This window comes from Rhamphochromis longiceps, linkage group LG5 (assembly GCF_057381845.1).
Source record: "Rhamphochromis longiceps isolate RC_006_pf linkage group LG5, R_longiceps_female_GT1.1, whole genome shotgun sequence".
Lineage (NCBI taxonomy): Eukaryota > Metazoa > Chordata > Actinopteri > Cichliformes > Cichlidae > Rhamphochromis > Rhamphochromis longiceps.
In genome coordinates this window covers 38,639,940-38,712,028 of record NC_140561.1, presented here as the reverse complement: position 1 = coordinate 38,712,028, position 72,089 = coordinate 38,639,940, and the positions used below count along the sequence as shown (strand labels likewise).

General features: G+C 42.5%; 3 protein-coding genes and 1 long non-coding RNA gene across 6 annotated transcripts in view; 1 reads left to right on the top strand and 3 right to left on the bottom strand.

Moving 5' to 3' along the window:
- Positions 1-11,338: 11,338 nt before the first annotated feature.
- On the bottom strand, positions 11,339-16,708 carry LOC146670585 (putative uncharacterized protein MYH16). Of its 2 annotated transcripts, none has more exons than XM_085407600.1 (4): positions 16,492-16,708; positions 13,140-13,328; positions 12,899-13,045; positions 11,339-12,775 (listed from the first exon to the last, which is right to left on the bottom strand). In XM_085407600.1, the coding sequence occupies exons 1-4, from the start codon at positions 16,579-16,581 to the stop codon at positions 12,695-12,697; spliced, it is 507 nt and encodes a 168-aa protein (XP_085263726.1). In that variant the 5' UTR covers positions 16,582-16,708; the 3' UTR covers positions 11,339-12,694. The 2 variants fall into 2 exon arrangements, with proteins under 2 accessions (XP_085263726.1, XP_085263725.1); XM_085407599.1 differs by having other exon boundaries at positions 11,341-12,775; positions 13,128-13,328.
- Positions 16,709-32,567: 15,859 nt separating this feature from the next.
- Positions 32,568-59,544, top strand: LOC146670583 (uncharacterized). 2 transcript variants are annotated; one of them, XR_014911809.1, is made up of 3 exons: positions 32,568-33,120; positions 59,137-59,275; positions 59,369-59,544. It is a non-coding gene; the product is annotated as an uncharacterized LOC146670583 (long non-coding RNA). The 2 variants fall into 2 exon arrangements; XR_014911808.1 differs by lacking the exon at positions 32,568-33,120 and adding an exon at positions 35,775-35,911.
- Positions 44,241-50,265, bottom strand: LOC146670584 (paramyosin-like). Its single transcript, XM_085408042.1, has 4 exons — positions 50,226-50,265; positions 46,036-46,236; positions 45,807-45,953; positions 44,241-45,683 (listed from the first exon to the last, which is right to left on the bottom strand). Exons 2-4 carry the CDS (start codon positions 46,099-46,101, stop codon positions 45,531-45,533), a joined length of 366 nt encoding a protein of 121 aa, XP_085264168.1. The 5' UTR covers positions 46,102-46,236; positions 50,226-50,265; the 3' UTR covers positions 44,241-45,530.
- Positions 59,545-63,314: 3,770 nt separating the features above from the next.
- LOC146670582 (putative uncharacterized protein MYH16) overlaps positions 63,315-72,089 on the bottom strand; it is a 9,870-nt gene continuing 1,095 nt past the window's right edge. The window contains exons 2-5 of the mRNA XM_085408072.1: positions 69,324-69,383; positions 65,093-65,293; positions 64,864-65,010; positions 63,315-64,740 (exon numbers count right to left, since the gene is read on the bottom strand). Coding sequence (XP_085264198.1) covers positions 64,660-64,740; positions 64,864-65,010; positions 65,093-65,293; positions 69,324-69,383 — 489 coding nt within the window. The 3' untranslated portion in view covers positions 63,315-64,659. The remainder of the gene's footprint in view (positions 64,741-64,863; positions 65,011-65,092; positions 65,294-69,323; positions 69,384-72,089) is intronic.

Genomic DNA, 72,089 nt, shown 5'->3' with positions numbered 1-72,089 from the left:
ATATAAAATAATGTCAGAAATCAAGCTGATATTTTTGATAAATCCTTCAGTCTTCAGGACCTTTGCTGTCAGAAGCAGCCTTTGTGTGAGGTAAAAGCCTTTTTTGTGTGTTTTTAGTCACCTGGAGGCTTTAAAATGTTTACTGTTTGTGTTTCAGCTGCAGGACAAACTGGAGGAAAAAGGAGTGAATGGAGTCAATCTGAAGTGGAGAAAGCTGCCTGATGGAGCAGTCTTCCATAAAGAGGAGAAAAATACTAAGAAGGAAGAAAAGAAGAAAACTGAGCTGTGAAATTCAAAACCAACTTTACTGCCACTTACAGCTTAACAAATTTATCAGAGCCCCATCCAGTGTAAGGTTGCTGATTCTCATTCCCACTGCTTCTCGACAGGGCCATTTACCAAGAGCTACGTCAGAAAACATTCTGTAAAGAAAAACATTTACTGATGTTACTGAACGACGAGGACCCAGTGTTGAGAAAACTGACGGTCGATATCATTAAAAATCACCTGATCGTTCTTTCTTTCTTCCCCCCTTTCTCACCGTCTCTTCTCCCCATTGGTTTTCTTTCTCCCCCTCTCTTTCTTTCATTCTTTCTCCCTGTCCTATCCCCCAGTCATGTCTGTCCCGTTTGTAGCAACCGAAAATAAAATAAATTCATAATTATAATAAAGGTCAATCAAATGGACCAATATGGCAAGGCCATGATGATCCACTTGGTAAAATAAATCCGCTTGGCATCTTTCTTGGCCTTAAGACAATTCTGATGGCTAAAGATCCAAACGGGACAAAAAAAAAAAATCACCTGATCGACACTATGCAGAATCCAGCCCTGTGTGAAGCTGAAGAGGCTGAAAATTACAGGTTATCTGTGGAAACCTCTATCAAGAAGGTGGTGACGCGTGTCAGTTCACCTTGCTGTACTGAAAAAGTTGATGCCATCACTTTTTCAGTACAGCAAGGTACTGGCCTAGACTTAAAAAAATCAAAATCGCTCTTTAATAGAGAAATGGAAAGAGCCAGATGTCATACTGACATTCATGGAATTAGGCCACAAACATACAGATGATGTAATTGTAAAGGTTTTCAAGGAGCATGCCATCACTGTATTGGAAAGTGAACATTTCATCACAAGCTTCTTTCTCTCTGCGGGTCATGCTGTATGGATCGCAGGCAGAAAATACTTGGTTAGTGTTGTGTAAGTCCCTAAAAGTAGATTCTGCTCATCTGGACGTAGCATTTTCAGTTTCAATTTATTTAACATCTAATCGATTCATTTTAAGGGTTTTAGAGTGCTTTGTAATGATGTGCGTCCTGTGACGTGACAGTATTTAGTCGCTTTGAAGCATGCCTATAGCATAGCCCATCAGTGGTGTCAGTTTATGTGTGGGTATATATAATATTTTTATATTGTTAAAAAAGTACATCAATGTAAAAAATTTAAAATGATAAATGTGTAAACTAAAGTCAAAAGCTGTGCGGTTTATGATGTCAGTGTGGCCCCCCGCTCCTTTTAATATTATCAGTTATAGCCAAAACAACGAATAGGAGCAGTACTATATGGTACTATTTGAGGTGCTAGTACTAGGGCTGGGCGATATGACCCAAAATTCATATCTCGATATTTTTTAGCTGGATGGCGATATAAGATATATATCTCGATATTTTTTTAAAGCCATAAGGTAAGAACAAAAAGAGAGTTCTTAGTCAAAGCTGTGTCCCAGATGTCACATGTGCACTTTTATTAACATACAGCATAGATGTACATGAAAAAAACTACTCAAAAATAAATTATAAGCATTTATTAAATAATAATGCTCCATAAATAAAAGAAAACTATGTTGTTTTTGTGCATAACAAAGAGCTCACAATTGTGCAGTCAAAATGTAAACTAAAAGACGCTGAGCATAATAACAAAGACAGATTTCACAGCTGCTCTCTTTCCAAGTTCGTGACTGACAGCCTGGAGTTTGAAATCCGCTTCATAACCGTGTCTCTTAACAGGTGCCATTTATGGTCCTTATACACACACAATACGGTAATATTACGTTGAAGCACAGTACGTATCACTCTACGAGGCTCCTCGGTCGGTAGCCGTAATGCTCCGACAATCCATCAAGCCGGTGCAGCTCCATAGCTTACCAAAGTCGTACTAAAACATTTTTTGACAGATTGCTGAGCGCCGTGTTCCACATAAAATTGGTTCGCGGTCATCAAGCACAACCAGAATTCATACATAAGGCGCACTGTTGATTTTTGAGAAAATGAAAGGATTTCAGGCCGTGCATGGCGTTAGCGTGGCTAGCTCGTTAACACGTTGACGCCGTCCAGCCCCATGCACGGGGCGATGCGCAGTAACTCGTTAATGGAGATTTGCTGTGTCCATCTTGTCGTTGCCTGCAGGTGAAGTGATGGGGAGGAGGGGGAGTTGTGTTCAGTGAAGGAGAGGCCAGGCCGAGTAACGTTGCGTAAAGACAAAAGCGGACAAAAGAGGCAAACTTGTGGCTCCACAACTATAATTATAACGTAACATAGACTATATTGATATAAACGATATTGTCACATCTTATACCTCGTATAAAAATATATCGATATTTAAAAAAAAAACCTCGATATATCGCCCAGCCCTAGCTAGTACCCTTTTTCCCCCCCAGAAGACAGTGCAACAGATCTTTGGCTGATCAGTTTTTGAGACAGCGCCAGATACCAATAAAATCCTAGATGCCAATACCCATCTTTGAAAGATACGTTCAACTTTCTAATATTTATTCTTTTCTCGGAGCCTGGTCAAATATTGACTTTATGTTTGATGTCAATCATTTTAAGATGCTGTATTTAAACCAAACTAGATAGCTGGCAGAGTTCCCTTTGTAAACGTAATGAAACTTTGGTATCCTCAAATGTGCACATGCCAAATATTTAACGGATACGTTAAACATGGCAGAAATAATCGTGTTTGTGTACAACATTGTAAAATTGCAGTGCTTTTCAGCTAAAATGTCAAAAATTAACCGTAACCAAAACGATGAAGGTGATGATGTGACTTTTTAGATTTTTAAATAAAACACTGTAAAAAATTCCTTTGTTTAATTCTGAAGCCCTTTATAGTAGTGATGGGATTTCCGGCTCTTTTTAGAGAAATGGCTCTTTAGGATCGCCTCACTAAAAAGACCCGGCTCTTTCGGCTCCGAACCGGCTCTTCAAGTTGTTTTGTTGCTTTAATTAATTTATTATTAACAATAATATAAAATTATGCACAAAAGGAATTACTAACGTAAAAAAAAAAAGTGGTTTTATTTATATATGTTTATATATAAATATATGCGGTGGCCCCTAGACACAAAACACGTACAAACTCGAAAAAGCACATACAAACTCCAAAACACATTTCTAGCATGAACTGAACTTCCAAAACAGAGCTACCTAGATCACTTAAATTACACAATTCAAAGCATGAAAGCATATGTGTATTGTTTGTGTATTTATACACAAGCATTCATATATAGTCAAATAATTTTAAAAAAGAGAAAAGTTCATTACCTGTTATTACCACACACCAAATCCGGTCGTTGGTACTTGCTGGCTTGTGTAGCCACTAGGTAACAAAAGCTCAACACTGTGCCTAGCATCCTGGAGCACTTCTGTTGTGTTTTGTACGTGTTTTGAGTTTTTATGTGCTTCTGAGTTTGCACGTGTTTTGGAGTTTGCACGTGCTTTGGAGTTTTTACCTGTTTTTACCTGTTTTGGAGTTTTTACCTGTTTTGGAGTTTTTACCTGTTTTGGAGTTTTTACCTGTTTTTACCTGTTTTGGAGTTTGTACGTGTTTTTACCTGTTTTGGAGTTTTTACCTGTTTTTACCTGTTTTGGAGTTTTTACCTGTTTTTACCTGTTTTGGAGTTTGTACGTGTTTTTGCGTGCTTTGGAGTTTTTACCCGTTTTTACGTGTTTTGGAGTTTTTACCCGTTTTTACGTATTTTTACCTGTTTTGGAGTTTGTACCTGTTTTTACTTGTTTTGGAGTTTTTACGTGTTTTTACTTGTTTATACCTGTTTTGGAGTTTGTATGTGTTATGGAGTTTTTACCTGTGTTTACGTGTTTTGGAGTTTTTACCTGTTTTTACGTGTTTTGGAGTTTGTACGTACTTCAGGGTTTGTACATGCTTCAGAGTTTGTACGTGATTTGAAGTTTGTATGTGCTTTGTCTGTAGGGGCCACCGTAAATATACTTTTATTTATTCACTCCACATAAAATGTAATAAATAAATCATATAATACAAAAACCAACTATTCACATTTCAACTTTTAACTATTTAAATTTTCAGCTTTTTCCTTTTACAAATTTAAAGTGAAACAACACAAAACACTGCAAACCACAACACAATTAAATACAAATTATAATATGAAAACAAAAAGAACATGCATATCCTCTGTCATATGGGCCTGCATGAATAAACTTTCTGAATCCTTTATCATCCACAACTGAAAATAGTTGTGGATGATTACTATACCTTTCTAATGTGACGTTTTGTCCCTGGCTCTCTTTCTCTCTCTCTCCCTCCCGCTTTGTTCCTGTGCTACTGAGTGCAACTACCGCCCCCCGCCTTCCCAGCGTAAAGTAAAAAGGCTCGCATGCGGAGTGAAGCGGAAAAAAAGTGCGAGAGAGAGGGTGAGAGAAAGAAAAAGAAAACCCCAACGGCTCGCGATAAGGAGCCGGCTCGCGTCGTTCACGCCAAAGACCTGGCTCTTAGTTCGCGACCGACCCGTCACTACTTTATACCTTTATTAGTTTTATTATATCAACCTCTAAAAAAAATTCCTAATTTGTTTAATTTATAAATAAAATAATGGTTTTATGTGTGTTGATTTTTGTTCTAGTAGGAAGTCTAATACCCAAATAAATTAAATAAAAATAACCCCCCACACAAATAGCCACCATAAAGGAAGCCAGTACTGAAATGCCAGTTTTCATGACACAGCAAATTTTGTTACTCGATGGTTTTACCACAGAAACGTATTTTCTTTTAAACTACTGCCACAAAACTTTAATGGAATTAAGAACAACAAAAAAAATTTCCTCTCTGATTCTAAGACATGTTGGGTTCACGTCAATGGACTAGAAGTCTACTTTAGATACCATCTAAATCATCGATTGGTGGATTTGTTTTTTGGTTTTCTGTTTATTTATTTTTTTATTTGCTTTGTTTAGAGGAAAAGGGGCCATAAGTCCTATTAACCTGTAACAACTGTGATACTTGCTTCTAATAAAAGATATTTGAAAAAAATAAATAAATAAATTATATATATATATATATATATATATATATATATATATATATATATATATATATAATGTGTGTGCCCAGATTTTCTTCAACAAACATTTCTTAATTTCAGAAACTGTGTCATCTGTATACAGAACGCGTGCCTTTTTAAAAGCACGCCTGACAAGTTCTTCCACACAGACTTCAACTGAAAGCTGCTTCTGAGCTTTGATTTCAGAAGACTCTGGCTCAAGTTTCTGTGTGGACGCTACAAAGTGTTCCTTGAAGATGGAGATGAAAAGTTTGTCAACTGTTGGCTCTCTTACTTCCAATAGACTTAAGGTGTGTTTTGGGTTGGAGAGCGCTTCCTTGTAAAAGTCTTTGAAAATGATCTTTGCAAGATCTTGTAGGGCCTTTGGTGATAAAGTCAAATCTGCTGTTTTTACTTCAGAGCAGATTTGATCTAAAAGGCCACGCTTATGAGCCCCTTTCTCTCTGCTTCACCTCGAGGTGACGCAGAGGGTTTCTGCTCCTCAGAAGCCACGGCTGCTTTTTCAGCCTCTGAGGCTTCTGTGTTTGCCATTTGTGAAGGTTCCACAGACAGCGAGGACTCCAGATCTTTCTCTGGTTGTTCTGTCTGTGAGACCTGCTGATTTTCCTGCTGGCTGTCTGACTGGGTGCACGTGCAGTGTGCAAATCTCCCTAACAACACCTGGATCAGTTCTTTTATGAAGCCTTCTCTGGCTCCGTGATCTGACTCCGGGGTGAGAGAGGAAGCAATCGAGCCGATGCGCCCCTCCAGTTCTCTGAAGAGGCTGTGGATGCATCGCTCTTGTGGGATACAGTTTTTCAGCAGTACTGCTGTGGCAGAGTCCGCGCAGAGCTGCACCATCTGAGCAGCCATGTGACACATTAGCTGGACAGTGCAGTCATCTGGGCGACCAGCCAGCATGGATCGCACCCGCGACATGTTTAGTTGATCAAAAAAGCCATCTATGAGGGGACCCACAGTGGCTGCGTTAATATTGTCCGAATACATTTTAATGTTTTAAGCTGCAGCAGAGTGAACGACTGTGTCTGTTCTTGTGCTTTCTCCAAACTTGAGGTGACACAGAAGGTTTCTGTTCCTCGGCGGTCACAGCTTCTTCAGACTGTGTGTGATGTTTTCTCTTTTCGGGGATTTCTTGTTCCACAGACTGGCCCCTGAGCTTAAAACTTATATCCTTTTGTTTTTTGTAAAGACCTCATTCCAATCCATTTTATTAAATGAAGTTATTTCTATTAATTTTGTGCTTAATGTTTTGGCTGCTGAAACAGGAAAGTGTATCTCATGTATTCTGTTGACGGTTTGTTCCACTTGTGCGCACCTCTGTATGTATGTTTTCTTGTAAATGTACGACTTTGTATGGATGAAATCTCACTAATAAATATCACAACAGGATGTTCTCGGCATTTTCTACCTAAACAGTTTGGATTGAATGACAACTACTCAACACACGTTCAGTCAAAGCTGTATACACACACACACACACACACACACACGCACACACACACACACACACACACACACACACACATTTGTCCAACAGACAGTGAAAACAAGCAGAAATCAGAGTGTGATTTTTCTTTTAGAATTTTATTAGATTTTCTGATTTTTGTTCAATAATTTAGTGTTCTAGTCAGTAATTTACTGACTAGAAACAAGACCCCAATAATCGGACAATTCCCTCTGAGCAAGCACTTGGCGACAGTGGGGAAGAAAAACTCCCTTTTAACGGGGAGAAACTTCCGGCAGAACCAGGCTCAGTGAGGGACGGTCATCTGCCGCAACCGGTCCAGGGGTGTTTAAAATGACTCGATTGGATGTTAAATAAATTGGCTTGTTTGAATTGTTTGTTGTTAGCCAATTTAAGAGTCACTTTGATGCCAGCTAGTCAATGTCAAATTGTTGTTTTTAAAGGGGAAACACCCGCGACTCTCTGCGGGTGATGGCTAACCTCCGACCTATTAATGAGAAGAACCTTCTGATGCGACCTGCTGGCGCCGCTGCCGACATCAGATGTTCTTTAAAGGTTTCGATGATTCTTTGCTCACCTACTTCATGGTCGAGATGAAAGAGAATCGTGACACACTCGGGGTCCTTATACTCTTTAAGGAGAGATTTGTAAATGACCTTGTGTAAGGTTCTGAAGGACTTTGAGGAGGGCTGAAAATCGATATGTTGGACATCAGCCCAGATTTTCTTCAACAAACGGTTTGTAATTTCAGAAACTGTGTCATCTGTATACAGAACGCGTGCCTTTTTAAAAGCACGCCTGACAAGTTCTTCCACACAGACTTCAACTGAAAGCTGCTTCTGAGCTTTGATTTCAGAAGACTCTGGCTCAAGTTTCTGTGTGGATGCTACAAAGTGTTTCTTGAAGATGGAGATGAAAAGTTTGTCAACTGTTGGCTCTCCTAATTTCAATAGAGTTAAGGTGTGCTTTGGGTTGGAGAGCGCTTCCTTGCAAAAGTCTTTGAAAATGACCTTTGCAAGATCTTGTAGGGCCTTTGGTGATAAAGTCAAATCTGCTGTTTTTATTTCAGAGCAGATTTGATCTAAAAGGCGCTGGTGGAGGGAGTCTGATGGGCAGGCTGTGGATTTTTTTGCAGCCTGGGAAAGGACAGCCTGAAGGACCGCGCTTATGAGCCCTTTTCTCTCTGCTTCACCTCGAGGTGACGCAGAGGGTTTCTGCTCCTCAGAAGCCACGGCTGCTTTTTCAGCCTCTGAGGCTTCTGTGTTTGCCATTTGTGAAGGTTCCACAGACAGTGAGGACTCCAGATTTTTCTCTGGTTGTTCTGTCTGTGGGACCTGCTGATTGTCCTGCTGGCTGCCTGACTGGGTGCACGTGCAGTGTGCAAATCTCCCTAACAACACCTGGATCAGTTCTTTTATGAAGCCTTCTCTGGCTCCGTGATCTGACTCCGGGCAGAGCTGCACCATCTGAGCAGCCATGTGAGACATTAGCTGGACAGTGCAGTCATCTGGGCGACCAACCAGCATGGATCGCACCTGCGACATGTTTAGGTTATCAAAAAAGCCATCTACGAGGGTACCCACAGTGGCTGCGTTAATGTCATCTGAATACATTTTCGTGTTAGTGTTTTCTCTTACTTCGTGTGTCTGGTTCCGATGCATGGACTCAACTGAATGACAGTACCTGTAGCAGCACCCCTATTTATGGGTTCTCGAGGTCTTTGTAATGATGTGCGTCCTGTGACGTGACAGTATTTAGTTGCTTTGAAGTATGCCTATAAGCCCCGCCCACTTCTAAAAAGAATGCCTAGCAACAGCGTCACACAAACGCACCGGCGCTAGCCGCGTGGATGTGAAACGCGGGGAGAGATCACGTGGAGCCTGCACGTCCACTGCTGTCACCGACACGGAATACTTTTAAAACCCTTCCGTTATAGTTTGTGCTGTCACCAGGCTGTCCGTGATGGCGGGTAAGCGACGGGAACGTAAATGTGCGTGTAGCTTCACTCGGCTAGCAGAGTGGTCACGTTAAAGCGAGCTATACGTGAAAGTTTTCAGCCGTGTGGATTTTTAAAATACTTTGTCATTTCTGTCATTCAGCGCAGCTGTTCAGCTCTTTGAAATGCAGATGAAAATAACGCGTTTTTCTCACGGTGGAGCTCACGTTTTTTTAAGCACAGCACCGGAAATGACTTCAGATACCCACGTGTGCCACTACATATATATTATTTATATGATTTGTTTCTGGTTTGTGAATTGAACTTAAGATCAGATGTGATGGAGTTGGAGATGGAGACACTTGTCGAAACCGGAAATGCTGAGACTCTCAAAGCCCTGTACGTATTTCCTGATATATTCTCTTATCTGCAGGTATCTAAAAAAGGCTCTCCCTTGAGCTTCAAAGTCTCTGTGCTGCTGCAACATGTTTTGCATTTAGATGGTACTGTAAGGTTGAAGTGCTTCGGTGGTGATAGTTTTGGAATATGTATCATTTGCGTCAGTTGGATTTGGTGACTGTACTGCAGAAGCTAAATGCCATACCAAATGTTCTTTTCCAGTATTACTGCTTAGTACTGCTTGACTACTAAAAAGAGACAAATGAGATGTTTTTGTACATTAACAGCTAAAAGTTGTCATTTTTCATAAATAAAATGGAAATGCGTATTTCATGTCTCAATGCGTTGCTTTGTGGTTTGTTTGTTTCCAAAAAATGAAGAAAAAAAGCAAGAAAACAGAGTTAATGGGGGAATAATGATCAGGGGTGAAGAACACAAGACTTGTATGTTCGCGGATGATGTTCTTCTTTTTATTACAAATCCTGAATCTAGTTTGTTCCAATTGATGACCTTACTAAAAGCCTACAATCACTACTCTGGCTATAAACTAAATATTCAAAAAACTCAATCCCTTACGTTCAATTATACACCTCGACCGGAAACTGTAAAGAAATTCAGCTTCAAATGGGACTCTACCACAATAAAATACTTGGGAGTAAACCTAACGAAAGACATGTCTCAACAAAGAGATCAAATCTGACCTAACTCGGTGGTCTCTCCTCCCATTGGATATGAGTAATAGAATAGAAATAATTAAAATGAACGTTCTGCCTCGAATCCTCTATCTCTTCCAGTCACTACCCCTGGAGATACCCCAAAAACAATTTGACGAGTGGGACGGATGGATCTCACGGTTCATCTGGAACGGCAGACGACCGAGGGTCCAGTACAAAACGCTGCAACTAAAAAAAGAGAAGGGAGGGAGAGCTTTGCCGTGCTTACAAGATTACTACTACGCCGCACAACTGAAGCCCCTGGTAAACTGGTGCTCCCCAAACTATGAAGCTAAATGGAAAAATATGGAAATTACACAATTAGACTTCCCACTACAGTCACTTTTAGGAAATAAGAACCAAGCTGAAAAATTTTATAAAGATTTGAACCATTTGACCCGGTTCACCCTGAAACTATGGTTCAGGGTAGTGGGGAAACTACAAATAGAAAAACAGGATAGCTTATGACCCGGAGTTTGTGCCTGCCAGGCTGGATGGGACCTTTAAACAGTGGTCTCTGAGAGGAATTACTTCTTTTTGTTCACTAGCAACAAATGGGGGATTCCAAAGCTATGAAACCATCTCAGATACATACGGACTGGCAAAGCATGACTTCTTTAGATACTTGCAGGTTAGAGACTATTACAACAAGACGTTACTAATCAGAGATGAAAACGAATACGACCTAATTCATATCTTCCAAGAGGCATACAAGAGAAAGGACTCTAAAAAGATGGTCTCAAAAATATACGGTAGTATACAAGCCTCTAAAAATCACTCTACGGTGTACATTAAGCAGAAATGGGAGAGGGAATCAGGCTCACTAATTTCAGAGGACAGCTGGTGGGGAATATGTGAGTCTCAGGCTACCACTGCAAATTCAAGGTCCTTAAGAGAGTTTGGTTGGAAGAATGTAGTGAGATTCTTTATCACTCCTAAACTCACAGCTCGGCAAACAGGCTCACAGAGCCAGGGCCTATGTTGGAGAGGTTGTGGAACCCCCATGGCAAACCATTTTCATGTCTTCTGGGCCTGCCCAAGGATCCAGCCATATTGGGGGGAGGTGGCCCTTGAGATATACAAAATAATTGGGATTAAAATAGTCTATTCATTTGATACGTTGTATCTTGGCAAATTGCCTACGGCACTCCCACATAAAGATAATTATTTATTGAAAATACTTTTGGCTGGCTGCAGGAAGGCCATAACCCGAAGATGGCAAAAGGCAGACCCTCCAACTAGGGCCCAATGGCGTGGGGTAGTGGAAGAAATTTTTGGAATGGAAAGACTTACCTTTGCCCTTAGACTCGAGCTTGAGAAATTTAAGAAGCTCTGGGAAAAATGGGTTGTGTACTCCCTTTGTACTGAATAACTGAATATTACCATGATGTAAGAAGATGCTATTACTGGAATTGTGTATGTCTCCTATGCTGACCGTAAGTTTTGTATTCTCATACTGTAAACTGACAAATAAAAAGTTATAAAAAAAAACAAAACAGAGTTAATGGGAAAAAAAGGTCTTTTATTTCCTTAAAAAAACATATTCACATTCAACAGCATATTTGGTCAGGTCTTGTTACAGGTTTAGTCAGTGAAAAGTTCAGACAGATACATTTGAAATCTGAAAATACACTGACATTAATGGCCTAAACTACTCCATGTGCTGACAGCACCCCAGCAGCACTTTATGATAGTGACTGAAGTCATTTATAAGGCAAAAACTAATCATGAAAAAAAGTGCTTTGTATTTAAGTCACCACTTATGTACGGACTCAAAAACTTCCCTGTAGCCTCTCGCATGTATGGTTTAATAAATACTGCAGCCAGTTTGAACCTTATTTATCTTAAAGGTTGTCATGCATTTGCTTAAATGTAGGAAATCTTGACTACATTGACTACATGCTTTTTATTTGTTTTTGTTTCTAATGTCTCTGTAAAGCACTTTGAATCACCTCATTGTTGAATTGTGCTATACAAATAAACTTGCCTTGCCTTGCCAACAGTAGTTTCCTGATGGTCACATCGGAAAAAGAGAGCCGGAATAAATACAAAATGCAGATTTTAAATAATGAGCTTATTTACTAAGAGGAACAACATCCTTCCTGGAAATGTATGAAAAACGCTCCATCCCAAGTAACTGCCCCTCAAACCAGTTACTATGTTTGAGGGGCAGTTACTTTTTCACATAGCCCCATCCACAAGCTGCATCCATAAACTCTGCATGTTTACAGAAAGAGAAGGATATCTGCTAAAGCACAAATATCTGGAATAGCCTCAGCCACCCCGTATATATGTCAGTACAGTAAAGTTGCACATTTTGATTTGGAAGTCTGTAGTGGATTGACTTGCTTTTTGAACAGCCTCGTGTGGCCATTAGAGGAACTGCAGTTTCTGGGTGCCAGCTTTATTTTGTAACTATTGATGCTTTGTCTTGTCTGGCTTTTTATGTATTAAACAAATACAATATCTCATATAAAATGGTGTGTTCCAGACTGAGAATCAGCCTGAGGATTGTTCTTTAGATATTTGGAAATCTGGAACACTTAGAAATACATTTATTAGTTTTTACATACAAATGTTACAGTATAAATGGATAAAAAGGGGATATAAAGCTGGAATGTGTCAGGGCTATGAGCTTTCACTCAGAGAGGAAGCCACAAGTACATTGTAGAAAACTCAACAGGAATGTACAGCATACACAAAAAAAAGTCAGGTTCCACCCATGGAACCTTTTGGATGTTTCAAACTTCATACTGTACCATGCTTCACTTCTGGGGGATGATGGTGAAATTGAAGCCATGCTCCTAATCAATCATGAGCTTCTTGAGGGAGTTGAGATAGGCTGGGATGAGGGAGCTGACTGACTCCTCGTCATCGTTGAGGATCTTCTCTCCTCTGCCTTCCGAGCCCACTGAACTGGGTGACCGGACTCGGCCTGGGAGTGCTGTAACCCTGTTAGAACAGACACAGGCCTTAGAGTCAGAACAAGTACTTAGTAGAAGAGGCTAACATGGAGTTATTATTTAATAAACCGCGTAATACACCTGATAATATACTGTTCCAGAGAATACTTACGGAGGAGTATCCCTTGCCGAAGCTTCCTCTGTTCTTGGTCCTAATCTTGGTGAGCGCTGATTCAGCAATGTCCGCCCTCTCTTCGGCATCATCCAGCTCGTGCACGGTCTTCCTGTACTTTGCCAGGTTCATGTTAGCTTGTTCCTCCTGAAGTGACAGCAGTGTGAGTTAAAGCCCACAAACACCATGCTTGGAAACGTGTTCAGAGTAAGAGGATGAGGTGATGTACGGCCTCCTCTACTTGTCTCTTGTAGGCCTTCATCTTGTTTTGCAGCCTCTCCACCAGCTCCTGCATCCTCTGCTGGTTCTTCTGGTCCTCCTCCGACTGGAACAGCAGTTCCTTCAGCCGACGCTCGTTCTTCCGCAGCGTCTTCACTGTCTCAGCGTGCCGCTTTTGTTCAGAGTCCAGCTCCAGCTCCAGCTCCTTCACCTGCATGCAAAGAGTATCTACTATTGTGTGCAGGAAGGCGTCATATTTATCCACTGAGTGTTTAGTGAAGACACACTCTGTTACAATTTGCTGTTTGTCAAAAGTTCCATAAAAGCAGAAATGTGCTGCAGGCCAGACAACTTTGGTTGTCTGGCCTGCAGCACAAAGTTATGAGCTGTATGTTACATTGAGTATAACATACAGCTCATAACTTTGTTTTGTCATATTTCTGCATATGCCAGTGTGCTACATGCAAAGGCATGTGCAAATGGCTAGCCACTAGCATGTAAATATAAATCCTTAATCCTATAATTAGTTTTTATATCATCTTATTATATTGACATGTGACATGTGACACATTAGCTGGACAGTGCAGTCATCTGGGCGACCAACCAGCATGGATCGCACCTGCGACATGTTTAGTTGATCAAAAAAGCCATCTATGAGGGTACCCACAGTGGCTGTGTTAATGTCATCTGAATACATTTTAGTGTTTTCTCTTACCTCGTGTGTCTGGTTCCGATGCATGGACTCAACTGAATGATAGTGCCTGGTAGCAGCACCCCTATTTAAGGGTTTTAGAGTGCTTTGTAATGATGTGCGTCCTGTGACGTGACAATATTTAGTCGCTTTGAAGCATGCCTATAGCATAGCCCATCAGTGGTGTCAGTTTATGTGTGGGTATATATAATATTTTTATATTGTTAAAAAAGTACATCAATGTAAAAAATTTAAAATGATAAATGTGTAAACTAAAGTCAAAAGCTGTGCGGTTTATGATGTCAGTGTGGCCCCCCGCTCCTTTTAATATTATCAGTTATAGCCAAAACAACGAATAGGAGCAGTACTATATGGTACTATTTGAGGTGCTAGTACTAGGGCTGGGCGATATGACCCAAAATTCATATCTCGATATTTTTTAGCTGGATGGCGATATAAGATATATATCTCGATATTTTTTTAAAGCCATAAGGTAAGAACAAAAAGAGAGTTCTTAGTCAAAGCTGTGTCCCAGATGTCACATGTGCACTTGTATTAACATACAGCATAGATGTACATGAAAAAAACTACTCAAAAATAAATTATGAGCATTTATTTATTTATTTATTTATTTATTTATTTTTTCCTGTCCCGTTTGGCTCTTTTGCATCAGAATTGTTGTCTAAAGGCAAAGAAAGATGCCCAACGGATTTACTTTACCAAATTGACCATCCCAGCCTTGCCGTAATGGTCCATTTGATTCACCTTTTATTGTTTATTTTATTTTCACTTGCTGAATACGGGACAGACTTGACTGGGGGAAAGAAGGGGAGAAAGAAAGAGGGAAAGAGAAACAGCTGAGAAGAGGGACGGGGGAGAAGGGCAAAAGACAAAAACCAACAGAACGGGCAGAGAAAAAAAAAAAGCATATATCAATCACCTGGATCACCTGCTGAGAAAGAAAAAAGAAAACAAGCAGAAGAGAACAAGAGTAATAGAATAAACAGCATCACAATGATATATGGGAATATGACAGTAAATATTAAATATTAAACATTATTGTGCAGCACATAAGATCAACAGAACACAGTGTGCTTTGAGGTAGGAGCCAAAAAGGGTGTAGTTTGTGGGTGTGATCACCCGTGTGTACACCTGTGAGCATGGACACGCTTGTTTTTTGTTTTTTAAAAGGTTCCTTCATGTAATAATCTGCTAGAGGGTGTGGGGGGGCCACAGCCCCGTCCTCCAGGGCATGAAGCAGGTATGGAGGAGATCAAAACTCCAGACATCCAGAGGCCCCCAGAACACAAGAGACCAAGGAAGACCAACAGAGGGGCAGCCGCGCCACTGTCCCAGAAAGAGCTGAGGAGAGTCCCAGATGAGGGCTCACTCAGCAGCCGCGGAGCAGAAGCCAGGGGGAGTTGCAGTGACGCACTCGTGAGCTCCGCCGGCAGCCAGCCGTGGCTGAGTGACCGAGCCCCAGGCCGAGAGGCCGGGGGCACCCCACCTCCGAAGTGGCCCGAGCGAGCCCCAGGCTCCAGGCCCCGATAAGCGGCCGCCAAGGAGTGAGCCGGTGTGTACCTGGACGCCCATCCCCGGACACAAAGAACCACCAACGCACCGATGTCTGAGGGCGTCTGCCACTGGCAGGGGAAGTGGTGGTAGGGGGAGATAGGCCTCCAAACCTTGGAGGGCCTGAGATGTCCCCAGAGAGGTGGCGCCTGACACCCAACCTGACATATAGACACAGACATACAGGCACACACAGACACAAACATCCATTCCCACCCTCATGCTCTCATATGCACTTACTCCACACTCAACCAACGTGGAGACAGACATAAAGAGACGCTGTACACACGATCACACTCCCCAATCGTACTCTACAAACCGGGTCTAGGTACCCTTGCCCCTGGAGGGGGGAACTGCACCCAGACCCAGGTGGTGTTACCCTTTTCCCTGCGGTGGGAGGAGGCAGACCGCCCCGACTCCGCAGCAGCAGGAAGGCCCCACACTCCAGACCAGATATGAGCATTTATTAAATAATAATGCTCCATAAATAAAAGAAAACGATGTTGTTCTTGTGCATAACAAAGAGCTCACAATTGTGCAGTCAAAATGTAAACTAAAAGACGCTGAGCATAATAACAAAGACAGATTTCACAGCTGCTCTCTTTCCAAGTTCGTGACTGACAGCCTGGAGTTTGAAATCCGCTTCATAACCGTGTCTCTTAACAGGTGCCATTTATGGTCCTTATACACACACAATACGGTAATATTACGTTGAAGCACAGTACGTATCACTCCGCGAGGCTCCTCGGTAGCAGTGTTGCCAACGTAGCGACTTTGTCGCTATATTTAGCGAGTTTTCAGACTCCCTAGCGACAAATCTGGCGACTTTTTCTGGTATTATTGGAGACTTGTTTATGATGACTTTTTGACGTGAAAACGCGTATCGCTCTAGATCTCACCCTGGGTCAACACACCTGAATCACATGATTAGTTCGTTACCAGGCCTCTGGAGAACTTCAAGACGTGTTGAGAAGGTAATTTATCCATTTAAATCAGCTGTGGTGCATCAAGGACACATCTAAAACCTGCAGGAAACCAGCCCTCTTGGACTGGGATTGGGGACCCCTGCTGTAGCTCAAACAGCATATGAAGCATTTAAATTCAGACCAACCTTATAAGCGTATAACACCGATGGGGAACAATGTGTTCTGCAGAATACTCTTGATACTTTAAGAGCAATTTGCCAATAATACAGATTCATGTGTAGTAAGGTGGTTTCATTGCTACTTTTATTAAAGGAGTGCTTCTAAAAATTGAGGTGGTCATCTCCGCTTGCATTTCTGTAAAAGCCACAGCATGCCACCTTGGGTAAGAATATGTATTCTTAACATTTTGCTGTCACAGTTTAGCTGTTTTCATTTCCACTGACACATCAGCTCCTAAGACCACAATACTACTACCAAAGTACTACAAGGATCCGGAAACAAGGACAGAGGGGGGATATAAAATATACCAAATGTTTCTTGAATTGTTAGCACAAGTGTATATGTGTATGTATCTAGTCGAGTTTATATGCAGTAGTGCTCACTTGTTTTCTTTCATTTTATTACTTAACTGTATTTCATGTAAGTCATTGATATTAAATATTGATTTTACAGAGGGGTGGTAAGAGTTTGGTTTGAGATTTTCCTGTTAATATTTGGATATTTTTCTTGCATTAACAATTTTTTGATTAGAAAAGCAGAATAAAATGTGCAAATTAGCTTCATTTATAGTTTGTTATACTCCTTCCCTCTAATACAAATATTTCATTTCTAACTCTGAGTGTAAGTGCATAATTTAATAATAAGTGTTTCTGCTCACAAATGTCCACGAGCACAGACATGCACGCAAAAACTGCGTGACTCCTCGCTGGCTGTAACTCACCGCGCGTGTTCACCTGGAACGTCCTCTAAGAAGACGTGTGACCATTCTGATAGCCGTCTGTGTCTGCAGGTGAATGAGTGAAGCTACATAAACAGTTAAATTAGCATAGCTTACCAGCCGTAAACCCGACAACAACACAGTGGGTGAGGGTCGGAGGGGGGGTCGCTTGACATTCTAACTTTAAAGGAAGGATTTTAACAGTATTTGCTGTGGGTTAAAGCAGTGGACCAGCAGGCTACATGTTTGAATCCAAACAAGTTTCACTCAATCCCAACAACTGAGGATCGCCATTGTATAGCGGTCGCTAGGGTAACGTCACGTCGCCGTCATATCGGATGTGGGCGGGGCTTAGCGCTAGAATCCCTTTGATCCTTTCATGTCTTGTGTGACATCACCTTGGTAAAAGTCTATAAATAGAACCATTTGCACAGGGTTAGTCACAAGGTAAGTTTAGTAAGAGGGAGTAAGAGGCATTAATGTCTGAGACACAAACTCAGCAACTTACACAAAATTCAGAATCAAGTCCAGATTGTAAAAAAGTTATATCATTTGAAAATATGAATTCTGCCATTGAAACAACCGATGCGATTCAAAGCTGCGCCACTGAAGACGACTCTGAATGTAGTGTCGTCCCTGGCGTAAACATTTTACGGAGCGACGAGGGGAAATCGAAGCACTGTGTGTGCTGCCCTCAGTCATGCAACCAGCAACAGAATCCGGGGGATCCAGAGTCAGTTGATCTCCAGGAACCTCCGGTGTCAGAAGAACAGCTGCTCGTTAAAGAGCTAATAAATGCTGTTATTACACGTGCCTCCAAAGAGGCAAAGGTGTCGCCATCGGAAATGATTCAGCAGCGCCTCTTCACAGCTCTGTGGGCACAAGTTGAGCAAAAGCCTCTCAAAATCACACACAGGGGGATTAAAAAACTTGAAAAGGGGATTTTTAAAGACATAACAAAGCGGCTGGACATTAGCCCTGATCTCGTGATCATTGCGCTAGCCGTAGGTCAGCCGTACCTAGAGGTGATCATTTCCATATTTGAAGATCACCTCTTCCGTAAAAAAAGCCTACTGGCAAGGTTCTTCTCGTGGTGCGTTAGAGCCGAGGATGACGAGGACGAACAAACTAAAGCCATGTCTGAAACACGTTTAGAAGAATTTAAAAGTAATATATTTCGGATACTGGAGAAAAAATCATCATCTGGCATTAGTGTCAGCGATTATGATGATGATGAAGAAGAACATGTGAGCGCACTCATTGATGCTGTGCTCACACGAGCTGCAAATAAATCGCACTACAGACCTTCTAAAAAACTCCACAGGTATCTGTTAAAACACGTGTTGTCTGACAACAGGATCAAAGATCTGCATATACATGAAAAAAAACTGAAAGATCTGGACAGGGCCATTTACCAAGAGCTACGTCAGAAAACATTCTGTAAAGAAAAACATTTACTGATGTTACTGAACGACGAGGACCCAGTGTTGAGAAAACTGACGGTCGATATCATTAAAAATCACCTGATCGACACTATGCAGAATCCAGCCCTGTGTGAAGCTGAAGAGGCTGAAAATTACAGGTTATCTGTAGAAGCCTGTATCAAGAAGGTGGTGACACGTGTCAATAAAAATGCCAGTTCACCTTCCTCTACTGAAAAAGTTGATGCCATCACCCAACGGCTGTTCATAAAACTCTGGCCTAGACTTAAAAAGATCAAAGTTGATAATGTGATGTTCATCAGTGATATGGTTTACAGCTCTTTAATACAGAAATGGAAAGAGCCAGATGTCATACTGACATTCATGGAATTAGACCATGAATATGCAGATGATATAATTGTAAAGCTTTTCAAGGAGCATGCCATCACTGTATTGGAAAGTGAACATTTCATGACAAGCTTCTTTCTCTGTGCGGGTCATGCTGTATGGATCGCAGGCAGAAAATACTTGGTTACTGTTATGTAAGACCCTAAAAGTAGATTCTGTTCATCTGGACGTAGCATTTTCAGTTTCAATTTATTTAACATCTAATCGAGTCATTTTAAAAACCCTTGACCGGTCGAGGCAGATGGCCGTTCCTCACTGAGCCTGGTTCTGCCGGAGTTTTCTCCCTGTTAAAAGGAAGTTTTTACTCCCCACCGTCGCCTAGTGCTTGCTCAGAGGGAATTGTCAAATTATTGGGGTTTTGTTTTGTGCCATCTAATACACAACTTATCGTATTGGGCACTCTAAATGTATTTTTAATCAATAAAAAGATCCAAAAAAGATTATATTTTGAATTCTGCGTGTTTTCATTGTCACACAAATGTATACATTTTCAGCTTAGACTGAACGTGTTTGTTTGTCATTCCTTTCAAATCAAAGATTTTAGTAGCAACTATTGTATTAAAACATTGCACAGACGTTTTACTCTGATTACACAAACCTTATGTAGGAGTAGGTCACAGATAAGAGGTACTAATTTGTAAATTTGACCTCTGACCTCACAGAGATCAAATGTGACAGGATATTTGTGCTGTAATTTTCAGACTGTAAGGATTATTTGTATGTAAACTATAATTTCATATTAAGAATCCACATCAACACGTTCTCACTCTCAAAGTGTAAAATGTTACACTATAGGTGACAAATCGTCAGTATGTTACGCTTTTGGCCACCCAACATGTCCCTGTGTTACTTGTTCGGAAAAATGAGGAAACATGAGAACCATTTCCAATCAATCTACACGTGTATGTTTATTTTACTGTAATTGCTTTGGAAAACACTATCTAACACGATTAGGTTATGATACGGGTTAGGATTAAGGTTAGGGTTATGGCTGGAATACACAGCTGGAACGTGTATTACACCGGGAGCGTCATTCTATTGGATATCATCCACAATCCGGCGCGTATCAAATGGATGCGGAAGGTTACCTTTCACGTGTCTGTGGGACACCTTGGAGCGCGACTAATGGTCGGTATGTTACACGTCGGGAATGAGAACGGGCTGTCCACATATATTGGTAAGATAAGATAAGATAAAACTTTATTAATCCCTCGGGTGGGTTCCTCGGGGAAATTCGGTTTCCAAAAAAGCACAGCACCGACAGAAGTTACAGAGTTACAGAATATTATATATATATATATTTGGGAGAAGCAACCTGTCACTGAACAGACTCTTCTGGTTGTTAATGGCCGTGTGCAGAGGATGCCCAGCATTGTCCATAATGTCCAGCAGTTTCTTTAGTGTCCTTTTCTCTGCCACTGTCACCAGAGTGTCCAGCTTCATGCCGACCACAGAGCTAGCCTTCCTGATCAGTTTCTCCAGCCTGCATGAGTCCTTCTTTGCTGTGTTGCTCCCACAGCACACCACAGCATAGAAAAGTACTCCAGCAACCACTGACTGGTAAAACATCCTCAGGAGCTTCCTGCAGATGTTAAAAGACCTCAGCCTCCTGAGGAAGTACAGTCGGCTTTGGGCTTTTTTATACAGGTGCTCTGTGTTGCATGACCAGTCCAGTTTGTTGTCCACCCACAGCCCGAGGTACTTGTTGACCACCTCCACCTGTAATCTACTAAATTTTGCCAATACAAACAATAGCAGTAATGAATTCATTCATCAATATAATAATTAATATATATAAATATAAAAACACATTTACAAAAAAAAATTATTCACTGTCTACTTTAGCAGAAGGTTTTTAGCTGAAGATAGTTTAACCAGCTGTTTTGCCAACACCTTCATTTTTATCATTTAGCATCATTTTAGAATATAATACATTACTGTAGATCTCCCTAACAACACCTGGATCAGTTCTTTTATGAAGCCTTCTCTGGCTCCGTGATCTGACTCCGGGGTGAGAGAGGAAGCAATCGAGCCGATGCGCCCCTCCAGTTCTCTGAAGAGGCTGTGGATGCATCGCTCTTGTGGGATACAGTTTTTCAGCAGTACTGCTGTGGCAGAGTCCGCGCAGAGCTGCACCATCTGAGCAGCCATGTGACACATTAGCTGGACAGTGCAGTCATCTGGGCGACCAGCCAGCATGGATCGCACCCGCGACATGTTTAGTTGATCAAAAAAGCCATCTATGAGGGGACCCACAGTGGCTGCGTTAATATTGTCCGAATACATTTTAATGTTTTAAGCTGCAGCAGAGTGAACGACTGTGTCTGTTCTTGTGCTTTCTCCAAACTTGAGGTGACACAGAAGGTTTCTGTTCCTCGGCGGTCACAGCTTCTTCAGACTGTGTGTGATGTTTTCTCTTTTCGGGGATTTCTTGTTCCACAGACTGGCCCCTGAGCTTAAAACTTATATCCTTTTGTTTTTTGTAAAGACCTCATTCCAATCCATTTTATTAAATGAAGTTATTTCTATTAATTTTGTGCTTAATGTTTTGGCTGCTGAAACAGGAAAGTGTATCTCATGTATTCTGTTGACGGTTTGTTCCACTTGTGCGCACCTCTGTATGTATGTTTTCTTGTAAATGTACGACTTTGTATGGATGAAATCTCACTAATAAATATCACAACAGGATGTTCTCGGCATTTTCTACCTAAACAGTTTGGATTGAATGACAACTACTCAACACACGTTCAGTCAAAGCTGTATACACACACACACACACACACACACACACACACACACACACACACACACACACACACACACACACATTTGTCCAACAGACAGTGAAAACAAGCAGAAATCAGAGTGTGATTTTTCTTTTAGAATTTTATTAGATTTTCTGATTTTTGTTCAATAATTTAGAGTGTTCTAGTCAGTAATTTACTGACTAGAAACAAGACCCCAATAATCGGACAATTCCCTCTGAGCAAGCACTTGGCGACAGTGGGGAAGAAAAACTCCCTTTTAACGGGGAGAAACTTCCGGCAGAACCAGGCTCAGTGAGGGACGGTCATCTGCCGCAACCGGTCCAGGGGTGTTTAAAATGACTCGATTGGATGTTAAATAAATTGGCTTGTTTGAATTGTTTGTTGTTAGCCAATTTAAGAGTCACTTTGATGCCAGCTAGTCAATGTCAAATTGTTGTTTTTAAAGGGGAAACACCCGCGACTCTCTGCGGGTGATGGCTAACCTCCGACCTATTAATGAGAAGAACCTTCTGATGCGACCTGCTGGCGCCGCTGCCGACATCAGATGTTCTTTAAAGGTTTCGATGATTCTTTGCTCACCTACTTCATGGTCGAGATGAAAGAGAATCGTGACACACTCGGGGTCCTTATACTCTTTAAGGAGAGATTTGTAAATGACCTTGTGTAAGGTTCTGAAGGACTTTGAGGAGGGCTGAAAATCGATATGTTGGACATCAGCCCAGATTTTCTTCAACAAACGGTTTGTAATTTCAGAAACTGTGTCATCTGTATACAGAACACGTGCCTTTTTGAAAGCACGCCTGACAAGTTCTTCCACACAGACTTCAACTGAAAGCTGCTTCTGAGCTTTGATTTCAGAAGACTCTGGCTCAAGTTTCTGTGTGGATGCTACAAAGTGTTTCTTGAAGATGGAGATGAAAAGTTTGTCAACTGTTGGCTCTCCTAATTTCAATAGAGTTAAGGTGTGTTTTGGGTTGGAGAGCGCTTCCTTGCAAAAGTCTTTGAAAATGACCTTTGCAAGATCTTGTAGGGCCTTTGGTGATAAAGTCAAATCTGCTGTTTTTATTTCAGAGCAGATTTGATCTAAAAGGCGCTGGTGGAGGGAGTCTGATGGGCAGGCTGTGGATTTTTTTGCAGCCTGGGAAAGGACAGCCTGAAGGACCGCGCTTATGAGCCCTTTTCTCTCTGCTTCACCTCGAGGTGACGCAGAGGGTTTCTGCTCCTCAGAAGCCACGGCTGCTTTTTCAGCCTCTGAGGCTTCTGTGTTTGCCATTTGTGAAGGTTCCACAGACAGCGAGGACTCCAGATTTTTCTCTGGTTGTTCTGTCTGTGGGACCTGCTGATTGTCCTGCTGGCTGCCTGACTGGGTGCACGTGCAGTGTGCAAATCTCCCTAACAACACCTGGATCAGTTCTTTTATGAAGCCTTCTCTGGCTCCGTGATCTGACTCCGGGCAGAGCTGCACCATCTGAGCAGCCATGTGAGACATTAGCTGGACAGTGCAGTCATCTGGGCGACCAACCAGCATGGATCGCACCTGCGACATGTTTAGGTTATCAAAAAAGCCATCTACGAGGGTACCCACAGTGGCTGCGTTAATGTCATCTGAATACATTTTCGTGTTAGTGTTTTCTCTTACTTCGTGTGTCTGGTTCCGATGCATGGACTCAACTGAATGACAGTACCTGTAGCAGCACCCCTATTTATGGGTTCTCGAGGTCTTTGTAATGATGTGCGTCCTGTGACGTGACAGTATTTAGTTGCTTTGAAGTATGCCTATAAGCCCCGCCCACTTCTAAAAAGAATGCCTAGCAACAGCGTCACACAAACGCACCGGCGCTAGCCGCGTGGATGTGAAACGCGGGGAGAGATCACGTGGAGCCTGCACGTCCACTGCTGTCACCGACACGGAATACTTTTAAAACCCTTCCGTTATAGTTTGTGCTGTCACCAGGCTGTCCGTGATGGCGGGTAAGCGACGGGAACGTAAATGTGCGTGTAGCTTCACTCGGCTAGCAGAGTGGTCACGTTAAAGCGAGCTATACGTGAAAGTTTTCAGCCGTGTGGATTTTTAAAATACTTTGTCATTTCTGTCATTCAGCGCAGCTGTTCAGCTCTTTGAAATGCAGATGAAAATAACGCGTTTTTCTCACGGTGGAGCTCACGTTTTTTTAAGCACAGCACCGGAAATGACTTCAGATACCCACGTGTGCCACTACATATATATTATTTATATGATTTGTTTCTGGTTTGTGAATTGAACTTAAGATCAGATGTGATGGAGTTGGAGATGGAGACACTTGTCGAAACCGGAAATGCTGAGACTCTCAAAGCCCTGTACGTATTTCCTGATATATTCTCTTATCTGCAGGTATCTAAAAAAGGCTCTCCCTTGAGCTTCAAAGTCTCTGTGCTGCTGCAACATGTTTTGCATTTAGATGGTACTGTAAGGTTGAAGTGCTTCGGTGGTGATAGTTTTGGAATATGTATCATTTGCGTCAGTTGGATTTGGTGACTGTACTGCAGAAGCTAAATGCCATACCAAATGTTCTTTTCCAGTATTACTGCTTAGTACTGCTTGACTACTAAAAAGAGACAAATGAGATGTTTTTGTACATTAACAGCTAAAAGTTGTCATTTTTCATAAATAAAATGGAAATGCGTATTTCATGTCTCAATGCGTTGCTTTGTGGTTTGTTTGTTTCCAAAAAATGAAGAAAAAAAGCAAGAAAACAGAGTTAATGGGGGAATAATGATCAGGGGTGAAGAACACAAGACTTGTATGTTCGCGGATGATGTTCTTCTTTTTATTACAAATCCTGAATCTAGTTTGTTCCAATTGATGACCTTACTAAAAGCCTACAATCACTACTCTGGCTATAAACTAAATATTCAAAAAACTCAATCCCTTACGTTCAATTATACACCTCGACCGGAAACTGTAAAGAAATTCAGCTTCAAATGGGACTCTACCACAATAAAATACTTGGGAGTAAACCTAACGAAAGACATGTCTAGACTCTATGAAATTAATTATTGCCCCCTCAACAAAGAGATCAAATCTGACCTAACTCGGTGGTCTCTCCTCCCATTGGATATGAGTAATAGAATAGAAATAATTAAAATGAACGTTCTGCCTCGAATCCTCTATCTCTTCCAGTCACTACCCCTGGAGATACCCCAAAAACAATTTGACGAGTGGGACGGATGGATCTCACGGTTCATCTGGAACGGCAGACGACCGAGGGTCCAGTACAAAACGCTGCAACTAAAAAAAGAGAAGGGAGGGAGAGCTTTGCCGTGCTTACAAGATTACTACTACGCCGCACAACTGAAGCCCCTGGTAAACTGGTGCTCCCCAAACTATGAAGCTAAATGGAAAAATATGGAAATTACACAATTAGACTTCCCACTACAGTCACTTTTAGGAAATAAGAACCAAGCTGAAAAATTTTATAAAGATTTGAACCATTTGACCCGGTTCACCCTGAAACTATGGTTCAGGGTAGTGGGGAAACTACAAATAGAAAAACAGGATAGCTTATGACCCGGAGTTTGTGCCTGCCAGGCTGGATGGGACCTTTAAACAGTGGTCTCTGAGAGGAATTACTTCTTTTTGTTCACTAGCAACAAATGGGGGATTCCAAAGCTATGAAACCATCTCAGATACATACGGACTGGCAAAGCATGACTTCTTTAGATACTTGCAGGTTAGAGACTATTACAACAAGACGTTACTAATCAGAGATGAAAACGAATACGACCTAATTCATATCTTCCAAGAGGCATACAAGAGAAAGGACTCTAAAAAGATGGTCTCAAAAATATACGGTAGTATACAAGCCTCTAAAAATCACTCTACGGTGTACATTAAGCAGAAATGGGAGAGGGAATCAGGCTCACTAATTTCAGAGGACAGCTGGTGGGGAATATGTGAGTCTCAGGCTACCACTGCAAATTCAAGGTCCTTAAGAGAGTTTGGTTGGAAGAATGTAGTGAGATTCTTTATCACTCCTAAACTCACAGCTCGGCAAACAGGCTCACAGAGCCAGGGCCTATGTTGGAGAGGTTGTGGAACCCCCATGGCAAACCATTTTCATGTCTTCTGGGCCTGCCCAAGGATCCAGCCATATTGGGGGGAGGTGGCCCTTGAGATATACAAAATAATTGGGATTAAAATAGTCTATTCATTTGATACGTTGTATCTTGGCAAATTGCCTACGGCACTCCCACATAAAGATAATTATTTATTGAAAATACTTTTGGCTGGCTGCAGGAAGGCCATAACCCGAAGATGGCAAAAGGCAGACCCTCCAACTAGGGCCCAATGGCGTGGGGTAGTGGAAGAAATTTTTGGAATGGAAAGACTTACCTTTGCCCTTAGACTCGAGCTTGAGAAATTTAAGAAGCTCTGGGAAAAATGGGTTGTGTACTCCCTTTGTACTGAATAACTGAATATTACCATGATGTAAGAAGATGCTATTACTGGAATTGTGTATGTCTCCTATGCTGACCGTAAGTTTTGTATTCTCAGACTGTAAACTGACAAATAAAAAGTTATAAAAAAAAACAAAACAGAGTTAATGGGAAAAAAAGGTCTTTTATTTCCTTAAAAAAACATATTCACATTCAACAGCATATTTGGTCAGGTCTTGTTACAGGTTTAGTCAGTGAAAAGTTCAGACAGATACATTTGAAATCTGAAAATACACTGACATTAATGGCCTAAACTACTCCATGTGCTGACAGCACCCCAGCAGCACTTTATGATAGTGACTGAAGTCATTTATAAGGCAAAAACTAATCATGAAAAAAAGTGCTTTGTATTTAAGTCACCACTTATGTACGGACTCAAAAACTTCCCTGTAGCCTCTCGCATGTATGGTTTAATAAATACTGCAGCCAGTTTGAACCTTATTTATCTTAAAGGTTGTCATGCATTTGCTTAAATGTAGGAAATCTTGACTACATTGACTACATGCTTTTTATTTGTTTTTGTTTCTAATGTCTCTGTAAAGCACTTTGAATCACCTCATTGTTGAATTGTGCTATACAAATAAACTTGCCTTGCCTTGCCAACAGTAGTTTCCTGATGGTCACATCGGAAAAAGAGAGCCGGAATAAATACAAAATGCAGATTTTAAATAATGAGCTTATTTACTAAGAGGAACAACATCCTTCCTGGAAATGTATGAAAAACGCTCCATCCCAAGTAACTGCCCCTCAAACCAGTTACTATGTTTGAGGGGCAGTTACTTTTTCACATAGCCCCATCCACAAGCTGCATCCATAAACTCTGCATGTTTACAGAAAGAGAAGGATATCTGCTAAAGCACAAATATCTGGAATAGCCTCAGCCACCCCTTAATAGACTTAAAAAGATCAAAGTTGATAATGTGATATTCATCAGTGATTGTCAGGGTCCCTGAGCAGTTATGAATTATATTATTATTATTATTATTGTATGTATATTTGGTGTTGCTGTCCTTCTCCCTGTTTGCGTGTGTGTATATGTGTTTCAGTGGGCGCCTTCAGGCCTGGTGGGTGTGGCCCTGCTGATGGTCTGGCCACACCCGAAGCCACACACCTGCTGCTGGTCAGGCCTCGTCGGGGGTGCTACTTAGGAGAGTCTTGGAGCTCCCACCGACGCGGGATCATTGCGTGAGTCTCCACGTTAGTCATCCATTTGAACTGAGTTAGTGTATGTATGCCCGCGGTTATGTGTCCTGACGGCTGCGTCTATTGTGTCCCCAGGAGAAGTGTGGAGCGCCAGACAGCAGCCAGCACGAGGAGTGCTGAGACACGGACTGGTCACGGAGAGACACGACACGGGAGTCAGGGGAAACCACGGGGATTTATTGTTGTTATTTCCACACACTGTAAATAAACGTACTGCTTGTACATAGAGCACCGCGCCTGGGTCCTCCTTCCCCACACCCCCCACGGTTTGCCATGCCAAACCGTGACAGTGATATGGTTTACAGCTCTTTAATACAGAAATGGAACAGAAATTATTCACTGTCTACTTTAGCAGAAGGTTTTTAGCTGAAGATAGTTTAACCAGCTGTTTTGCCAACACCTTCATTTTTATCATTTAGCATCATTTTAGAATATAATACATTACTGTAGATCAGGGGTCCCCAATCCCAGTCCGCGAGGGCCGGTGTCCCTGCAGGTTTCAGATCTCACCCTGGGTCAACACACCTGAATCACATGATTAGTTTGTTACCAGGCCTCTGGAGAACTTCAAGACGTGTTGAGAAGGTAATTTATCCATTTAAATCAGCTGTGGTGGATCAAGGACACATCTAAAACCTGCAGGAAACCAGCCCTCGCGGACTGGGATTGGGGACCCCTGCTGTAGCTCAAACAGCATATGAAGCATTTCAATTCAGACCAACCTTATAACCGTATAACACCGATGGGGAACAATGTGTTCTGCAGAATACTCTTGATACTTTAAGAGCAATTTGCCAATAATACAGATTCATGTGTAGTAAGGTGGTTTCATTGCTACTTTTATTAAAGGAGTGCTTCTAAAAATTGAGGTGGTCATCTCCGCTTGCATTTCTGTAAAAGCCACAGCATGCCACCTTGGATGAGAATATGCATTCTTAACATTTTGCTGTCACAGTTTAGCTGTTTTCATTTCCACTGACACATCAGCTCCTAAGACCACAATACTACTACCAAAGTACTACAAGGATCCGGAAAAAAGGACAGAGGGGGGATATAAAATATACCAAATGTTTCTTGAATTGTTAGCACAAGTGTATATGTGTATGTATCTAGTCGGGTTTATATGCAGTAGTGCTCACTTGTTTTCTTTCATTTTATTACTTAACTGTATTTCATGTAAGTCATTGATATTAAATATTGACTTTACAGAGGGGTGGTAAGAGTTTGGTTTGAGATTTTCCTGTTAATATTTGGATATTTTTCTTGCATTAACAATTTTTTGATTAGAAAAGCAGAATAAAATGTGCAAATTAGCTTCATTTATAGTTTGTTATACTCCTTCCCTCTAATACAAATATTTCATTTCTAACTCTGAGTGTAAGTGCATAATTTAATAATAAGTGTTTCTGCTCACAAATGTCCACGAGCACAGACATGCACGCAAAAACTGCGTGACTCCTCGCTGGCTGTAACTCACCGCGCGTGTTCACCTGGAACGTCCTCTAAGAAGACGTGTGACCATTCTGATAGCCGTCTGTGTCTGCAGGTGAATGAGTGAAGCTACATAAACAGTTAAATTAGCATAGCTTACCAGCCGTAAACCCGACAACAACACAGTGGGTGAGGGTCGGAGGGGGGGTCGCTTGACATTCTAACTTTAAAGGAAGGATTTTAACAGTATTAGTGTAACACACTTAGAGACAGTGTGCGCACCGCGGATGACGTCAGTGCGCACACTGTGTCTGAGGAGGATGTGCGGAAGTGCTTCAGGAAGGTGAACGCACGCAAAGCTACTGGTCCGGACGGGATTCCCGGCCGCGTCCTCAAGTCATGCGCGGCTCAGCTGGCTGGAGTGTTCACGCACATCTTCAACCTTTCCCTCTCTCTGTCTGTAGTCCCAGCCTGCTTCAAAATGGCCACCATCGTCCCTGTACCCAAATCCTCCACCATCTCCTCATTGAACGACTGGCGACCTGTAGCCCTGACCCCCATCGTAAGCAAATGCTTCGAGAAGCTGGTCAGGGACTTCATCTGCTCTGCACTACCCGACTCACTGGACCCTCTACAGTTCGCATACCGCCACAACAGGTCCACTGATGATGCCATAGCCCTGACACTACACACTGCCCTGTCACACCTGGAGAAGAGAGACACGTATGTGAGGATGCTGTTTGTAGATTACAGCTCAGCATTCAATACCATCGTTCCCTCGAAGCTGGACAGGAAACTGCAGGATCTAGGACTGAGCAGCTCCCTCTGCAGCTGGATCCTTAGCTTCCTGTCTGACAGACGCCAGGTGGTCAGACTGGGCAGCATCACCTCATCCCCCATCACACTGAACACTGGTGCTCCACAGGGGTGTGTACTGAGCCCTCTCCTGTACTCACTCTACACCTACGACTGCACAGCCACTAACAGCTCCAACATCATTGTGAAGTTTGCGGACGACACTACAGTGGTGGGTCTTATCACCAACGGTGATGAGACGGCTTACAGGGAGGAGGTCAGCGCCCTGACCCACTGGTGTCAAGACAACCATCTCACCCTCAACGTCGCAAAGACAAAGGAGTTGATAGTGGACTTCCGGAGGTGCAGAGAAGTACACACCCCCATCACCATCAACGGCACTGCTGTGGAGAGAGTGAGCAGCTTCCGGTTCCTTGGTGTACATCTGGCTGAGGATCTTACGTGGTCAGTACACACAAACAAAACAGTGAAGAAGGCGCAGCAGCGCCTCTTCTTTCTCAGGAGACTGAAAAGATTCGGCATGAGCCCCCGCATCCTCAGGACCTTCTATCACTGTGCCATTGAGAGCATCCTCACTGGATGCATCACCACCTGGTATGGCAACAGCACCGCCTACAACTGCAAAGCTCTCCAGCGAGTAGTGCGGTGCTCTGAACGGATAATTGGAGGTGAGCTTCCCTCCCTCCAAGACATCTACAGGAAGCGCTGCCTGAGGAAAGCGGGGAGGATCATCAAGGACTCCAGTCACCCCAGCCATAAACTGTTCAGACTGCTTCCATCAGGAAGGAGGTTCTGCAGCATCCGGTCCCGTACCAGCAGACTGAGAGACAGCTTCTTCCATCAGGCCATCAGACTGCTGAACACGTCATAGACACCTCAGCTTCACTACTGGAACTTCAACATTATGCACTCCACACTGTATATAAATGCCACTTGTTTTGCACATATTCAACTCTGTATATTTTATATATTTTATTATTATTATTATTATTATTTTTATTTTTTTATTTTTTTTTTACTATTTAATTTGTAAAAATGTGTATACACACACACACACACACACACACACACACACACACACACACACACACACGTAGGAAAATATTTAGTATACACATCCAGAAATGCATACACTATTATATATTGTACATATATTTATTAGTTTCAGGTTGGCCATTCTTGTATTTTGCTCGTTTGTGTTGTTGTGTTTGCACATCTCTGTTGCTTGTGGGGCTCGCACACAAGAATTTCACTCGCATGTGCTGTGCCAGTGTGCCTGCACATGTGATGTGACAATAAAAGTGATTTGATTTGATTTGATGATCATTTCCATATTTGAAGATCACCTCTTCCCTAAAAAAAAGAAATCTACTGCCAAGGTTCTTCTCGTGGTGCGTTAGAGCCGAGGATGATGAAGACGCAGAAGCTAAAGCAATTTCTGAAACACGTTTAGAAGAATTTAAAAGTAATATATTTCCAATACTGGAGAAAAAAATCATCATCTGGCATTAGTGTCAGCACACTCATTCACTGTAAAAAATCAAACTTGCTTACAGTCATTTCTTTCACAATTCAACAATAAAAGCTGAGTTGCCCCATAAACTCAAATACATTAAGGGTTTCAACTAATCCTTTAACGTTTTGGAGCAAAAGTTGGTCTCAGATGAACTTTATTGCTGGCAAAATGAATGAATTCAAGTTTTACATGAGTTGAAGCTGTTGGCGCCTTTCTGTGCCTGAGCACGCATGCGCATGTCATATTTTTGGATACTACGGGGTCTACGATGCACTTTTGCAAGGACTGAAAGCCACCTGGCCGTCTGCCTTAATGCGAACACGAGGCTTTTTACGCCAGGAGCTGGATGCAGCTAAGGTGTTCATCTCAACTTTCTGAAGGCAAGTACTGTTTCTTTTAATGTGCATTTATATGTGTTTACTACCTCATTTAAGATCCCCCCTAGACTGTTTTACTCAATCGTGCTGCTTGAATGCCCTCGTGAGCAACTTTAATGTTTTCCATCATGAAATAGTGCTTTAAAGTTTTCGTATAAAAATCGCCATGTCACAAAATAATGTAAATCCGACAAGCATCCCTTCCAAACAGGCGCGCTCATGTCTGACAAGCCTCCACGACACCCCCTACGTGTATTTCATGTAGGGGGTGTTCGCCATACCACCGAACGAAAGAAACCCGACAAAATAAGCTAGCTCGCTCATGGCAAACCCCCCACCGCTTTTTAAAATAAATAATTTCGGGGGCCCCCGCTGCCATGTTGTTTAATTTGTTCAAATCATATTTAGCCAAAAAAATGTGGTTTAGTTTCTGTGTGAACGGGGTGGTGGAGTCCTCCACCGAGAACACTCACGTTAACTTTATCGAGTGGGGAAAAAAAAGTTAGCTTGTTTATATTATGCTAACATAGCTGTGTCGCTAGCGGTCACGTAGCACATCATTATATACCAGCTAGCCCAACTTCAGTAACCCTACAAACGTCACTGCTGTTTAGTTTCCTGTCTTCATTTATGCTGGAAGTGATAACAGCTGTAGGGTTTAATTTGTTTCCAAAACCCCGCAGTCAGGACATGCTATATTGTATTTAGATAGAAGCTAGCAAGCTAACTCCCTGCTAACTTCTAACTCCGTTAAATGTCATAAATTTCGTTTTCATGGGTGCCTGGATGTTAAACTCAATTGTTACACCTGGTAGAACAGAACGCTGATCATTTTATTAAAGATGAAAGACTTTAGACAGTTTTTCAACTCTCAGTAATGCCATAGTGATCGTTTGACATGTGAACCTGCAGCGGAGTTTAGGTCCAGACATGGCTAGTGACGTCAGACTGAACAACCGGATTGAACGAGGAGGACCCAGAATCCAGCCCTGTGTGAAGCTGAAGAGGCTGAAAATTACAGGTTATCTGTGGAAGCCTGCATCAAGAAGGTGGTGACACTTGTCATTAAAAATGCCAGTTCACCTTCCTCTACTGAAAAAGTTGATGCCATCACCCAACGGCTGTTCATAAAACTCTGGCCTAGACTTAAAAAGATCAAAGTTGATAATGTGATGTTCATCAGTGATTGTCAGGGTCCCTGAGCAGTTATGAATTATATTATTATTATTATTGTTATTGTATGTATATTTGGTGTTGCTGTCCTTCTCCCTGTTTGCGTGTGTGTGTGTGTGTGTGTGTGTGTGTATGTATATGTGTTTCAGTGGGTGCCTTCAGGCCTGGTGGGTGTGGCCCTGCTGATGGTCTGGCCACACCCGAAGCCACACACTTGCTGCTGGTCAGGCCTCGTCGGGGGAGCTACTTGGGAGAGTCTTGGAGCTCCCACCGACGCGGGATCATTTCGTGAGTCTCCACGTTAGTCAACAAAAACATTGCACAGGCGTTTTACTCCGATTACACAAACTTCATGTAGGAGTAGGTCACAGATAAGAGGTACTAATTTGTAAATTTGACCTCTGACCTCACAGAGATCAAATGTGACAGGATATTTGTACTGTAATTTTCAGACCATAAGGCGCACTCAAAATCCTTTAATTTTCTCAAAAACTGACAGTGCGCCTTATAATCCGGTGCGCCTTATGTATGAAGTTTAGGTCCAGACACGGCTAGTGACGTCAGACTGAACAACCGGATTGGTGTTAGAATTTACCATGTCAGCCAATCAAAAAAATGATATGGCAACATGCGGCACTTGGTTGTTTAGGGAGAAGGTGCAGTTTTAGGAGTGACACCCGCGACGGAAAGCGGCGAGCAAAAGAAAGAGAGCGCAAGTTTTCATATGTGAGACATTAGTGATGTTTAGCGTTTTTGGAGGCTAGAGTTGGTGTGTAGTGTAGTTATTGTTTTGTATTGTGTCAGTTATACTGCTGAATGTCACATTTGCTCCAAAAAAGCCATCAAAAGCAGATTCTAGTGTAAATGCTGTTCCCACAGGGAAAACAGGACTGATACACCTCCTGTTGTCAGACCTGCAGGGTTTAGGCCTGTGCTGTTCTCTTCTGTCTTATACTGAACACAAACTTTTTTTTTTCCTTTTTTTTTTTTATTTTTTTTTTTTAGGGTTACTGAGGTTGGACTAGCTGGTACATAATGATGTACTACGAGATCACTAGCGATACAGCTATGTTAGCATAACATAAACACAGTGAAGCTGGAGGATGAAAGCTAACCTTTTTCCATTCGATAAAATTTATGTGAGGGTTCCCAAAGGTTAGGGACGAATTCAATCGCATGGCAGGATGCTGTTGCAGATTAAACAGCGCCTCTTCACAGCTCTGTGGGCACAAAATAGAAGTACTACAAGGACATAGGGAAAAGGGACAAAGAGGGGAGGGATATAAAATATTCCAAATGTTTCTTGAATTGTTAGCACAGTGTATATGTGTATGTATCTATCCATCGATTCACTTACGCCAGGGGTGGGCAAATCCAGGCCCCGAGGGCCGGTGTCCTGCAGGTTTTAGATCTCGCCTTGGGTCAACACACCTGAATCGCATGATTAGTTCGTTACCAGGCCTCTGGAGAACTTCAGGACATTTTCAGGAGCTAATTTAGCCATTTATATCAGCTGTGTTGGTTCAAGGACACATCTAAAACCTGCAGGGACACCGGCCCTCGAGGCCTGGAGTTGCCCACCCCTAACTTCCGCTTTTCCTTTTCAGGGTCGCAGGGGGTGCTGGAGCCTATGGCAGCTATCTCAGGGCGAGAGGCAGGGTACGCCCTGGACAGGTCGCTAGTCTGTCACAGGGCTAAACATTCGTACTCACATTCACTCATACCTATGGGCAATTTAGATTTTTCACGTGCCTCCAAAGACGCAAAGGTGTCGCCATCTGACATGATTCAGCAGCGCCTCTTCACAGCTCTGTGGTCACAAGTTGAGCAAAAGCCTCTCAAAATCACACACAGGGGGATTAAAAAACTTGAAAAGGTGATTTTTAAAGACATCAAAGCGGCTGGACATTAGCCCTGATCTCGTGATCATTGCGCTAGCCGTAGGTCAGCCGTACCTAGAGGTGATCATTTCCATATTTGAAGATCACCACTTCGGTAAAAACCTGCTGGCAAGGTTCTTCTCGTGGTGCGTTAGAGCCGAGGATGACGAGGACAAAGAAACTAAAGCCATGTCTGAAACACGTTTAGAAGAATTTAAAAGTAATATATTTCCAATAGTGGAGGAAAAAATCATCATCTGGCATTAGTGTCAGCGATTATGATGATGATGAAGAGGAACATGTGAGCGCACTCATTGATGCTGTGCTCACACGTGTTGAAAATAATTCGCACTACAGACCTTCTAAAAAACTCCACAGGTACCTGTTAAAACACGTGTTGTAATTATAATAAAGGTCAATCAAATGGACCAATATGGCAAGGCCATGATGATCCACTTGGTAAAATAAATCCGCTTGGCATCTTTCTTGGCCTTAAGACAACAATTCTTATGGCTAAAGATCCAAACGGGACACACAAAAAAACACATGTTGTCTGACAACAGGATCAAAGATCTGCATATACATGTATATAAACTGAAAGATCTCGACCGGGCCATTTACCAAGAGCTACGTCAGAAAACATTCTGTTAAGAAAAAACATTTACTGATGTTACTGAACGACGAGGACCCAGTGTTGAGAAAACTGACGGTCGATATCATTAAAAATCACCTGATCGACACTATGCAGAATCCAGCCCTGTGTGATGCTGAAGAGGCTGAAAATTACAGGTTATCTGTGGAAGCCTGTATCAAGAAGGTGGTGACACGTGTCAATAAAAATGCCAGTTCACCTTCCTCTACTGGAAAAGTTGATGCCATCACCCAACGGCTGTTCATAAAACTCTGGCCTAGACTTAAAAAGATCAAAGTTGATAATGTGATATTCATCAGTGATTGTCAGGGTCCCTGAGCAGTTATGAATTATATTATTATTATTATTGTATGTATATTTGGTGTTGCTGTCCTTCTCCCTGTTTGCGTGTGTGTATATGTGTTTCAGTGGGTGCCTTCAGGCCTGGTGGGTGTGGCCCTGCTGATGGTCTGGCCACACCCGAAGCCACACACCTGCTGCTGGTCAGGCCTCGTCGGGGGTGCTACTTAGGAGAGTCTTGGAGCTCCCACCGACGCGGGATCATTGCGTGAGTCTCCACGTTAGTCATCCATTTGAACTGAGTTAGTGTATGTATGCCCGCGGTTATGTGTCCTGACGGCTGCGTCTATTGTGTCCCCAGGAGAAGTGTGGAGCGCCAGACAGCAGCCAGCACGAGGAGTGCTGAGACACGGACTGGTCACGGAGAGACACGACACGGGAGTCAGGGGAAACCACGGGGATTTATTGTTGTTATTTCCACACACTGTAAATAAACGTACTGCTTGTACATAGAGCACCGCGCCTGGGTCCTCCTTCCCCACACCCCCCACGGTTTGCCATGCCAAACCGTGACAGTGATATGGTTTACAGCTCTTTAATACAGAAATGGAACAGAAATTATTCACTGTCTACTTTAGCAGAAGGTTTTTAGCTGAAGATAGTTTAACCAGCTGTTTTGCCAACACCTTCATTTTTATCATTTAGCATCATTTTAGAATATAATACATTACTGTAGATCAGGGGTCCCCAATCCCAGTCCGCGAGGGCCGGTGTCCCTGCAGGTTTCAGATCTCACCCTGGGTCAACACACCTGAATCACATGATTAGTTTGTTACCAGGCCTCTGGAGAACTTCAAGACGTGTTGAGAAGGTAATTTATCCATTTAAATCAGCTGTGGTGGATCAAGGACACATCTAAAACCTGCAGGAAACCAGCCCTCGCGGACTGGGATTGGGGACCCCTGCTGTAGCTCAAACAGCATATGAAGCATTTCAATTCAGACCAACCTTATAACCGTATAACACCGATGGGGAACAATGTGTTCTGCAGAATACTCTTGATACTTTAAGAGCAATTTGCCAATAATACAGATTCATGTGTAGTAAGGTGGTTTCATTGCTACTTTTATTAAAGGAGTGCTTCTAAAAATTGAGGTGGTCATCTCCGCTTGCATTTCTGTAAAAGCCACAGCATGCCACCTTGGATGAGAATATGCATTCTTAACATTTTGCTGTCACAGTTTAGCTGTTTTCATTTCCACTGACACATCAGCTCCTAAGACCACAATACTACTACCAAAGTACTACAAGGATCCGGAAACAAGGACAGAGGGGGGGATATAAAATATACCAAATGTTTCTTGAATTGTTAGCACAAGTGTATATGTGTATGTATCTAGTCGGGTTTATATGCAGTAGTGCTCACTTGTTTTCTTTCATTTTATTACTTAACTGTATTTCATGTAAGTCATTGATATTAAATATTGACTTTACAGAGGGGTGGTAAGAGTTTGGTTTGAGATTTTCCTGTTAATATTTGGATATTTTTCTTGCATTAACAATTTTTTGATTAGAAAAGCAGAATAAAATGTGCAAATTAGCTTCATTTATAGTTTGTTATACTCCTTCCCTCTAATACAAATATTTCATTTCTAACTCTGAGTGTAAGTGCATAATTTAATAATAAGTGTTTCTGCTCACAAATGTCCACGAGCACAGACATGCACGCAAAAACTGCGTGACTCCTCGCTGGCTGTAACTCACCGCGCGTGTTCACCTGGAACGTCCTCTAAGAAGACGTGTGACCATTCTGATAGCCGTCTGTGTCCGCAGGTGAATGAGTGAAGCTACATAAACAGTTAAATTAGCATAGCTTACCAGCCGTAAACCCGACAACAACACAGTGGGTGAGGGTCGGAGGGGGGGTCGCTTGACATTCTAACTTTAAAGGAAGGATTTTAACAGTATTTGCTGTGGGTTACAGCAGTGGACCAGCAGGCTACATGTTTGAATCCAAACAAGTTTCACTCAATCCCAACAACTGAGGATCGCCATTGTATAGCGGTCGCTAGGGTAACGTCACGTCGCCGTCATATCGGATGTGGGCGGGGCTTAGCGCTAGAATCCCTTTGATCCTTTCATGTGTTGTGTGACATCACCTTGGTAAAAGTCTATAAATAGAACCATTTGCACAGGGTTAGTCACAAGGTAAGTTTAGTAAGAGGGAGTAAGAGGCATTAATGTCTGAGACACAAACTCAGCAACTTACACAAAATTCAGAATCAAGTCCAGATTGTAAAAAAGTTATATCATTTGAAAATATGAATTCTGCCATTGAAACAACCGATGCGATTCAAAGCTGCGCCACTGAAGACGACTCTGAATGTAGTGTCGTCCCTGGCGTAAACATTTTACGGAGCGACGAGGGGAAATCGAAGCACTGTGTGTGCTGCCCTCAGTCATGCAACCAGCAACAGAATCCGGGGGATCCAGAGTCAGTTGATCTCCAGGAACCTCCGGTGTCAGAAGAACAGCTGCTCGTTAAAGAGCTAATAAATGCTGTTATTACACGTGCCTCCAAAGAGGCAAAGGTGTCGCCATCGGAAATGATTCAGCAGCGCCTCTTCACAGCTCTGTGGGCACAAGTTGAGCAAAAGCCTCTCAAAATCACACACAGGGGGATTAAAAAAGTAATATATTTCGGATACTGGAGAAAAAATCATCATCTGGCATTAGTGTCAGCGATTATGATGATGATGAAGAAGAACATGTGAGCGCACTCATTGATGCTGTGCTCACACGAGCTGCAAATAAATCGCACTACAGACCTTCTAAAAAACTCCACAGGTATCTGTTAAAACACGTGTTGTCTGACAACAGGATCAAAGATCTGCATATACATGAAAAAAAACTGAAAGATCTCGACAGGGCCATTTACCAAGAGCTACGTCAGAAAACATTCTGTAAAGAAAAACATTTACTGATGTTACTGAACGACGAGGACCCAGTGTTGAGAAAACTGACGGTCGATATCATTAAAAATCACCTGATCGACACTATGCAGAATCCAGCCCTGTGTGATGCTGAAGAGGCTGAAAATTACAGGTTATCTGTAGAAGCCTGTATCAAGAAGGTGGTGACACGTGTCAATAAAAATGCCAGTTCACCTTCCTCTACTGAAAAAGTTGATGCCATCACCCAACGGCTGTTCATAAAACTCTGGCCTAGACTTAAAAAGATCAAAGTTGATAATGTGATGTTCATCAGTGATATGGTTTACAGCTCTTTAATACAGAAATGGAAAGAGCCAGATGTCATACTGACATTCATGGAATTAGACCATGAATATGCAGATGATATAATTGTAAAGCTTTTCAAGGAGCATGCCATCACTGTATTGGAAAGTGAACATTTCATGACAAGCTTCTTTCTCTGTGCGGGTCATGCTGTATGGATCGCAGGCAGAAAATACTTGGTTACTGTTATGTAAGACCCTAAAAGTAGATTCTGTTCATCTGGACGTAGCATTTTCAGTTTCAATTTATTTAACATCTAATCGAGTCATTTTAAAAACCCTTGACCGGTCGAGGCAGATGGCCGTTCCTCACTGAGCCTGGTTCTGCCGGAGTTTTCTCCCTGTTAAAAGGAAGTTTTTACTCCCCACCGTCGCCTAGTGCTTGCTCAGAGGGAATTGTCAAATTATTGGGGTTTTGTTTTGTGCCATCTAATACACAACTTATCGTATTGGGCACTCTAAATGTATTTTTAATCAATAAAAAGATCCAAAAAAGATTATATTGTGAATTCTGCGTGTTTTCATTGTCACACAAATGTATACATTTTCAGCTTAGACTGAACGTGTTTGTTTGTCATTCCTTTCAAATCAAAGATTTTAGTAGCAACTATTGTATTAAAACATTGCACAGACGTTTTACTCTGATTACACAAACCTTATGTAGGAGTAGGTCACAGATAAGAGGTACTAATTTGTAAATTTGACCTCTGACCTCACAGAGATCAAATGTGACAGGATATTTGTGCTGTAATTTTCAGACTGTAAGGATTATTTGTATGTAAACTATAATTTCATATTAAGAATCCACATCAACACATTCTCACTCTCAAAGTGTAAAATGTTACACTATAGGTGACAAATCGTCAGTATGTTACGCTTTTGGCCACCCAACATGTCCCTGTGTTACTTGTTCGGAAAAATGAGGAAACATGAGAACCATTTCCAATCAATCTACACGTGTATGTTTATTTTACTGTAATTGCTTTGGAAAACACTATCTAACACGATTAGGTTATGATACGGGTTAGGATTAAGGTTAGGGTTATGGCTGGAATACACAGCTGGAACGTGTATTACACCGGGAGCGTCATTCTATTGGATATCATCCACAATCCGGCGCGTATCAAATGGATGCGGAAGGTTACCTTTCACGTGTCTGTGGGACACCTTGGAGCGCGACTAATGGTCGGTATGTTACACGTCGGGAATGAGAACGGGCTGTCCACATATATTGGTAAGATAAGATAAGATAAAACTTTATTAATCCCTCGGGTGGGTTCCTCGGGGAAATTCGGTTTCCAAAAAAGCACAGCACCGACAGAAGTTACAGAGTTACAGAATATTATATATATATATATTTGGGAGAAGCAACCTGTCACTGAACAGACTCTTCTGGTTGTTAATGGCCGTGTGCAGAGGATGCCCAGCATTGTCCATAATGTCCAGCAGTTTCTTTAGTGTCCTTTTCTCTGCCACTGTCACCAGAGTGTCCAGCTTCATGCCGACCACAGAGCCAGCCTTCCTGATCAGTTTCTCCAGCCTGCATGAGTCCTTCTTTGCTGTGCTGCTCCCCCAGCACACCACAGCATAGAAAAGTACTCCAGCAACCACTGACTGGTAAAACATCCTCAGGAGCTTCCTGCAGAAGGTTTTTAGCTGAAGATAGTTTAACCAGCTGTTTTGCCAACACCTTCATTTTTATCATTTAGCATCATTTTAGAATATAATACATTACTGTAGATCTCCCTAACAACACCTGGATCAGTTCTTTTATGAAGCCTTCTCTGGCTCCGTGATCTGACTCCGGGGTGAGAGAGGAAGCAATCGAGCCGATGCGCCCCTCCAGTTCTCTGAAGAGGCTGTGGATGCATCGCTCTTGTGGGATACAGTTTTTCAGCAGTACTGCTGTGGCAGAGTCCGCGCAGAGCTGCACCATCTGAGCAGCCATGTGACACATTAGCTGGACAGTGCAGTCATCTGGGCGACCAGCCAGCATGGATCGCACCCGCGACATGTTTAGTTGATCAAAAAAGCCATCTATGAGGGGACCCACAGTGGCTGCGTTAATATTGTCCGAATACATTTTAATGTTTTAAGCTGCAGCAGAGTGAACCACTGTGTCTGTTCTTGTGCTTTCTCCAAACTTGAGGTGACACAGAAGGTTTCTGTTCCTCGGCGGTCACAGCTTCTTCAGACTGTGTGTGATGTTTTCTCTTTTCGGGGATTTCTTGTTCCACAGACTGGCCCCTGAGCTTAAAACTTATATCCTTTTGTTTTTTGTAAAGACCTCATTCCAATCCATTTTATTAAATGAAGTTATTTCTATTAATTTTGTGCTTAATGTTTTGGCTGCTGAAACAGGAAAGTGTATCTCATGTATTCTGTTGACGGTTTGTTCCACTTGTGCGCACCTCTGTATGTATGTTTTCTTGTAAATGTACGACTTTGTATGGATGAAATCTCACTAATAAATATCACAACAGGATGTTCTCGGCATTTTCTACCTAAACAGTTTGGATTGAATGACAACTACTCAACACACGTTCAGTCAAAGCTGTATACACACACACACACACACACACACACACACACACACACACACACACACACATTTGTCCAACAGACAGTGAAAACAAGCAGAAATCAGAGTGTGATTTTTCTTTTAGAATTTTATTAGATTTTCTGATTTTTGTTCAATAATTTAGAGTGTTCTAGTCAGTAATTTACTGACTAGAAACAAGACCCCAATAATCGGACAATTCCCTCTGAGCAAGCACTTGGCGACAGTGGGGAAGAAAAACTCCCTTTTAACGGGGAGAAACTTCCGGCAGAACCAGGCTCAGTGAGGGACGGTCATCTGCCGCAACCGGTCCAGGGGTGTTTAAAATGACTCGATTGGATGTTAAATAAATTGGCTTGTTTGAATTGTTTGTTGTTAGCCAATTTAAGAGTCACTTTGATGCCAGCTAGTCAATGTCAAATTGTTGTTTTTAAAGGGGAAACACCCGCGACTCTCTGCGGGTGATGGCTAACCTCCGACCTATTAATGAGAAGAACCTTCTGATGCGACCTGCTGGCGCCGCTGCCGACATCAGATGTTCTTTAAAGGTTTCGATGATTCTTTGCTCACCTACTTCATGGTCGAGATGAAAGAGAATCGTGACACACTCGGGGTCCTTATACTCTTTAAGGAGAGATTTGTAAATGACCTTGTGTAAGGTTCTGAAGGACTTTGAGGAGGGCTGAAAATCGATATGTTGGACATCAGCCCAGATTTTCTTCAACAAACGGTTTGTAATTTCAGAAACTGTGTCATCTGTATACAGAACGCGTGCCTTTTTAAAAGCACGCCTGACAAGTTCTTCCACACAGACTTCAACTGAAAGCTGCTTCTGAGCTTTGATTTCAGAAGACTCTGGCTCAAGTTTCTGTGTGGAAACTACAAAGTGTTTCTTGAAGATGGAGATGAAAAGTTTGTCAACTGTTGGCTCTCCTAATTTCAATAGAGTTAAGGTGTGCTTTGGGTTGGAGAGCGCTTCCTTGCAAAAGTCTTTGAAAATGACCTTTGCAAGATCTTGTAGGGCCTTTGGTGATAAAGTCAAATCTGCTGTTTTTATTTCAGAGCAGATTTGATCTAAAAGGCGCTGGTGGAGGGAGTCTGATGGGCAGGCTGTGGATTTTTTTGCAGCCTGGGAAAGGACAGCCTGAAGGACCGCGCTTATGAGCCCTTTTCTCTCTGCTTCACCTCGAGGTGACGCAGAGGGTTTCTGCTCCTCAGAAGCCACGGCTGCTTTTTCAGCCTCTGAGCCTTCTGTGTTTGCCATTTGTGAAGGTTCCACAGACAGCGAGGACTCCAGATTTTTCTCTGGTTGTTCTGTCTGTGGGACCTGCTGATTGTCCTGCTGGCTGCCTGACTGGGTGCACGTGCAGTGTGCAAATCTCCCTAACAACACCTGGATCAGTTCTTTTATGAAGCCTTCTCTGGCTCCGTGATCTGACTCCGGGCAGAGCTGCACCATCTGAGCAGCCATGTGAGACATTAGCTGGACAGTGCAGTCATCTGGGCGACCAGCCAGCATGGATCGCACCTGCGACATGTTTAGGTTATCAAAAAAGCCATCTACGAGGGTACCCACAGTGGCTGCGTTAATGTCATCTGAATACATTTTCGTGTTAGTGTTTTCTCTTACTTCGTGTGTCTGGTTCCGATGCATGGACTCAACTGAATGACAGTACCTGTAGCAGCACCCCTATTTATGGGTTCTCGGGGTCTTTGTAATGATGTGCGTCCTGTGACGTGACAGTATTTAGTTGCTTTGAAGTATGCCTATAAGCCCCGCCCACTTCTAAAAAGAATGCCTAGCAACAGCGTCACACAAACGCACCGGCGCTAGCCGCGTGGATGTGAAACGCGGGGAGAGATCACGTGGAGCCTGCACGTCCACTGCTGTCACCGACACGGAATACTTTTAAAACCCTTCCGTTATAGTTTGTGCTGTCACCAGGCTGTCCGTGATGGCGGGTAAGCGACGGGAACGTAAATGTGCGTGTAGCTTCACTCGGCTAGCAGAGTGGTCACGTTAAAGCGAGCTATACGTGAAAGTTTTCAGCCGTGTGGATTTTTAAAATACTTTGTGATTTCTGTCATTCAGCGCAGCTGTTCAGCTCTTTGAAATGCAGATGAAAATAACGCGTTTTTCTCACGGTGGAGCTCACGTTTTTTTAAGCACAGCACCGGAAATGACTTCAGATACCCACGTGTGCCACTACATATATATTATTTATATGATTTGTTTCTGGTTTGTGAATTGAACTTAAGATCAGATGTGATGGAGTTGGAGATGGAGACACTTGTCGAAACCGGAAATGCTGAGACTCTCAAAGCCCTGTACGTATTTCCTGATATATTCTCTTATCTGCAGGTATCTAAAAAAGGCTCTCCCTTGAGCTTCAAAGTCTCTGTGCTGCTGCAACATGTTTTGCATTTAGATGGTACTGTAAGGTTGAAGTGCTTCGGTGGTGATAGTTTTGGAATATGTATCATTTGCGTCAGTTGGATTTGGTGACTGTACTGCAGAAGCTAAATGCCATACCAAATGTTCTTTTCCAGTATTACTGCTTAGTACTGCTTGACTACTACAAAGAGACAAATGAGATGTTTTTGTACATTAACAGCTAAAAGTTGTCATTTTTCATAAATAAAATGGAAATACGTATTTCATGTCTCAATGCGTTGCTTTGTGGTTTGTTTGTTTCCAAAAAATGAAGAAAAAAAGCAAGAAAACAGAGTTAATGGGAAAAAAAGGTCTTTTATTTCCTTAAAAAAACATATTCACATTCAACAGCATATTTGGTCAGGTCTTGTTACAGGTTTAGTCAGTGAAAAGTTCAGACAGATACATTTGAAATCTGAAAATACACTGACATTAATGGCCTAAACTACTCCATGTGCTGACAGCACCCCAGCAGCACTTTATGATAGTGACTGAAGTCATTTATAAGGCAAAAACTAATCATGAAAAAAAGTGCTTTGTATTTAAGTCACCACTTATGTACGGACTCAAAAACTTCCCTGTAGCCTCTCGCATGTATGGTTTAATAAATACTGCAGCCAGTTTGAACCTTATTTATCTTAAAGGTTGTCATGCATTTGCTTAAATGTAGGAAATCTTGACTACATTGACTACATGCTTTTTATTTGTTTTTGTTTCTAATGTCTCTGTAAAGCACTTTGAATCACCTCATTGTTGAATTGTGCTATACAAATAAACTTGCCTTGCCTTGCCAACAGTAGTTTCCTGATGGTCACATCGGAAAAAGAGAGCCGGAATAAATACAAAATGCAGATTTTAAATAATGAGCTTATTTACTAAGAGGAACAACATCCTTCCTGGAAATGTATGAAAAACGCTCCATCCCAAGTAACTGCCCCTCAAACCAGTTACTATGTTTGAGGGGCAGTTACTTTTTCACATAGCCCCATCCACAAGCTGCATCCATAAACTCTGCATGTTTACAGAAAGAGAAGGATATCTGCTAAAGCACAAATATCTGGAATAGCCTCAGCCACCCCGTATATATGTCAGTACAGTAAAGTTGCACATTTTGATTTGGAAGTCTGTAGTGGATTGACTTGCTTTTTGAACAGCCTCGTGTGGCCATTAGAGGAACTGCAGTTTCTGGGTGCCAGCTTTATTTTGTAACTATTGATGCTTTGTCTTGTCTGGCTTTTTATGTATTAAACAAATACAATATCTCATATAAAATGGTGTGTTCCAGACTGAGAATCAGCCTGAGGATTGTTCTTTAGATATTTGGAAATCTGGAACACTTAGAAATACATTTATTAGTTTTTACATACAAATGTTACAGTATAAATGGATAAAAAGGGGATATAAAGCTGGAATGTGTCAGGGCTATGAGCTTTCACTCAGAGAGGAAGCCACAAGTACATTGTAGAAAACTCAACAGGAATGTACAGCATACACAAAAAAAAGTCAGGTTCCACCCATGGAACCTTTTGGATGTTTCAAACTTCATACTGTACCATGCTTCACTTCTGGGGGATGATGGTGAAATTGAAGCCATGCTCCTAATCAATCATGAGCTTCTTGAGGGAGTTGAGATAGGCTGGGATGAGGGAGCTGACTGACTCCTCGTCATCGTTGAGGATCTTCTCTCCTCTGCCTTCCGAGCCCACTGAACTGGGTGACCGGACTCGGCCTGGGTACGGAGTGCTGTAACCCTGTTAGAACAGACACAGGCCTTAGAGTCAGAACAAGTACTTAGTAGAAGAGGCTAACATGGAGTTATTATTTAATAAACCGCGTAATACACCTGATAATATACTGTTCCAGAGAATACTTACGGAGGAGTATCCCTTGCCGAAGCTTCCTCTGTTCTTGGTCCTAATCTTGGTGAGCGCTGATTCAGCAATGTCCGCCCTCTCTTTGGCATCATCCAGCTCGTGCACGGTCTTCCTGTACTTTGCCAGGTTCATGTTAGCTTGTTCCTCCTGAAGTGACAGCAGTGTGAGTTAAAGCCCACAAACACCATGCTTGGAAACGTGTTCAGAGTAAGAGGATGAGGTGATGTACGGCCTCCTCTACTTGTCTCTTGTAGGCCTTCATCTTGTTTTGCAGCCTCTCCACCAGCTCCTGCATCCTCTGCTGGTTCTTCTGGTCCTCCTCCGACTGGAACAGCAGTTCCTTCAGCCGACGCTCGTTCTTCCGCAGCGTCTTCACTGTCTCAGCGTGCCGCTTTTGTTCAGAGTCCAGCTCCAGCTCCAGCTCCTTCACCTGCATGCAAAGAGTATCTACTATTGTGTGCAGGAAGGCGTCATATTTATCCACTGAGTGTTTAGTGAAGACACACTCTGTTACAATTTGCTGTTTGTCAAAAGTTCCATAAAAGCAGAAATGTGCTGCAGGCCAGATAACTTTGGTTGTCTGGCCTGCAGCACAAAGTTATGAGCTGTATGTTACATTGAGTATAACATACAGCTCATAACTTTGTTTTGTCATATTTCTGCATATGCCAGTGTGCTACATGCAAAGGCATGTGCAAATGGCTAGCCACTAGCATGTAAATATAAATCCTTAATCCTATAATTAGTTTTTATATCATCTTATTATATTGACATGTGACATGTGACACATTAGCTGGACAGTGCAGTCATCTGGGCGACCAACCAGCATGGATCGCACCTGCGACATGTTTAGTTGATCAAAAAAGCCATCTATGAGGGGACCCACAGTGGCTGTGTTAATGTCATCTGAATACATTTTAGTGTTTTCTCTTACCTCGTGTGTCTGGTTCCAATGCATGGACTCAACTGAATGATAGTGCCTGGTAGCAGCACCCCTATTTAAGGGTTTTAGAGTGCTTTGTAATGATGTGCGTCCTGTGACATGACAGTATTTAGTCGCTTTGAAGCATGCCTATAGCATAGCCCATCAGTGGTGTCAGTTTATGTGTGGGTATATATAATATTTTTATATTGTTAAAAAAGTACATCAATGTAAAAAATTTAAAATGATAAATGTGTAAACTAAAGTCAAAAGCTGTGCGGTTTATGATGTCAGTGTGGCCCCCCGCTCCTTTTAATATTATCAGTTATAGCCAAAACAACGAATAGGAGCAGTACTATATGGTACTATTTGAGGTGCTAGTACTAGGGCTGGGCGATATGACCCAAAATTCATATCTCGATATTTTTTTAAAGCCATAAGGTAAGAACAAAAAGAGAGTTCTTAGTCAAAGCTGTGTCCCAGATGTCACATGTGCACTCGTATTAACATACAGCATAGATGTACATGAAAAAAACTACTCAAAAATAAATTATGAGCATTTATTTATTTATTTATTTATTTATTTTTTTTCCTGTCCCGTTTGGCTCTTTTGCATCAGAATTGTTGTCTAAAGGCAAAGAAAGATGCCCAACGGATTTACTTTACCAAATTGACCATCCCAGCCTTGCCGTAATGGTCCATTTGATTCACCTTTTATTGTTTATTTTATTTTCACTTGCTGAATACGGGACAGACTTGACTGGGGGAAAGAAGGGGAGAAAGAAAGAGGGAAAGAGAAACAGCTGAGAAGAGGGACGGGGGAGAAGGGCAAAAGACAAAAACCAACAGAACGGGCAGAGGAAAAAAAAAAGCATATATCAATCACCTGGATCACCTGCTGAGAAAGAAAAAAGAAAACAAGCAGAAGAGAACAAGAGTAATAGAATAAACAGCATCACAATGATATATGGGAATATGACAGTAAATACTAAATATTAAACATTATTGTGCAGCACATAAGATCAACAGAACACAGTGTGCTTTGAGGTAGGAGCCAAAAAGGGTGTAGTTTGTGGGTGTGATCACCCGTGTGTACACCTGTGAGCATGGACGCGCTTGTTTTTTGTTTTTTAAAAGGTTCCTTCATGTAATAATCTGCTAGAGGGTGTGGGGGGGCCACAGCCCCGTCCTCCAGGGCATGAAGCAGGTATGGAGGAGATCAAAACTCCAGACATCCAGAGGCCCCCAGAACACAAGAGACCAAGGAAGACCAACAGAGGGGCAGCCGCGCCACTGTCCCGGAAAGAGCCGAGGAGAGTCCCAGATGAGGGCTCACTCAGCAGCCGCGGAGCAGAAGCCAGGGGGAGTTGCAGTGACGCACTCGTGAGCTCCGCCGGCAGCCAGCCGTGGCTGAGTGACCGAGCCCCAGGCCGAGAGGCCGGGGGCACCCCACCTCCGAAGTGGCCCGAGCGAGCCCCAGGCTCCAGGCCCCGATAAGCGGCCGCCAAGGAGTGAGCCGGTGTGTACCTGGACGCCCATCCCCGGACACAAAGAACCACCAACGCACCGATGTCTGAGGGCGTCTGCCACTGGCAGGGGAAGTGGTGGTAGGGGGAGATAGGCCTCCAAACCTTGGAGGGCCTGAGATGTCCCCAGAGAGGTGGCGCCTGACACCCAACCTGACATATAGACACAGACATACAGGCACACACAGACACAAACATCCATTCCCACCCTCATGCTCTCATATGCACTTACTCCACACTCAACCAACGTGGAGACAGACATAGAGACGTTGTACACACGATCACACTCCCCAAGCGTACTCTACAAACCGGGTCTAGGTGCCCCCGCCCCTGGAGGGGGGAACTGCACCCAGACCCAGGTGGTGTTTCCCTTTTCCCTGCGGTGGGGGGAGGCAGACCGCCCCGACTCCGCAGCAGCAGGAAGGCCCCACACTCCAGACCAGATATGAGCATTCATTAAATAATAATGCTCCATAAATAAAAGAAAACGATGTTGTTCTTGTGCATAACAAAGAGCTCACAATTGTGCAGTCAAAATGTAAACCAAAAGACGCTGAGCATAATAACAAAGACAGATTTCACAGCTGCTCTCTTTCCAAGTTCGTGACTGACAGCCTGGAGTTTGAAATCCGCTTCATAACCGTGTCTCTTAACAGGTGCCATTTATGGTCCTTATACACACACAATACGGTAATATTACGTTGAAGCACAGTACGTATCACTCCGCGAGGCTCCTCGGTAGCAGTGTTGCCAACGTAGCGACTTTGTCGCTATATTTAGCGAGTTTTCAGACTCCCTAGCGACAAATCTGGCGACTTTTTCTGGTATTATTGGAGACTTGTTTATGACGACTTTTTGACGTGAAAACGCGTATCGCTCTAGATCTCACCCTGGGTCAACACACCTGAATCACATGATTAGTTTGTTACCAGGCCTCTGGAGAACTTCAAGACGTGTTGAGAAGGTAATTTATCCATTTAAATCAGCTGTGGTGCATCAAGGACACATCTAAAACCTGCAGGAAACCAGCCCTCTTGGACTGGGATTGGGGACCCCTGCTGTAGCTCAAACAGCATATGAAGCATTTAAATTCAGACCAACCTTATAAGCGTATAACACCGATGGGGAACAATGTGTTCTGCAGAATACTCTTGATACTTTAAGAGCAATTTGCCAATAATACAGATTCATGTGTAGTAAGGTGGTTTCATTGCTACTTTTATTAAAGGAGTGCTTCTAAAAATTGAGGTGGTCATCTCCGCTTGCATTTCTGTAAAAGCCACAGCATGCCACCTTGGGTAAGAATATGTATTCTTAACATTTTGCTGTCACAGTTTAGCTGTTTTCATTTCCACTGACACATCAGCTCCTAAGACCACAATACTACTACCAAAGTACTACAAGGATCCGGAAACAAGGACAGAGGGGGGATATAAAATATACCAAATGTTTCTTGAATTGTTAGCACAAGTGTATATGTGTATGTATCTAGTCGAGTTTATATGCAGTAGTGCTCACTTGTTTTCTTTCATTTTATTACTTAACTGTATTTCATGTAAGTCATTGATATTAAATATTGACTTTACAGAGGGGTGGTAAGAGTTTGGTTTGAGATTTTCCTGTTAATATTTGGATATTTTTCTTGCATTAACAATTTTTTGATTAGAAAAGCAGAATAAAAACGTGCAAATTAGCTTCATTTATAGTTTGTTATACTCCTTCCCTCTAATACAAATATTTCATTTCTAACTCTGAGTGTAAGTGCATAATTTAATAATAAGTGTTTCTGCTCACAAATGTCCACGAGCACAGACATGCACGCAAAAACTGCGTGACTCCTCGCTGGCTGTAACTCACCGCGCGTGTTCACCTGGAACGTCCTCTAAGAAGACGTGTGACCATTCTGATAGCCGTCTGTGTCCGCAGGTGAATGAGTGAAGCTACATAAACAGTTAAATTAGCATAGCTTACCAGCCGTAAACCCGACAACAACACAGTGGGTGAGGGTCGGAGGGGGGGTCGCTTGACATTCTAACTTTAAAGGAAGGATTTTAACAGTATTTGCTGTGGGTTACAGCAGTGGACCAGCAGGCTACATGTTTGAATCCAAACAAGTTTCACTCAATCCCAACAACTGAGGATCGCCATTGTATAGCGGTCGCTAGGGTAACGTCACGTCGCCGTCATATCGGATGTGGGCGGGGCTTAGCGCTAGAATCCCTTTGATCCTTTCATGTCTTGTGTGACATCACCTTGGTAAAAGTCTATAAATAGAACCATTTGCACAGGGTTAGTCACAAGGTAAGTTTAGTAAGAGGGAGTAAGAGGCATTAATGTCTGAGACACAAACTCAGCAACTTACACAAAATTCAGAATCAAGTCCAGATTGTAAAAAAGTTATATCATTTGAAAATATGAATTCTGCCATTGAAACAACCGATGCGATTCAAAGCTGCGCCACTGAAGACGACTCTGAATGTAGTGTCGTCCCTGGCGTAAACATTTTACGGAGCGACGAGGGGAAATCGAAGCACTGTGTGTGCTGCCCTCAGTCATGCAACCAGCAACAGAATCCGGGGGATCCAGAGTCAGTTGATCTCCAGGAACCTCCGGTGTCAGAAGAACAGCTGCTCGTTAAAGAGCTAATAAATGCTGTTATTACACGTGCCTCCAAAGAGGCAAAGGTGTCGCCATCGGAAATGATTCAGCAGCGCCTCTTCACAGCTCTGTGGGCACAAGTTGAGCAAAAGCCTCTCAAAATCACACACAGGGGGATTAAAAAACTTGAAAAGGGGATTTTTAAAGACATAACAAAGCGGCTGGACATTAGCCCTGATCTCGTGATCATTGCGCTAGCCGTAGGTCAGCCGTACCTAGAGGTGATCATTTCCATATTTGAAGATCACCTCTTCCGTAAAAAAAGCCTACTGGCAAGGTTCTTCTCGTGGTGCGTTAGAGCCGAGGATGACGAGGACGAACAAACTAAAGCCATGTCTGAAACACGTTTAGAAGAATTTAAAAGTAATATATTTCGGATACTGGAGAAAAAATCATCATCTGGCATTAGTGTCAGCGATTATGATGATGATGAAGAAGAACATGTGAGCGCACTCATTGATGCTGTGCTCACACGAGCTGCAAATAAATCGCACTACAAACCTTCTAAAAAACTCCACAGGTATCTGTTAAAACACGTGTTGTCTGACAACAGGATCAAAGATCTGCATATACATGAAAAAAAACTGAAAGATCTCGACAGGGCCATTTACCAAGAGCTACGTCAGAAAACATTCTGTAAAGAAAAACATTTACTGATGTTACTGAACGACGAGGACCCAGTGTTGAGAAAACTGACGGTCGATATCATTAAAAATCACCTGATCGACACTATGCAGAATCCAGCCCTGTGTGATGCTGAAGAGGCTGAAAATTACAGGTTATCTGTAGAAGCCTGTATCAAGAAGGTGGTGACACGTGTCAATAAAAATGCCAGTTCACCTTCCTCTACTGAAAAAGTTGATGCCATCACCCAACGGCTGTTCATAAAACTCTGGCCTAGACTTAAAAAGATCAAAGTTGATAATGTGATGTTCATCAGTGATATGGTTTACAGCTCTTTAATACAGAAATGGAAAGAGCCAGATGTCATACTGACATTCATGGAATTAGACCATGAATATGCAGATGATATAATTGTAAAGGATTTCAAGGAGCATGCCATCACTGTATTGGAAAGTGAACATTTCATGACAAGCTTCTTTCTCTGTGCGGGTCATGCTGTATGGATCGCAGGCAGAAAATACTTGGTTACTGTTATGTAAGACCCTAAAAGTAGATTCTGTTCATCTGGACGTAGCATTTTCAGTTTCAATTTATTTAACATCTAATCGAGTCATTTTAAAAACCCTTGACCGGTCGAGGCAGATGGCCGTTCCTCACTGAGCCTGGTTCTGCCGGAGTTTTCTCCCTGTTAAAAGGAAGTTTTTACTCCCCACCGTCGCCTAGTGCTTGCTCAGAGGGAATTGTCAAATTATTGGGGTTTTGTTTTGTGCCACCTAATACACAACTTATCGTATTGGGCACTCTAAATGTATTTTTAATCAATAAAAAGATCCAAAAAAGATTATATTTTGAATTCTGCGTGTTTTCATTGTCACACAAATGTATACATTTTCAGCTTAGACTGAACGTGTTTGTTTGTCATTCCTTTCAAATCAAAGATTTTAGTAGCAACTATTGTATTAAAACATTGCACAGACGTTTTACTCTGATTACACAAACCTTATGTAGGAGTAGGTCACAGATAAGAGGTACTAATTTGTAAATTTGACCTCTGACCTCACAGAGATCAAATGTGACAGGATATTTGTGCTGTAATTTTCAGACTGTAAGGATTATTTGTATGTAAACTATAATTTCATATTAAGAATCCACATCAACACGTTCTCACTCTCAAAGTGTAAAATGTTACACTATAGGTGACAAATCGTCAGTATGTTACGCTTTTGGCCACCCAACATGTCCCTGTGTTACTTGTTCGGAAAAATGAGGAAACATGAGAACCATTTCCAATCAATCTACACGTGTATGTTTATTTTACTGTAATTGCTTTGGAAAACACTATCTAACACGATTAGGTTATGATACGGGTTAGGATTAAGGTTAGGGTTATGGCTGGAATACACAGCTGGAACGTGTATTACACCGGGAGCGTCATTCTATTGGATGTCATCCACAATCCGGCGCGTATCAAATGGATGCGGAAGGTTACCTTTCACGTGTCTGTGGGACACCTCGGAGCGCGACTAATGGTCGGTATGTTACACGTCGGGAATGAGAACGGGCTGTCCACATATATTGGTATGTCATCTACTAAATTTTGCCAATACAAACAATGGCAGTAATGAATTAATTCATCAATATAATAATTAATATATATAAATATAAAAACACATTTACAAAAAAAATTTATTCACTGTCTACTTTAGCAGAAGGTTTTTAGCTGAAGATAGTTTAACCAGCTGTTTTGCCAACACCTTCATTTTTATCATTTAGCATCATTTTAGAATATAATACATTACTGTAGATCAGGGGTCCCCAATCCCAGTCTGCGAGGGCCGGTGTCCCTGCAGGTTTTAGATCTCACCCTGGGTCAACACACCTGAATCACATGATTAGTTTGTTACCAGGCCTCTGGAGAACTTCAAGACGTGTTGAGAAGGTAATTTATCCATTTAAATCAGCTGTGGTGGATCAAGGACACATCTAAAACCTGCAGGAAACCAGCCCTCGCGGACTGGGATTGGGGACCCCTGCTGTAGCTCAAACAGCATATGAAGCATTTAAATTCAGACCAACCTTATAACCGTATAACACCGATGGGGAACAATGTGTTCTGCAGAATACTCTTGATACTTTAAGAGCAATTTGCCAATAATACAGATTCATGTGTAGTAAGGTGGTTTCATTGCTACTTTTATTAAAGGAGTGCTTCTAAAAATTGAGGTGGTCATCTCCGCTTGCATTTCTGTAAAAGCCACAGCATGCCACCTTGGATGAGAATATGCATTCTTAACATTTTGCTGTCACAGTTTAGCTGTTTTCATTTCCACTGACACATCAGCTCCTAAGACCACAATACTACTACCAAAGTACTACAAGGATCCGGAGAAAAGGACAGAGGGGGGATATAAAATATACCAAATGTTTCTTGAATTGTTAGCACAAGTGTATATGTGTATGTATCTAGTCGAGTTTATATGCAGTAGTGCTCACTTGTTTTCTTTCATTTTATTACTTAACTGTATTTCATGTAAGTCATTGATATTAAATATTGACTTTACAGAGGGGTGGTAAGAGTTTGGTTTGAGATTTTCCTGTTAATATTTGGATATTTTTCTTGCATTAACAATTTTTTGATTAGAAAAGCAGAATAAAATGTGCAAATTAGCTTCATTTATAGTTTGTTATACTCCTTCCCTCTAATACAAATATTTCATTTCTAACTCTGAGTGTAAGTGCATAATTTAATAATAAGTGTTTCTGCTCACAAATGTCCACGAGCACAGACATGCACGCAAAAACTGCGTGACTCCTCGCTGGCTGTAACTCACCGCGCGTGTTCACCTGGAACGTCCTCTAAGAAGACGTGTGACCATTCTGATAGCCGTCTGTGTCTGCAGGTGAATGAGTGAAGCTACATAAACAGTTAAATTAGCATAGCTTACCAGCCGTAAACCCGACAACAACACAGTGGGTGAGGGTCGGAGGGGGGGTCGCTTGACATTCTAACTTTAAAGGAAGGATTTTAACAGTATTAGTGTAACACACTTAGAGACAGTGTGCGCACCGCGGATGACGTCAGTGCGCACACTGTGTCTGAGGAGGATGTGCGGAAGTGCTTCAGGAAGGTGAACGCACGCAAAGCTACTGGTCCGGACGGGATTCCCGGCCGCGTCCTCAAGTCATGCGCGGCTCAGCTGGCTGGAGTGTTCACGCACATCTTCAACCTTTCCCTCTCTCTGTCTGTAGTCCCAGCCTGCTTCAAAATGGCCACCATCGTCCCTGTACCCAAATCCTCCACCATCTCCTCATTGAACGACTGGTGACCTGTAGCCCTGACCCCCATCGTAAGCAAATGCTTCGAGAAGCTGGTCAGGGACTTCATCTGCTCTGCACTACCCGACTCACTGGACCCTCTACAGTTTGCATACCGCCACAACAGGTCCACTGATGATGCCATAGCCCTGACACTACACACTGCCCTGTCACACCTGGAGAAGAGAGACACGTATGTGAGGATGCTGTTTGTAGATTACAGCTCAGCATTCAATACCATCGTTCCCTCGAAGCTGGACAGGAAACTGCAGGATCTAGGACTGAGCAGCTCCCTCTGCAGCTGGATCCTTAGCTTCCTGTCTGACAGACGCCAGGTGGTCAGACTGGGCAGCATCACCTCATCCCCCATCACACTGAACACTGGTGCTCCACAGGGGTGTGTACTGAGCCCTCTCCTGTACTCACTCTACACCTACGACTGCACAGCCACTAACAGCTCCAACATCATTGTGAAGTTTGCGGACGACACTACAGTGGTGGGTCTTATCACCAACGGTGATGAGACGGCTTACAGGGAGGAGGTCAGCGCCCTGACCCACTGGTGTCAAGACAACCATCTCACCCTCAACGTCGCAAAGACAAAGGAGTTGATAGTGGACTTCCGGAGGTGCAGAGAAGTACACACCCCCATCACCATCAACGGCACTGCTGTGGAGAGAGTGAGCAGCTTCCGGTTCCTTGGTGTACATCTGGCTGAGGATCTTACGTGGTCAGTACACACAAACAAAACAGTGAAGAAGGCGCAGCAGCGCCTCTTCTTTCTCAGGAGACTGAAAAGATTCGGCATGAGCCCCCGCATCCTCAGGACCTTCTATCACTGTGCCATTGAGAGCATCCTCACTGGATGCATCACCACCTGGTATGGCAACAGCACCGCCTACAACTGCAAAGCTCTCCAGCGAGTAGTGCGGTGCTCTGAACGGATAATTGGAGGTGAGCTTCCCTCCCTCCAAGACATCTACAGGAAGCGCTGCCTGAGGAAAGCGGGGAGGATCATCAAGGACTCCAGTCACCCCAGCCATAAACTGTTCAGACTGCTTCCATCAGGAAGGAGGTTCTGCAGCATCCGGTCCCGTACCAGCAGACTGAGAGACAGCTTTTTCCATCAGGCCATCAGACTGCTGAACACGTCATAGACACCTCAGCTTCACTACTGGAACTTCAACATTATGCACTCCACACTGTATATAAATGCCACTTGTTTTGCACATATTCAACTCTGTATATTTTATATATTTTATTATTATTATTATTATTTTTATTTTTTTTTAATTTTTTTTTTACTATTTAATTTGTAAAAATGTGTATACACACACACACACACACACACACACACACACACACACACACACGCGTAGGAAAATATTTAGTATACACATCCAGAAATGCATACACTATTATATATTGTACATATATTTATTAGTTTCAGGTTGGCCATTCTTGTATTTTGCTCGTTTGTGTTGTTGTGTTTGCACATCTCTGTTGCTTGTGGGGCTCGCACACAAGAATTTCACTCGCATGTGCTGTGCCAGTGTGCCTGCACATGTGATGTGACAATAAAAGTGATTTGATTTGATGATCATTTCCATATTTGAAGATCACCTCTTCCCTAAAAAAAAGAAATCTACTGCCAAGGTTCTTCTCGTGGTGCGTTAGAGCCGAGGATGATGAAGACGCAGAAGCTAAAGCAATTTCTGAAACACGTTTAGAAGAATTTAAAAGTAATATATTTCCAATACTGGAGAAAAAAATCATCATCTGGCATTAGTGTCAGCGCACTCATTCACTGTAAAAAATCAAACTTGCTTACAGTCATTTCTTTCACAATTCAACAATAAAAGCTGAGTTGCCCCATAAACTCAAATACATTAAGGGTTTCAACTAATCCTTTAACGTTTTGGAGCAAAAGTTGGTCTCAGATGAACTTTATTGCTGGCAAAATGAATGAATTCAAGTTTTACATGAGTTGAAGCTGTTGGCGCCTTTCTGTGCCTGAGCACGCATGCGCATGTCATATTTTTGGATACTACGGGGTCTACGATGCACTTTTGCAAGGACTGAAAGCCACCTGGCCGTCTGCCTTAATGCGAACACGAGGCTTTTTACGCCAGGAGCTGGATGCAGCTAAGGTGTTCATCTCAACTTTCTGAAGGCAAGTACTGTTTCTTTTAATGTGCATTTATATGTGTTTACTACCTCATTTAAGATCCCCCCCTAGACTGTTTTACTCAATCGTGCTGCTTGAATGCCCTCGTGAGCAACTTTAATGTTTTCCATCATGAAATAGTGCTTTAAAGTTTTCGTATAAAAATCGCCATGTCACAAAATAATGTAAATCCGACAAGCATCCCTTCCAAACAGGCGCGCTCATGTCTGACAAGCCTCCACGACACCCCCTACGTGTATTTCATGTAGGGGGTGTTCGCCATACCACCGAACGAAAGAAACCCGACAAAATAAGCTAGCTCGCTCATGGCAAACCCCCCACCGCTTTTTAAAATAAATAAATAATTTCGGGGGCCCCCGCTGCCATGTTGTTTAATTTGTTCAAATCATATTTAGCCAAAAAAATGTGGTTTAGTTTCTGTGTGAACGGGGTGGTGGAGTCCTCCACCGAGAACACTCACGTTAACTTTATCGAGTGGGGAAAAAAAAGTTAGCTTGTTTATATTATGCTAACATAGCTGTGTCGCTAGCGGTCACGTAGCACATCATTATATACCAGCTAGCCCAACTTCAGTAACCCTACAAACGTCACTGCTGTTTAGTTTCCTGTCTTCATTTATGCTGGAAGTGATAACAGCTGTAGGGTTTAATTTGTTTCCAAAACCCCGCAGTCAGGACATGCTATATTGTATTTAGATAGAAGCTAGCAAGCTAACTCCCTGCTAACTTCTAACTCCGTTAAATGTCATAAATTTCGTTTTCATGGGTGCCTGGATGTTAAACTCAATTGTTACACCTGGTAGAACAGAACGCTGATCATTTTATTAAAGATGAAAGACTTTAGACAGTTTTTCAACTCTCAGTAATGCCATAGTGATCGTTTGACATGTGAACCTGCAGCGGAGTTTAGGTCCAGACATGGCTAGTGACGTCAGACTGAACAACCGGATTGAACGAGGAGGACCCAGAATCCAGCCCTGTGTGAAGCTGAAGAGGCTGAAAATTACAGGTTATCTGTGGAAGCCTGCATCAAGAAGGTGGTGACACTTGTCATTAAAAATGCCAGTTCACCTTCCTCTACTGAAAAAGTTGATGCCATCACCCAACGGCTGTTCATAAAACTCTGGCCTAGACTTAAAAAGATCAAAGTTGATAATGTGATATGGTTTATAGCTCCTTAATACAGAAATGGAAAGAGCCAGATGTCATACATATTCATGGAATTAGACCATGAATATGCAGATGATATAATTGTAAAGGTTTTCAAGGAGCATGCCATCACTGTATTGGAAAGTGAACATTTCATCACAAGCTTCTTTCTTCATGCTGTATGGATCGCAGGCAGAAAATACTTGGTTACTGTTGTGTAAGTCCCTAAAAGTAGATTTTGTTTATCTGGACGCAGGATTTTCAGTTTCAATTTATTTAAGTAATTATAATAAAGGTCAATCAAATGGACCAATATGGCAAGGCCATGATGATCCACTTGGTAAAATAAATCCGTTTGGCATCTTTCTTGGCCTTAAGACAACAATTCTGATGGCTAAAGATCCAAACGGGACACAAGAAAAAAACAAAACACGTGTTGTCTGACAACAGTATCAAAGATTTGCATATACATAAAAAAAACCTGAAAGATCTGGACCGGGCCATTTACAAAGAGCTACGTCAGAAAACATTCTGTAAAGAAAAACATTTACTGATGTTACTGAACAACGAGGACCCAGTGTTGAGAAAACTGACGGTCGATATCATTAAAAATCACCTGATCGACACTATGCAGAATCCAGCCCTGTGTGATGCTGAAGAGGCTGAAAATTACAGGTTATCTGTGGAAGCCTGTATCAAGAAGGTGGTGACACGTGTCAATAAAAATGCCAGTTCACCTTCCTCTACTGAAAAAGTTGATGCCATCACCCAACGGCTGTTCATAAAACTCTGGCCTAGACTTAAAAAGATCAAAGTTGATAATGTGATGTTCATCGGTGATTGTCAGGGTCCCTGAGCAGTTATGAATTATATTATTATTATTGTTATTGTATGTATATTTGGTGTTGCTGTCCTTCTCCCTGTTTGCGTGTGTGTATATGTGTTTCAGTGGGCGCCTTCAGGCCTGGTGGGTGTGGCCCTGCTGATGGTCTGGCCACACCCGAAGCCACACACCTGCTGCTGGTCAGGCCTCGTCGGGGGTGCTACTTAGGAGAGTCTTGGAGCTCCCACCGACGCGGGATCATTGCGTGAGTCTCCACGTTAGTCATCCATTTGAACTGAGTTAGTGTATGTATGCCCGCGGTTATGTGTCCTGACGGCTGCGTCTATTGTGTCCCCAGGAGAAGTGTGGAGCGCCAGACAGCAGCCAGCACGAGGAGTGCTGAGACACGGGAGCGGAGAGCACTGAGACACGGACTGGTCACGGAGAGACACGACACGGGAGTCAGGGGAAACCACGGGGATTTATTGTTGTTATTTCCACACACTGTAAATAAACGTACTGCTTGTACATAGAGCACCGCGCCTGGGTCCTCCTTCCCCACACCCCCCACGGTTTGCCATGCCAAACCGTGACAGTGATATGGTTTACAGCTCTTTAATACAGAAATGGAACAGAAATTATTCACTGTCTACTTTAGCAGAAGGTTTTTAGCTGAAGATAGTTTAACCAGCTGTTTTGCCAACACCTTCATTTTTATCATTTAGCATCATTTTAGAATATAATACATTACTGTAGATCTCCCTAACAACACCTGGATCAGTTCTTTTATGAAGCCTTCTCTGGCTCCGTGATCTGACTCCGGGTTGAGAGAGGAAGCAATCGAGCCGATGCGCCCCTCCAGTTCTCTGAAGAGGCTGTGGATGCATCGCTCTTGTGGGATACAGTTTTTCAGCAGTACTGCTGTGGCAGAGTCCGCGCAGAGCTGCACCATCTGAGCAGCCATGTGACACATTAGCTGGACAGTGCAGTCATCTGGGCGACCAGCCAGCATGGATCGCACCCGCGACATGTTTAGTTGATCAAAAAAGCCATCTATGAGGGGACCCACAGTGGCTGCGTTAATATTGTCTGAATACATTTTAATGTTTTAAGCTGCAGCAGAGTGAACCACTGTGTCTGTTCTTGTGCTTTCTCCAAACTTGAGGTGACACAGAAGGTTTCTGTTCCTCGGCGGTCACAGCTTCTTCAGACTGTGTGTGATGTTTTCTCTTTTCGGGGATTTCTTGTTCCACAGACTGGCCCCTGAGCTTAAAACTTATATCCTTTTGTTTTTTGTAAAGACCTCATTCCAATCCATTTTATTAAATGAAGTTATTTCTATTAATTTTGTGCTTAATGTTTTGGCTGCTGAAACAGGAAAGTGTATCTCATGTATTCTGTTGACGGTTTGTTCCACTTGTGCGCACCTCTGTATGTATGTTTTCTTGTAAATGTACGACTTTGTATGGATGAAATCTCACTAATAAATATCACAACAGGATGTTCTCGGCATTTTCTACCTAAACAGTTTGGATTGAATGACAACTACTCAACACACGTTCAGTCAAAGCTGTATACACACACACACACACACACACACATTTGTCCAACAGACAGTGAAAACAAGCAGAAATCAGAGTGTGATTTTTCTTTTAGAATTTTATTAGATTTTCTGATTTTTGTTCAATAATTTAGAGTGTTCTAGTCAGTAATTTACTGACTAGAAACAAGACCCCAATAATCGGACAATTCCCTCTGAGCAAGCACTTGGCGACAGTGGGGAAGAAAAACTCCCTTTTAACGGGGAGAAACTTCCGGCAGAACCAGGCTCAGTGAGGGACGGTCATCTGCCGCAACCGGTCCAGGGGTGTTTAAAATGACTCGATTGGATGTTAAATAAATTGGCTTGTTTGAATTGTTTGTTGTTAGCCAATTTAAGAGTCACTTTGATGCCAGCTAGTCAATGTCAAATTGTTGTTTTTAAAGGGGAAACACCCGCGACTCTCTGCGGGTGATGGCTAACCTCCGACCTATTAATGAGAAGAACCTTCTGATGCGACCTGCTGGCGCCGCTGCCGACATCAGATGTTCTTTAAAGGTTTCGATGATTCTTTGCTCACCTACTTCATGGTCGAGATGAAAGAGAATCGTGACACACTCGGGGTCCTTATACTCTTTAAGGAGAGATTTGTAAATGACCTTGTGTAAGGTTCTGAAGGACTTTGAGGAGGGCTGAAAATCGATATGTTGGACATCAGCCCAGATTTTCTTCAACAAACGGTTTGTAATTTCAGAAACTGTGTCATCTGTATACAGAACACGTGCCTTTTTAAAAGCACGCCTGACAAGTTCTTCCACACAGACTTCAACTGAAAGCTGCTTCTGAGCTTTGATTTCAGAAGACTCTGGCTCAAGTTTCTGTGTGGAGGCTACAAAGTGTTTCTTGAAGATGGAGATGAAAAGTTTGTCAACTGTTGGCTCTCCTAATTTCAATAGAGTTAAGGTGTGCTTTGGGTTGGAGAGCGCTTCCTTGCAAAAGTCTTTGAAAATGACCTTTGCAAGATCTTGTAGGGCCTTTGGTGATAAAGTCAAATCTGCTGTTTTTATTTCAGAGCAGATTTGATCTAAAAGGCGCTGGTGGAGGGAGTCTGATGGGCAGGCTGTGGATTTTTTTGCAGCCTGGGAAAGGACAGCCTGAAGGACCGCGCTTATGAGCCCTTTTCTCTCTGCTTCACCTCGAGGTGACGCAGAGGGTTTCTGCTCCTCAGAAGCCACGGCTGCTTTTTCAGCCTCTGAGGCTTCTGTGTTTGCCATTTGTGAAGGTTCCACAGACAGCGAGGACTCCAGATTTTTCTCTGGTTGTTCTGTCTGTGGGACCTGCTGATTGTCCTGCTGGCTGCCTGACTGGGTGCACGTGCAGTGTGCAAATCTCCCTAACAACACCTGGATCAGTTCTTTTATGAAGCCTTCTCTGGCTCCGTGATCTGACTCCGGGCAGAGCTGCACCATCTGAGCAGCCATGTGAGACATTAGCTGGACAGTGCAGTCATCTGGGCGACCAGCCAGCATGGATCGCACCTGCGACATGTTTAGGTTATCAAAAAAGCCATCTACGAGGGTACCCACAGTGGCTGCGTTAATGTCATCTGAATACATTTTCGTGTTAGTGTTTTCTCTTACTTCGTGTGTCTGGTTCCGATGCATGGACTCAACTGAATGACAGTACCTGTAGCAGCACCCCTATTTATGGGTTCTCGGGGTCTTTGTAATGATGTGCGTCCTGTGACGTGACAGTATTTAGTTGCTTTGAAGTATGCCTATAAGCCCCGCCCACTTCTAAAAAGAATGCCTAGCAACAGCGTCACACAAACGCACCGGCGCTAGCCGCGTGGATGTGAAACGCGGGGAGAGATCACGTGGAGCCTGCACGTCCACTGCTGTCACCGACACGGAATACTTTTAAAACCCTTCCGTTATAGTTTGTGCTGTCACCAGGCTGTCCGTGATGGCGGGTAAGCGACGGGAACGTAAATGTGCGTGTAGCTTCACTCGGCTAGCAGAGTGGTCACGTTAAAGCGAGCTATACGTGAAAGTTTTCAGCCGTGTGGATTTTTAAAATACTTTGTGATTTCTGTCATTCAGCGCAGCTGTTCAGCTCTTTGAAATGCAGATGAAAATAACGCGTTTTTCTCACGGTGGAGCTCACGTTTTTTTAAGCACAGCACCGGAAATGACTTCAGATACCCACGTGTGCCACTACATATATATTATTTATATGATTTGTTTCTGGTTTGTGAATTGAACTTAAGATCAGATGTGATGGAGTTGGAGATGGAGACACTTGTCGAAACCGGAAATGCTGAGACTCTCAAAGCCCTGTACGTATTTCCTGATATATTCTCTTATCTGCAGGTATCTAAAAAAGGCTCTCCCTTGAGCTTCAAAGTCTCTGTGCTGCTGCAACATGTTTTGCATTTAGATGGTACTGTAAGGTTGAAGTGCTTCGGTGGTGATAGTTTTGGAATATGTATCATTTGCGTCAGTTGGATTTGGTGACTGTACTGCAGAAGCTAAATGCCATACCAAATGTTCTTTTCCAGTATTACTGCTTAGTACTGCTTGACTACTACAAAGAGACAAATGAGATGTTTTTGTACATTAACAGCTAAAAGTTGTCATTTTTCATAAATAAAATGGAAATACGTATTTCATGTCTCAATGCGTTGCTTTGTGGTTTGTTTGTTTCCAAAAAATGAAGAAAAAAAGCAAGAAAACAGAGTTAATGGGAAAAAAAGGTCTTTTATTTCCTTAAAAAAACATATTCACATTCAACAGCATATTTGGTCAGGTCTTGTTACAGGTTTAGTCAGTGAAAAGTTCAGACAGATACATTTGAAATCTGAAAATACACTGACATTAATGGCCTAAACTACTCCATGTGCTGACAGCACCCCAGCAGCACTTTATGATAGTGACTGAAGTCATTTATAAGGCAAAAACTAATCATGAAAAAAAGTGTTTTGTATTTAAGTCGCCACTTATGTACGGACTCAAAAACTTCCCTGTAGCCTCTCGCATGTATGGTTTAATAAATACTGCAGCCAGTTTGAACCTTATTTATCTTAAAGGTTGTCATGCATTTGCTTAAATGTAGGAAATCTTGACTACATTGACTACATGCTTTTTATTTGTTTTTGTTTCTAATGTCTCTGTAAAGCACTTTGAATCACCTCATTGTTGAATTGTGCTATACAAATAAACTTGCCTTGCCTTGCCAACAGTAGTTTCCTGATGGTCACATCGGAAAAAGAGAGCCGGAATAAATACAAAATGCAGATTTTAAATAATGAGCTTATTTACTAAGAGGAACAACATCCTTCCTGGAAATGTATGAAAAACGCTCCATCCCAAGTAACTGCCCCTCAAACCAGTTACTATGTTTGAGGGGCAGTTACTTTTTCACATAGCCCCATCCACAAGCTGCATCCATAAACTCTGCATGTTTACAGAAAGAGAAGGATATCTGCTAAAGCACAAATATCTGGAATAGCCTCAGCCACCCCGTATATATGTCAGTACAGTAAAGTTGCACATTTTGATTTGGAAGTCTGTAGTGGATTGACTTGCTTTTTGAACAGCCTCGTGTGGCCATTAGAGGAACTGCAGTTTCTGGGTGCCAGCTTTATTTTGTAACTATTGATGCTTTGTCTTGTCTGGCTTTTTATGTATTAAACAAATACAATATCTCATATAAAATGGTGTGTTCCAGACTGAGAATCAGCCTGAGGATTGTTCTTTAGATATTTGGAAATCTGGAACACTTAGAAATACATTTATTAGTTTTTACATACAAATGTTACAGTATAAATGGATAAAAAGGGGATATAAAGCTGGAATGTGTCAGGGCTATGAGCTTTCACTCAGAGAGGAAGCCACAAGTACATTGTAGAAAACTCAACAGGAATGTACAGCATACACAAAAAAAAGTCAGGTTCCACCCATGGAACCTTTTGGATGTTTCAAACTTCATACTGTACCATGCTTCACTTCTGGGGGATGATGGTGAAATTGAAGCCATGCTCCTAATCAATCATGAGCTTCTTGAGGGAGTTGAGATAGGCTGGGATGAGGGAGCTGACTGACTCCTCGTCATCGTTGAGGATCTTCTCTCCTCTGCCTTCCGAGCCCACTGAACTGGGTGACCGGACTCGGCCTGGGAGTGCTGTAACCCTGTTAGAACAGACACAGGCCTTAGAGTCAGAACAAGTACTTAGTAGAAGAGGCTAACATGGAGTTATTATTTAATAAACCGCGTAATACACCTGATAATATACTGTTCCAGAGAATACTTACGGAGGAGTATCCCTTGCCGAAGCTTCCTCTGTTCTTGGTCCTAATCTTGGTGAGCGCTGATTCAGCAATGTCCGCCCTCTCTTTGGCATCATCCAGCTCGTGCACGGTCTTCCTGTACTTTGCCAGGTTCATGTTAGCTTGTTCCTCCTGAAGTGACAGCAGTGTGAGTTAAAGCCCACAAACACCATGCTTGGAAACGTGTTCAGAGTAAGAGGATGAGGTGATGTACGGCCTCCTCTACTTGTCTCTTGTAGGCCTTCATCTTGTTTTGCAGCCTCTCCACCAGCTCCTGCATCCTCTGCTGGTTCTTCTGGTCCTCCTCCGACTGGAACAGCAGTTCCTTCAGCCGACGCTCGTTCTTCCGCAGCGTCTTCACTGTCTCAGCGTGCCGCTTTTGTTCAGAGTCCAGCTCCAGCTCCAGCTCCTTCACCTGCATGCAAAGAGTATCTACTATTGTGTGCAGGAAGGCGTCATATTTATCCACTGAGTGTTTAGTGAAGACACACTCTGTTACAATTTGCTGTTTGTCAAAAGTTCCATAAAAGCAGAAATGTGCTGCAGGCCAGACAACTTTGGTTGTCTGGCCTGCAGCACAAAGTTATGAGCTGTATGTTACATTGAGTATAACATACAGCTCATAACTTTGTTTTGTCATATTTCTGCATATGCCAGTGTGCTACATGCAAAGGCATGTGCAAATGGCTAGCCACTAGCATGTAAATATAAATCCTTAATCCTATAATTAGTTTTTATATCATCTTATTATATTGACATGTGACATGTGACACATTAGCTGGACAGTGCAGTCATCTGGGCGACCAACCAGCATGGATCGCACCTGCGACATGTTTAGTTGATCAAAAAAGCCATCTATGAGGGGACCCACAGTGGCTGTGTTAATGTCATCTGAATACATTTTAGTGTTTTCTCTTACCTCGTGTGTCTGGTTCCAATGCATGGACTCAACTGAATGATAGTGCCTGGTAGCAGCACCCCTATTTAAGGGTTTTAGAGTGCTTTGTAATGATGTGCGTCCTGTGACGTGACAATATTTAGTCGCTTTGAAGCATGCCTATAGCATAGCCCATCAGTGGTGTCAGTTTATGTGTGGGTATATATAATATTTTTATATTGTTAAAAAAGTACATCAATGTAAAAAATTTAAAATGATAAATGTGTAAACTAAAGTCAAAAGCTGTGCGGTTTATGATGTCAGTGTGGCCCCCCGCTCCTTTTAATATTATCAGTTATAGCCAAAACAACGAATAGGAGCAGTACTATATGGTACTATTTGAGGTGCTAGTACTAGGGCTGGGCGATATGACCCAAAATTCATATCTCGATATTTTTTAGCTGGATGGCGATATAAGATGTATATCTCGATATTTTTTTAAAGCCATAAGGTAAGAACAAAAAGAGAGTTCTTAGTCAAAGCTGTGTCCCAGATGTCACATGTGCACTTGTATTAACATACAGCATAGATGTACATGAAAAAAACTACTCAAAAATAAATTAGGAGCATTTATTTATTTATTTATTTATTTATTTTTTCCTGTCCCGTTTGGCTCTTTTGCATCAGAATTGTTGTCTAAAGGCAAACAAAGATGCCCAACGGATTTACTTTACCAAATTGACCATCCCAGCCTTCGCCGTAATGGTCCATTTGATTCACCTTTTATTGTTTATTTTATTTTCACTTGCTGAATACGGGACAGACTTGACTGGGGGAAAGAAGGGGAGAAAGAAAGAGGGAAAGAGAAACAGCTGAGAAGAGGGACGGGGGAGAAGGGCAAAAGACAAAAACCAACAGAACGGGCAGAGAAAAAAAAAAGCATATATCAATCACCTGGATCACCTGCTGAGAAAGAAAAAAGAAAACAAGCAGAAGAGAACAAGAGTAATAGAATAAACAACATCACAATGATATATGGGAATATGACAGTAAATATTAAATATTAAACATTATTGTGCAGCACATAAGATCAACAGAACACAGTGTGCTTTGAGGTAGGAGCCAAAAAGGGTGTAGTTTGTGGGTGTGATCACCCGTGTGTACACCTGTGAGCATGGACGCGCTTGTTTTTTGTTTTTTTAAAAGGTTCCTTCATGTAATAATCTGCTAGAGGGTGTGGGGGGGCCACAGCCCCGTCCTCCAGGGCATGAAGCAGGTATGGAGGAGATCAAAACTCCAGACATCCAGAGGCCCCCAGAACACAAGAGACCAAGGAAGACCAACAGAGGGGCAGCCGCGCCACTGTCCCGGAAAGAGCTGAGGAGAGTCCCAGATGAGGGCTCACTCAGCAGCCGCGGAGCAGAAGCCAGGGGGAGTTGCAGTGACGCACTCGTGAGCTCCGCCGGCAGCCAGCCGTGGCTGAGTGACCGAGCCCCAGGCCGAGAGGCCGGGGGCACCCCACCTCCGAAGTGGCCCGAGCGAGCCCCAGGCTCCAGGCCCCGATAAGCGGCCGCCAAGGAGTGAGCCGGTGTGTACCTGGACGCCCATCCCCGGACACAAAGAACCACCAACGCACCGATGTCTGAGGGGGTCCGCCACTGGCAGGGGAAGTGGTGGTAGGGGGAGATAGGCCTCCAAACCTTGGAGGGCCTGAGATGTCCCCAGAGAGGTGGCGCCTGACACCCAACCTGACATATAGACACAGACATACAGGCACACACAGATACAAACATCCATTCCCACCCTCATGCTCTCATATGCACTTACTCCACACTCAACCAACGTGGAGACAGACATAAAGAGACGCTGTACACACGATCACACTCCCCAATCGTACTCTACAAACCGGGTCTAGGTACCCTTGCCCCTGGAGGGGGGAACTGCACCCAGACCCAGGTGGTGTTACCCTTTTCCCTGCGGTGGGAGGAGGCAGACCGCCCCGACTCCGCAGCAGCAGGAAGGCCCCACACTCCAGACCAGATATGAGCATTCATTAAATAATAATGCTCCATAAATAAAAGAAAACGATGTTGTTCTTGTGCATAACAAAGAGCTCACAATTGTGCAGTCAAAATGTAAACTAAAAGACGCTGAGCATAATAACAAAGACAGATTTCACAGCTGCTCTCTTTCCAAGTTCGTGACTGACAGCCTGGAGTTTGAAATCCGCTTCATAACCGTGTCTCTTAACAGGTGCCATTTATGGTCCTTATACACACACAATACGGTAATATTACGTTGAAGCACAGTACGTATCACTCCGCGAGGCTCCTCGGTAGCAGTGTTGCCAACGTAGCGACTTTGTCGCTATATTTAGCGAGTTTTCAGACTCCCTAGCGACAAATCTGGCGACTTTTTCTGGTATTATTGGAGACTTGTTTATGACGACTTTTTGACGTGAAAACGCGTATCGCTCTAGATCTCACCCTGGGTCAACACACCTGAATCACATGATTAGTTCGTTACCAGGCCTCTGGAGAACTTCAAGACGTGTTGAGAAGGTAATTTATCCATTTAAATCAGCTGTGGTGCATCAAGGACACATCTAAAACCTGCAGGAAACCAGCCCTCTTGGACTGGGATTGGGGACCCCTGCTGTAGCTCAAACAGCATATGAAACATTTAAATTCAGACCAACCTTATAAGCGTATAACACCGATGGGGAACAATGTGTTCTGCAGAATACTCTTGATACTTTAAGAGCAATTTGCCAATAATACAGATTCATGTGTAGTAAGGTGGTTTCATTGCTACTTTTATTAAAGGAGTGCTTCTAAAAATTGAGGTGGTCATCTCCGCTTGCATTTCTGTAAAAGCCACAGCATGCCACCTTGGGTAAGAATATGTATTCTTAACATTTTGCTGTCACAGTTTAGCTGTTTTCATTTCCACTGACACATCAGCTCCTAAGACCACAATACTACTACCAAAGTACTACAAGGATCCGGAGAAAAGGACAGAGGGGGGATATAAAATATACCAAATGTTTCTTGAATTGTTAGCACAAGTGTATATGTGTATGTATCTAGTCGGGTTTATATGCAGTAGTGCTCACTTGTTTTCTTTCATTTGATTACTTAACTGTATTTCATGTAAGTCATTGATATTAAATATTGACTTTACAGAGGGGTGGTAAGAGTTTGGTTTGAGATTTTCCTGTTAATATTTGGATATTTTTCTTGCATTAACAATTTTTTGATTAGAAAAGCAGAATAAAAACGTGCAAATTAGCTTCATTTATAGTTTGTTATACTCCTTCCCTCTAATACAAATATTTCATTTCTAACTCTGAGTGTAAGTGCATCATTTAATAATAAGTGTTTCTGCTCACAAATGTCCACGAGCACAGACATGCACGCAAAAACTGCGTGACTCCTCGCTGGCTGTAACTCACCGCGCGTGTTCACCTGGAACGTCCTCTAAGAAGACGTGTGACCATTCTGATAGCCGTCTGTGTCTGCAGGTGAATGAGTGAAGCTACATAAACAGTTAAATTAGCATAGCTTACCAGCCGTAAACCCGACAACAACACAGTGGGTGAGGGTCGGAGGGGGGGTCGCTTGACATTCTAACTTTAAAGGAAGGATTTTAACAGTATTTGCTGTGGGTTACAGCAGTGGACCAGCAGGCTACATGTTTGAATCCAAACAAGTTTCACTCAATCCCAACAACTGAGGATCGCCATTGTATAGCGGTCGCTAGGGTAACGTCACGTCGCCGTCATATCGGATGTGGGCGGGGCTTAGCGCTAGAATCCCTTTGATCCTTTCATGTCTTGTGTGACATCACCTTGGTCAAAGTCTATAAATAGAAGCATTTGCACAGGGTTAGTTACAAGGTAAGTTTAGTAAGAGGGAGTAAGAGGCATTAATGTCTAAGACACAAACTCATCAAGTCCAGATTGTAAAAACTTATATCATTTGAAAATATGAATTCTGCCATTGAAACGACCGATGCGATTCAAAGCTGCGCCACTGCAGATGACTCTGAATGTAGTGTCGTCCCTGGCGCAAACATTTTACAGAGCGACGAGGGGAAATCGAAGCACTGTGTGTGCTGCCCTCAGTCGTGCAACCAGCATCAGAATCCGGGGAAACAGCTGCTCGTTAAAGAGCTAATAAATGCTGTTATTACACGTGCCTCCAAAGAGGCAAAGGTGTCGCCGTCTGACATGATTCAGCAGCGCCTCTTCACAGCTCTGTGGGCACAAGTTGAGCAAAAGCCTCTCAAAATCACACAAAGGGGGATTAAAAAACTTGAAAAGGGGATTTTTAAAGACATCACCAAGCGGCTGGACATTAGCCCTGATCTCGTGATCATTGCGCTAGCCGTAGGTCAGCCGTACCTAGAGGTGATCATCTCCATATTTGAAGATCACCTCTTCCGTAAAAACCTACTGGCAAGGTTCTTCTCGTGGTGCGTTAGAGCCGAGGATGACGAGGACGAACAAACTAAAGCCATTTCTCAAACACTTTTAGAAGAATTTAAAAGTAATATATTTCCAATAGTGGAGAAAAAATCATCATCTGGCATTACTGTCAGCGATTATGATGATGATGAAGAAGAATGTGTGAGCGCACTCATTGATGCTGTGCTCACACGGGCTGCGAAGAATTCGCACTACAAACCTTCTAAAAAACTCCACAGGTACCTGTTAAAACACGTGTTGTCTGACAACAGGATCAAAGATCTGCATATACATGAAAAAAAACTGAAAGATCTCGACAGGGCCATTTACCAAGAGCTACGTCAGAAAACATTCTGTAAAGAAAAACATTTACTGATGTTACTGAACGACGAGGACCCAGTGTTGAGAAAACTGACGGTCGATATCATTAAAAATCACCTGATCGACACTATGCAGAATCCAGCCCTGTGTGAAGCTGAAGAGGCTGAAAATTACAGGTTATCTGTGGAAACCTCTATCAAGAAGGTGGTGACGCGTGTCATTAAAAATGCCAGTTCACCTTGCTGTACTGAAAAAGTTGATGCCATCACCCAACGGCTGTTCATAAAACTCTGGCCTAGACTTAAAAAAATCAAAATCGACAATGTGATATTCCTCAGTGATATGGTTTACAGCTCTTTAATAGAGAAATGGAAAGAGCCAGATGTCATACTGACATTCATGGAATTAGGCCACAAACATACAGATGATGTAATTGTAAAGGTTTTCAAGGAGCATGCCATCACTGTATTGGAAAGTGAACATTTCATCACAAGTTTCTTTCTCTCTGCGGGTCATGCTGTATGGATCGCAGGCAGAAAATACTTGGTTAGTGTTTTGTAAGTCCCTAAAAGTAGATTCTGTTCATCTGGACGTAGCATTTTCAGTTTCAATTTATTTAACATCTAATCGAGTCATTTTAAAAACCCTTGACCGGTCGAGGCAGATGGCCGTTCCTCACTGAGCCTGGTTCTGCCGGAGTTTTCTCCCTGTTAAAAGGAAGTTTTTACTCCCCACCGTCGCCTAGTGCTTGCTCAGAGGCAATTGTCAAATTATTGGGGTTTTGTTTTGTGCCATCTAATACACAACTTATCGTATTGGGCACTCTAAATGTATTTTTCATCAATAAAAAGATCCAAAAAAGATTATATTTTGAATTGTGCGTGTTTTCATTGTCACACAAATGTATACATTTTCAGCTTAGACTGAACGTGTTTGTTTGTCATTCTTTTCAAATCAAAGATTTTAGTAGCAACTATTGTATTAAAACATTGCACAGACGTTTTACTCTGATTACACAAACCTTATGTAGGAGTAGGTCACAGATAAGAGGTATTCATTTGTAAATTTGACCTCTGACCTCACAGAGATCAAATGTGACAGGATATTTGTACTGTCATTTTCAGACTGTAAGGATTATTTGTATGTAAACTATAATTTCATATTAAGAATCCACATCAACACGTTCTCACTCTCAAAGTGTAAAATGTTACACTATAGGTGACAAATCGTCAGTATGTTACGCTTTTGGCCACCCAACATGTCCCTGTGTTACTTGTTCGGAAAAATGAGGAAACATGAGAACCATTTCCAATCAATCTACACGTGTATGTTTATTTTACTGTAATTGCTTTGGAAAACACTATCTAACACGATTAGGTTATGATACGGGTTAGGATTAAGGTTAGGGTTATGGCTGGAATACACAGCTGGAACGTGTATTACACCGGGAGCGTCATTCTATTGGATATCATCCACAATCCGGCGCGTATCAAATGGATGCGGAAGGTTACCTTTCACGTGTCTGTGGGACACCTTGGAGCGCGA

Coding starts and splice junctions, on each gene's coding strand:
- LOC146670585 (XM_085407599.1), bottom strand. CDS start 16,581: ATGAATCTGTATTATTGGCAAATTGCTCTTAAAGTATCAAGAGTATTC. Junction 13,329..16,491: donor CGGTGTTATACGCTTATAAG/GTTGGTCTGAAT, acceptor CTTTGCATGCAG/GTGAAGGAGCTGGAGCTGGA. Junction 12,776..12,898: donor TCGGCAAGGGATACTCCTCC/GTAAGTATTCTC, acceptor CTGTTCTAACAG/GGTTACAGCACTCCCAGGCC.
- LOC146670584 (XM_085408042.1), bottom strand. CDS start 46,101: ATGCAGGAGCTGGTGGAGAGGCTGCAAAACAAGATGAAGGCCTACAAG. Junction 45,954..46,035: donor AGAGACAAGTAGAGGAGGCC/GTACATCACCTC, acceptor CTGTCACTTCAG/GAGGAACAAGCTAACATGAA. Junction 45,684..45,806: donor TCGGCAAGGGATACTCCTCC/GTAAGTATTCTC, acceptor CTGTTCTAACAG/GGTTACAGCACTCCGTACCC.